The sequence below is a fragment of the Amphiprion ocellaris genome, chromosome 12, assembly GCF_022539595.1.
Source record: "Amphiprion ocellaris isolate individual 3 ecotype Okinawa chromosome 12, ASM2253959v1, whole genome shotgun sequence".
Classification (NCBI taxonomy): Eukaryota; Metazoa; Chordata; class Actinopteri; family Pomacentridae; genus Amphiprion; species Amphiprion ocellaris.
In genome coordinates, this window is record NC_072777.1 from 17,178,803 (window position 1) to 17,250,891 (window position 72,089).

The 72,089-nt window shown below is 41.1% G+C and overlaps 1 protein-coding gene across 1 annotated transcript; it reads right to left on the bottom strand.

Annotated features, from left to right (window-relative positions):
* Positions 1 to 32,233: 32,233 nt before the first annotated feature.
* On the bottom strand, positions 32,234 to 39,432 carry LOC129350255 (uncharacterized). Its single transcript, XM_055016190.1, has 6 exons — positions 39,234 to 39,432; positions 39,131 to 39,186; positions 37,209 to 37,334; positions 36,613 to 36,752; positions 36,342 to 36,524; positions 32,234 to 34,097 (listed from the first exon to the last, which is right to left on the bottom strand). The coding sequence occupies exons 1-6, from the start codon at positions 39,430 to 39,432 to the stop codon at positions 32,819 to 32,821; spliced, it is 1,983 nt and encodes a 660-aa protein (XP_054872165.1). The 3' UTR covers positions 32,234 to 32,818.
* Between the last annotated feature and the right edge of the window lie 32,657 nt (positions 39,433 to 72,089).

Below are 72,089 nucleotides of genomic sequence, written 5' to 3' on the forward strand. Positions count from 1 at the left end.
TTTTCTTACATTCCCCCTAAATGACAAAGTTGTTCCGAATTGAACTGAATACACACATGGACAAAATTGTTGGTACCCCTCGGTTAATGAATTAAAACCCACAATGGTCACAGAAATAATTTGAATTTGACAAAAGTAATAATGAATAACAATTCTATGAAAATTAACCAAAAAACAGACATTGCTTTTGAACCGTGGTTTAACAGAATTATTTTTAAAAATAAACTTATGAAACAGGCCTGGACAAAAAGATGGTACTTGTAGCGTACTAAGGAGCAGAACATTCCAGAGCCACACACAAAGATTCAAAGACCCTCTCTCAAAGCTATAAATTTGGTAAGACACCATTTCAGAAGACAGCTAACCCAAAATTCACCTCCAAATGGAGCATCTGCTGATCGGATGTTTACTACTAAAGGACCATTCACGGCACTTTTGGAGGCAACAAGATGCCCGCTACCTCCACTAGAATCTGATAAGGGTCATAAAGTGTCAACTGTGAGGAAAACCACACCTCTTTCTCAGGATTGGCATTCTGACCTTCTGATCTCCCAACCTAACACACAGAACTTTCTACACAGGAGTGAAAAGAACAGTTTAAATCAGAACATTAAAGAAATGCACCATCATCGGAATGATGATCTGGACTCAGTCTCTGATACCAGGTTGATCAGGACCAGGATGGAAGAAGAACACATCGAATCTGAAGTGTTTGTGGAAGATGCACACACGTTACACAAACACCCCCTCTTCTCTCTCTGTCACAGACCACAGCCATAAAAGACACAGCGAGACTTTTTACTCTAAGAATATATTCTCCCTATGTCTTCTTTTTCTTATTATTAATGAATATATATGCTTTTATGTTTAACCATGTTATAAGTTTACTTCAATGTAATAATAATAATAATAATAATAATAATAATACCTTTAATTTATAATGCACTTTACATATAAAATCTCAAAGTGCTACAATGCATTTAAAAGAAACACTTTAGAAACGGTAAATATGTTAGAGCGTAAATGAGAATGTCTTCAGCCCTTTCTTAAAAGACTCCAGGGACTGTGGGGCCCTCAGGGGTGGTGGTAGTGTGTTCCACAGTTCAGGAGCAGCTGTCTGGAACGCTCTGTCGCCCATTGTTCTCAGGTTGGATCTTGGAGTGCACAGAAGGTTGGTATTAGTGGATCGAAGTTGTCTGGAGATGGTGCGAAGGGTTAGGAGTTCTGAAAGGTAGTCTGGGGCATGTCCATGTATACACTGGTAGGCAAGCAGACAGATTTTGTACTGGATGCGTTTTGCGATTGGAAGCCAGTGGAGGTTACGGAGGACAGGTGTGATGTGAGCGTGTTTGGGCGTCCTCATCAGGATCCTAGCGGCGGTGTTTTGCACGTGTTGAAGCTTTAGGAGGCTTTTTGCTGGGATCCCGACGAGGAGGGCATTGCAGTAGTCCAGCCTGGAGGAGACAAAGGCATGAACCAGCTTCTCAGCATCGGAGGGGGAGAGAGTGGGACGAAGTTTTGAGATGTTTTTTAGATGAAAAAATGAGATTTTGCAGAGATTTTGTATGTGGTGTTCAAATGACAAATGTGGGTCAAAGATGACTCCCAAATTTCTTACAGAGGAAGAGAGAGGAATGGAGAAATCAGAGAGTGAGATAGCAGAGATGGGAGAGAATTTGAGCTGGTGAGGGGTCCCTATGAGAATGGCTTCAGTCTTAGAAGCATTCAGTTGAAGGAAGTTTTCTGCTAACCATGCCCTTGTCTCCTCCAGGCAGGCAATCAGGGCTGATGGTGCTGAAGTGGAAGTGGGGTCAGTGTGCAGGTAGAGCTGAGTATCATCGGCATAGCAGTGAAAGGACAATCCATGCTTGCCGATGATGTGGCCCAGGGGGAGCATGTAGATGTTGAAGAGGGTGGGGCCAAGGACAGACCCCTGGGGGACCCCACAGGTGACAAAGTGGGGTCTTGACTTGGCATCCTCCAGGACCACATACTCAGTTCTACCTGCCAGGAATGATTTGAACCAGTCTAGCACAGTACTGGACAGACCAATATTGTATTGTAGTCGGTGGAGAAGGATGTTGTGATCAACTGTATCAAAGGCAGCTGTTAAGTCCAGGAGGATGAGAAGTGATGGACAGCCCTGGTCAGAGGCCACCAAAAGGTCATTGGTGACCCTGACCAGGGCTGTCTCTGTACTGTGAGCTAAACGGAAACCAGACTGGAATTTCTCGTATAGTGAGTATCTGGATAAATAATCGTGGAGCTGGCCAGCTACAACCTTCTCCAGAACCTTCGAAAGGAATGGAAGGTTTGAGATAGGTCTGTAGCTGGCCAGGTCTTGAGGATTAAGGTTGTGTTTTTTGAGATGTGGTTTGATCAGAGCTGTTTTGAGAGTGGATGGAACATGACCAGAGCGGAGTGAACAGTTTATAATTGTGGTAATGAGGGGGCTGAGAGCTGAAGTGTTGCATTTTATCCGAAAAGAAGGGAGTGGGTCTAGAGCACAGGTTGATGGTTTGATTTGACGGAGCATTGATTCAATCTCCTGCACCTCCACCTCCACAAAATCTGCAAAGCTGTGGTCAGGAGTAACAGATGCTAAGGGCATGCGGATAGTTCGGGAAAGAGGTCCACGAATGTTGTCCACTTTGAGTGAGAAGAAGTCACAGAAATTATTGCACTGATCCTGTGTTGCACAGATAATTGAGGATGTTCTGGGTTTTAGGAGATGATTTATGGTTGTAAAGAGTTGTTTTGAGTTTCCTGAATTTTTATTGATTATATTGGAGTAGTAAACGGATTTGGCTTCAGATAACAAACTGGAGTAGTGCTTCTGATGGTCCCGATATGCAATTTTATGCACAGTAAGGCCAGATTTCACATAGCGTCTCTCAAGAATCCGTCCACCTGTTTTTACTTTCCTCAGTTCCAGAGTAAACCATGGAGATGAGTGAAGGTAAGTGACGGTTCTTGATCTTACTGGAGCATGACTGTCTAAAAGACTGTGCAAGTTGGTGTTATAATACTGCACAGCTTCTTCAGCAGTAGTGAAGTCTGTAGACAGTTCTTTGAGATCAGCAGACAGGGCAGCTTGATCAATTTTATCTAAATTCCTAAAGCAGATTTGCCTCTTGCTTTTATCAAGTAATGAGGATGCTGGTAGTTCCACTGACACCACACAGTGATCTGACACACCCATGTCAAACACCAGGAGGCTTATCACTGGAAGAGAGTCTGTTATCACCAAATCCAAAGTGTGGCCTCTGTCATGTGTAGGCACATCAACGTGCTGTTTCAGGTCAAAGCAGTCAAGCACTTGCAGAAATTCTTCAACAGTGTGATTGGATGAGGAGTCCACATGAATGTTAAAATCTCCCAGAATTAAAATATTTGTTGTTGTAGAACAGAATGACATTAATAGGTCATGTATTTCTGAAAGAAAAAGTGAATTTGGCTTAGGTGGCCGGTAAATAAGGATTACTGTTACCCGAGTGGGATGCTCGCATTTGAATGCTAGGCACTCAAAGGTAGATGTATTTGGTACTGGCACTGGGGTCAATCGGATGTCTGACCGATATATCACAGCCAGGCCTCCATATCCCTGACGGCCAGTGGTACGGGCTCTCTCCAGGTAGGCATAACCAGTAGGGCAGGCCTCATTTAACTCTGAGTATTGTTCAGGTTTGTGCCAGGTCTCAGTAAGACACATGAGGTCAATCCTATTTTCCAGAATGTGACTATGAAGCAAGCAGGCTTTATTTCCCAGTGACTGGGCATTCCACAGTTCCAGCTTAGTATGAGAAGAGGATGGCAATTTTGACAGTGGGCGAAGAACACTAAAATCCACTCCAGATTTTCCACCTGTCTTCATCCCGTTCAGGGGAGAAGGGCAGAGGATGGTAGAATCCGTCCCATGACCCACTCCAGGAATTTCAGCAAACTTCCTCCTCACCATGGCTTCAATTGGTCCATAGCTGTCGGTGTTCCGATGACGTCTTGACTGTGCGCCACTTCGAGCAGGGAGCCGGGACCAGAACGATGGTATGAACTCACCACCATTTCTGGAATAAATATATCCACGACGGGACCCCCTATGTACATAGCGGGGTCGGCGAAGGATTCCCAGTTGCTTGATGACAGCAGAGTCCACCGAGGCAGAAGCACAGGTGTTAATGGCGAGGAGACATGCCGGCGAGTACCTGAGCATGTTGCCACCGAGAGGAGATGGCTAATGCCGGCGTTAGCTGGTGTCCCCCAAGTGATCGTGTTATCCAGAGGGTTGGACACGGCAAATTTTCTTTGGTATCTCCAACAGTGGGACAGAGGATCCAGTAGCAGAGCTCTGGGGCTGTTAGCAATAGGGGTTCTCAGTCCTTAGTCGAGGTTTGAGAACAGTAGCAAAGGTAAGAGAAACTTGGTCCCTAGTCGCTTAGGCCATTACTTGAAAGTCATTGCATACTTTAAAACTTAAAAACAATTTTAAAACAATTTAAAACGATTAAAAGCTGCGCATTTTCAGCAGGTTTTTAGCAGTTTTTGGTGGGGGAGAAGCGGCGACAGTCACGCCAGCGTCCTCTCCCTCCTAGCCTAAACTCTACAATTTGCAAGTTTATTCTTATGTTTACACATTTTATCATTATCTCAGGAACCATATGAGATAAACGTGTAGTGTTTGGTGTCATTTGAATCCTTTATTCGGTGTGATTTCATATCTGTGATCATCATAAATATTAAACAACTGGATTTGTACATTTAAGAAATTAACTAAGAATAAGTTTTAAAGGTATTTGGCCTCTAACCTCTCTTGGACAGTGAAGCTCAACACCACCCCTTGGGAGGAACACATCCATGATTGGTTAGATGCTGATTTGCATTTGGCTCCAAAGCTTTCTGTATAGAGGAAAGTAACTGGAAGTAATTTAGTTTTTCTTTTAGTTTTTGTGTTCAGTTTTAGTTTCGTTTTTGGTTTTGTTTTTAGTTTTAGTTTTGTTTTGGGGCTTTCTGAGGGCTTTTGAAACTTGGCTTTATGAAGAATGTAACTTGGGTTTTTAGAAAAATTCAACTTAGGTTTGTAACTGGGCTTGTAAGAATGGGCTTGTAACAAAGGATCTTAGAAAATTTGACTCTTAGAAGAATGCAACTGGATTTAAGAATTATTAAACTACAATAGCGCAAATATTTTCTTGATAACTATGAGCTTTGACTCTTAGTGTTTTTACTTTGGCACACTTTTGCACTGCAAACCTGCAGAAGTGCCTTCTTGTCTCTGCATTCCTGATCCAACTCATCCAGCAGATCATCACCAGAGGTGGGTAGAGTAGCCAAAAAATGTACTTAAATAAGAGTAATGTTACTTCAAAATAATATCACTCAAGGAGAAGTAAAAAGTAGTCATCCAAAAAATTACTCAAGTAAGAGTAAAAAAGTAATTGGTGAAAAGACTACTCAAGTACTGAGTAACTGTTTGATTGTAATGTCCGATTTATTTTTTAGAAATGATGTGATCAGACAGACAAAAATGTAAAATAATGTGCAATGTGCAAATTCTGGTATTTCCAAATAATAAAATAAAAAAAATATCAAAAATAAATATCTTTACAAAATGACAAGTTACGGCACAAGAAACACAAATTTCCAAATCTCAGTTTTTCACAACATAAAGCTTTTGAAACAAATACCTGTAGTAAGGTAACGTTTTTATGTTTGAACAGTGCAAACTACTTCCAGTGACAAGATATACTGTATTTATTGACAGACAGGTTGATTGTTTTACTGAGTACATCAACTTCTGTAGAGACACAGTCATACCTGCAAAGACTGTTCGCTGTTTCCCCAATAACAAACCATGGATCACAAGCTTTTAGAGACGATGACAAAGAACAGCTCAAAGAAGTACAACATGAGTTGAAGAGGAGACTGAAGATGGCAAAGATGGAATACAAAAAGAAGATAGGAATCTTCAATACAGCAACATCCGTGATGTGTGGAGAGGAATTAATACCATCTCTGGACATAATAAAAAGAAAAGGGAGCCAATAGTGGGTGATGTAGAAAGAGCTGATGAACTCAACCTGTTCTTCAACAGACTTCACACTGTGGACACACCTACTTCCACTGCTGCTCCTCCTCCTTCTCCTCAACATATGGAAATCCCCACTATAGCTCCTTCTTCTCCTCCACCATCTCCTACACATGTCTCCACAGCTGCAGCTACGTCCCTTCTAGCACCTGTACCCTTCTCTGTCACAGAGACAGGGGTGATGTTGGAGATTGGGAGACTTTGCTCTGGGAAGGCAGCTGGCCCAGATGGTGTATGTCCAAGGCTGCTTAAAGACTGTGCTGCACAACTGTGTCAACCTCTCCACAGGATCTTCAACCTGAGTCTACAGCTGGGGCGGGTGCCTGCTCTATGGAAAACATCCTGTATTGTACCGGTACCAAAAATCAAATGTCTGGCTGAACTAAATGACTACAGACCTATTGCCCTTACCTCACACATCATGAAAGCTCTGGAGCGGCTGATTCTACGCCTACTGAGGCTTGAGGTCAAAGAAAAACTCAATTCCTTGCAGTTTGCATACAAAGAACACATTGGAGTGGATGATGCCATCCTCTTCATCCTTCACCGTGCCCTGTCTCATCTGGAGGAACCTGGAGTTTATGTGAGAATCATGTTCTTTGATTTTTCAAACGCATTCAACTCCATCCAACCCACCATACTCAAAGACAAGCTCAAAGAGATGGGAGTGGATCCTTCCTGTGTCTCTTGGATCATAGATTACCTGACAGGAAGGCCACAGTTTGTCAGGCTGGGGAACTGTGTTTCTGGGACATTAATGAGCAGTATTGGGGTTCCACAAGGAACAGTCCTGGCTCCATTCCTGTTCACACTGTATACATCTGACTTCAATACAGCACTGAGTCCTGCCACATTCAGAAATACTCTGACGACACTGCTATCGTGGCATGTATCAGAAATGGACATGAAGCTGAATACAGGGATCTGATAAATGCCTTCAGTGACTGGAGTCACAAAAACTGCCTGCTACTCAACGCCTCAAAGACAAAGGAAATGATCATCGATTTCCGCAGATCCGAACCCCCTTTTCAGCCAGTGAACACTTGTGGCGTGGACATCGAGGTGGTGACATCGTATAAATATTTAGGTGTCCATCTTGATAACAAGTTGGACTGGTCTAAAAATGTAGACTTCACCTAAAAAAAGGGCCAGAGCCGACTTTTTTGCATCAGAAGACTTCGATCATTAGACATCTGCACTGAGATGCTGCAGATGTTTTATCAGTCTGTGGTAGTAAGTGTCCTGTTTTAGGTTGCAGTCTGCTGGGGACGCAGTCTAAAAAACAAGGATGCAAGGCATCTGAACAAACTGATTAAAAAAGCTGGCTCTGTGGTTGGAATCATTGAACACATTGGAGGATGAGGTGGAGAGACGGGCACTGAGCAAGATGAAGGCCATTCTGACAAACATGGATCATCCACTTCATATCTGCCTCAGTGAGCAACAAAACATCAGTGGTGGACGGCTCCTATCCCTGCGCTGCAGGACTGAAAGATTCAGAAAATCTTTCTTGCCATCAGCAATTAGACTATTTAATTCTAAAGTAAACAGATGAGAACCCAGACAATTGAATTTCCCTTCGGGGATTAATAAAGTTATTGTATTGTATTGTATTATTGTATTATTGGGTGTTTTTAGCTGTGTGTTTTGGGTCATTATCCTGTTGCAAGACCCATGACCTGTGACTGAGACCAAGCTTTCTCACACTGGGCAGCACATTTCTCTCTAGAATACCTTGATAGTCATGAGATTTCATTGTACCCTGCACAGATTCAAGACACCCTGTACCAGATGCAGCAAAGCAGCCCCAGAACATAACAGAGCCTCCTCCATGTTTCACAGTAGGGACAGTGTTCTTTTCTTGATATACTTCATTTTTGCGTCTGTGCTCGTAGAGCTGATGTGCCTTGCCAAAAAGTTAGTTTTGTCTCATCTGTCCATAGGACATTCTCCCAGAAGCTTTGTGGCTTGTCAACATGCAGTTTGGCAAATTCTAGTCTGGCTTTTTTATGATTTGTTTTCAACAAAGGTGTCCTCCTTGGTCGTCTCCCATGAAGTCCACTTTGGCTCAAACAATGACGGATGGTGCGATCTGACATTGATGTACCTTGACCTTGGAGTTCACCTTTAATGTTGTTCTGGGCTGTTTTGTTACCATTCCTCCTGGGGCCACGCCCAGGGAGGTTGGCTACAGTCCCATAGTAGTCACAGGAACATCAAGCTGCTTGGAGATGGTCTTATAGCCTTTACCTTTAACATGCTTGTCTATAATTTTCTTTCTAATCTCCTGAGACAACTCTCTCCTTCACTTCCTCTGGTCCATGTTTAGTGTGGTACACACAATGTCACCAAACAGCACAGTGACTACTTGTAACCCTATAAATAGGCCGACTGACTGATTACAAGTTTGTAGACACCTGTGATGCTAATTAGAGGACACACCTTGATTGAACATGTCCCTATGGTCACATTATTTTCAGTCTTTTCTGGGGGTACCATCATTTTTGTCCATGCCTGTTTCATGAGTTTATTTTTAAATATAATTCTGTTAAACCACGGTTCAAAAGCTACGTCTGATTTTCACTGGTTAATTTCATTGAATTTTTATTTATTATTACTTTTGTCAGATTCAAATTATTTCTGTGACCATTGTGGGTTTTTCTTTCATTAACTGAGGGGTACCAACAATTTTGTCCACGTGTGTATATGCTGAAATCTCAGGCTCAGTCATTTACAATGCATTTCAAGCAATCATGTAATCTATTAAACATGGTATTTACGTACCACATCTGAAGGTGCAAAACATCAATTTTCTTTCCATAATTACTTTGGAAAAAGTCTCCACACTGACTATACTGAGGGTGAAGTCAGCTTAGCACTTAGAAGTGTTTCTAAACATTTTAAAGGAATAAACAGTTCTATAGGCTTCACTAATTACATTACAGTTTTTCTCAATTGATAAGACACTAAATTCCATTCACTTCACACAGCCATCAACTGACTGCACACATTTCTCAAAAACAGGACTGTGCTGTCAAAATTTCAAGACCATTCATGGTTTGCACACAGTTTCCAAAACTCTTGCACTCTTTTTGCAAAACAGTGAACATGTTTTTGCTCATTTGAACACACTTTTCACTCTTAGCACACATTTTTCAAAAAGTGAACACTAGGAAGCAGAATTGGGACACTGTTCCAACACTGCTGTCACAATTAAGAACAGCAGGTCAAAGCTGAAAACACTTTTGCCAATGAAGTGCACAATATAAAACCTGCTGGGAAGCAGCATTAGCTGTTCAGAATGCAATCTGTTCTTAAGGTCAGCAGATGGTAAGGATGGTGCATAAAGTAAGTTGTTTCAGGTTTATTGTGGTTTACTTTATATGGTATGTAAATGTTGTTTGTCACTTCAGTGACATGTCTATACTGGAACAATACAAGCAGTCAGAAAAGTTCTGAGTATACTGTAAAAAAATCTAATGCATAATTCTGCTTCACAAGTGCTAGTAAAATTTCATAAAGTGTACATGACTGACTTTTTCTCTGCTTTGTGTGCGTTTGTTCCAGAGAGTTTTTCAGTTGGATTCTGATGATAGGCCACATGAATACATGTGGGACAATGTTAGTTTTCATAGAGGGCTATTGATTTGGGAATGTTTCAATATGAACCTCAAGTTATTGTGTTTTTTCTGCTGCCATATTCTCCCTTTCTGAATCCTATAGAAGAATTCTTCTCTACATGGAGGTGGAAGGTATATGAGCAGCAGCCATACTTTGGGAAAATCTCTTGCAATCAGGGGTCTTGGCATGTGGTGATGTTTCTGTTGATGCATGTCAGGGATGGATCAGACACACTAGGTCTTTCTTTCCATGTTGCCTGGTCAGAGAAAACATAGCTTGTGATGTTGATGAGGTCCTGTGGCCTGACCAGGCTGAAAGAATTGATGCAGACATGGTGTAAATATTTGCATACTGTACTGTGTACAATACAGCGCTGTATTTTTTGTCTAACATTATTTTTATTTTGTAATGTACAGTCAGGCACTGCAATGCCCCCCGATTCATTTATAGGATGCATTTGTGTTTAAGTTGTCATTTTTGAGGACTGTATCCTTTTTTTACACTTCATGTGAGAGATAAATGTTTTGTATTTAACAGTGCAGTGTCCTACTTTTCCTTTGTGTGTCTTAGTTTTGAAAACAAAGTTCAATTTTTGACAATAAAGTGCACTTTTGACACAAGTGTGCAGTGCTTTGCGAATTGTGTTCAACTAAAGAAAATAGTGTGCAGTGTGTTGGGAAATGTGTGCTATTTTTCAGGAACAGTGTCTTATCAATTGAGAAAAACTGGAATGTGAGGTTGTATTTGTAGATGAAGGGCAGTACTTTGACATGAAAAATAGGAAGATGTTTCCAGAGGAACATCTTCCAGCAGCACATTATGAAGCTATGAATGACCTTGAAAACACTAGCTTCATATTTCACTTGAAGATTATACAGCGCGAGATTGAGATATGTCAGTGTTTAAATATTGCTCTTCCTATCAGTGGACACAAAGCAGTTATACAGCTGCACTGATCTCATGTAGGTTTACTACCATTTATCTGGCTGTGGCACTGGTCAACAAAGTCACAATTCTCAGTCCCATCTAAGAAGAATCACAATAGTGTATAGGCATAGGCTTCTTTTTCAAGATTATGTGGTGAAATTAATGATGTAGTCACTTCCTGCTCTTCTCAAAAAAAAAAAAAATTACGAGTAATAGAAAAAACACTGTTTACATGGTGAAATACAGGGAATGAATTTAGTAATGTCACATGCAGTCTCATTGTTATGGTTCGCAAGACAATTTGAGCATCATTCTTTTAACTGCAAACTAGGCAGTGTTGAACAGCTTTGAGAGCAAGTAAAAAACTAATATAAAACTTTTATTCAAATTGGTAAATAGGCTAACTTGCAGATCCCATAAGGATAACAAGTACAAGCCTTATTCAATCCATTTCTGTTTTATTATTTGTAGCATAACCACTGAAGTAGTTAAGTTTGCACTCGTTAATAAAAGGGGGCACCACCTCAGTTTGCCTGAGGAAATTATTAAATTAAGCAAAATCTCAAGGAAACTCGGATGAGAATATAGTTGATCAGTCAGATATCTAAAAGTCTAGAATTCTGATTTAACTGACTTCAGTTCCACACACAGAAACACACGAGACCATGAATTGGCCTAAATGAAGGTATTTATTAACTATTCTACTAAAATAATACAGGTGAGTTATATACAGTGAAAGAAGAATATACTGAGTGTGTGTGCGTGTGCGTGCGTGCGTGTGTGTGTGTGTGTGTGTGTGTGTGTGTGTGTTGGCTGCGGGGAATCAAATTAACATATTAAAGGAAGAGAATGATGGTGAAGGAGGCCAGATAGCGGACGAACTCTCGCAATGAACTGGTAATTTGGATTATAGTCGAAACATTAAAGAGTGATTAGATTTAGTTAACCAAGTTATTACTAGCATCAACCCAAAATCAGGAGCAGCAAGACTTCAGCGATTCTTACTTTTATGGAGCGCTGTTCAAAACCTCTGTTCAGGCTGGGATGTGGTATAGGGCCAGAACGTCTTCATGATGCTCCTAAGCTTTCCTTTTCCCAGAGCGTCATGTGGTTACCAGGCAATGAGTCGAATCCTGCCGAGGAGATGGTTCAGTGCGGTCAGCTCTTTCCGCCGACCTCCGAGGTGGTGGTGGAGATTCAGTGTTCTTTTTCAAGGGTTGCTGAAAAATAACTTGCTTAACGGTAGCTCTCGTTCTGTTTTGAGTTGGCGTCCGCACCTAACCCTAACCCCCTAACCCCCTAACCCGATAAGACGGGATGTTAAAACTTGAAATTTAGAAAAAGTAAAACTTTGATTCCAAATATTTATTATTGGCAAAACAGATTAAAATGTAAGCTCAGGCTTGTATTGAAAGTGAGCAACGCCTAAATTATGTCACAAAAATGGAAAGGGCGACAAGAATAAGCTAGCAAAAAGAAATGCAGAAGAAAGTAAAAGTTCAAAGTAAAGTTAAAGAAAACGACACGTCTATAGAACAGAGATAAGGGTTGGAGCGGCTGTGTAGACAAGGCGTTCTGTGTCAGAAGGAAGAGGTTAAGAGAGAAGAGCGCAAGAGGCAAGAGAGTAAGATGAAAGGTGTTGTCCGGCCTTTATCCTGGCTGAGAGACCCGGGGCGTGGAAAGAAACTTTCCCGCGACTTTTGGTAATCTGATTACTCTTTCTTTGTTCTCAGAAAGAAGGGAGAACGATATTTATTAAACCGAGTTACAACATATGATATTATGCGCACAAACGCGATCTGTCCGTCTCTCACAATGATCTATCAATAGAGCATGATCAACAGTCGAGGTTAGACATTTTAATAAGCATGTGAGTTAACGTGTACATTCAAACTATATGTCAGATGTGATCTAGCTACAAAAACTATATGCCATTTTGAGGATTTCATGTGTACGGTTATGAATGGTACCAATTTCACATTTTACACTCTTAATCGGAGACAATACAAGGGTTAATATATAGAATTTGTCCCAACGTCGTCGTGTCCTCCGACGTCACTGGGGGGCACTGTGGGTCCATGAAAGAAAACTGATTATTTCATTAAAACATCAACTTCGTCCCCATATCACCTACAGATGTGAATTTTGGATATGTGATAGAGGAACTCCTTACTGTAACTTTGGTAGGATACACAAAACAGATATCAGAAACACTTATTTTGACCATATATGTTTTCAGTTTAAACTGTGACACTCTAACACAGGGTTTCACATGTAGGTCATAAAATTTACGACACTTTGTTATCAGATGTCCTTCCCCTGCAAAAGGGAGGCAGATGGTTTTCCTACGGAAAAAGGGGGGTTAGGCATGAACAGGGTGTTGATCAAAGATATTCACAGCAGAAATGAGAGTCATTGTCTTTTAAGTGTTTCTGCCAAGGTGTTAATGTTCTGTTAGAAGCTTCATCCCTCTCCAGGAGGTCTGATTGTCACTTTGCTGTGAAAGTATATTGTAACTTAGTTTTCTTCCAGAAACTGAGTGTTATGAGGCAGATCACAGCTGTCCTGCTGTAATTTACCTTGTGACACTAATGGAGTCCCTTTCCTGGGAAAGAAGAGTTCCTGGTCCTGCAAACTGCCCAAAGTGAAAGTTTGATGTGTGCCTAAATAAACATCCAAAAAGAAAGGATTTCTTATCTGATGTGTCCTCTTCTCTTGGCATTCCAAAGACCAAGCTCTGTCTGCTACATATTATACACTGCCAGTCCAAAAAAAAAAGAAATTGTAGACTCTAATATTTCATTGGACTGCCTTTAGCTCTGACAATGACACACATTCGCCATAGTGTTGTTTTGATAAGCTTCTGTGAAGTCACAGCATTTATTTCTGTCCAGAGTTGCATTGTTTTTCTACCAAGATCTTATATTGATGATGGGAGTCGGACCACTGCACAAAGTCTTCTTCAGCACATCCCAAAGATTCTCATTGCGGCTAATGGGGCTCTGTGTGAAAACGACGTCTCATGCTCCCGGATCCACTCACTCACAATGTGAGCCCCATGAATCCTGGCATCATCATCTTGGAACATGCCCATGCCATCACGGAAGAAAAACTCCATTGATGGAAAGACCTGGTCATTCAGTATATTCAGGTAGTCAGCTGGTCTCATTCTTTGGGAACATAATGTTAAACCTGACCAATCCCAGATCATAACCCAAACCCACTCAGGCTTGTAGGCACTAGACATGATGTGTGCATCACTTCATCCGTCTCTCTTACTACCCTGATGCATCCATCACTTTGGAGCAGGGTAAATCTGGACTCATCAGACGACATGACTTTCTTTAATTGCTCCTCGCAAACTGAAGCCTTTTTTTTCTGATTAGCTTCACTGATCAGTGGTCTTCTTAGAGCTACACAGTTGTCTTTAGTTCCCTTCACATTGTGCATGTGGAAATGCTCTTACTTTCACTATTAAACATCGTTGTGAGTTCTACTGTTGATTTCCTACGATCATCCAAGGCTTTGTTCCGTCCACATTTGTTCCTCAAAAATGATGGTTCACCATGAGCCTTCCAGGTGTGAATGATGTGTTGGATGGTTCTTAACCTGATTTTAGTAGTTTCAGACATCTCCTTAGTTGTGTTCTTTGCTTGATGCAGGCCAGTAATTTGACCCTTAAACAGATTAACATCCTTTTCATGACCACAGGATCTGTCTTCTAACACGGTTGTTTAAGAAATGAGAAGCTCCTCACTGCATCAGCTAGGGTTAAATAAGTTGTTGCAGCTGAAACATATTTATCACTGCAGTAATTATCTAATGGAAGGCTCTCACCTATTTGCTTAGTTAAATCTATAGAACAAGGTTTTAAAATCCCTTGCAACTCTAAAAGTTTTTTATTTCTCAGGAAACTTCTCACTACTCACACTGTGCTCCTTGGGATCCTCCAGAAATGGTGATGCCATTTGCTAAGAGAATTTATTTGCCAATAGGAAGTGCTTTTATACGCAATATTCTGTTATTTCAAATATAACTTGCTCAGAGACAGATTTGATGCTACCATGGTGATGTGCCCCAGCAAGAAGTGAACCACCGTCAAAGTCCTGAAAACCTAGTCATCCACCTGAAGTTGCCGTGCTAACCCTAAATCCTGATCCATAGTACAAGCACTTGATGGCAGCAATTTGCCTGTTTGTTTTTGCATTCTGGAATACATACGGATGACTTTAGTGTTGGATTTATTGGGTCACAGTTAATGCAAACTAACAAGCACCTCCACCTACCGTGGAGCAAAGCTCTAGGCCACGAACTGGAGCAGAGACAGAGAGCAAGAGAGAGAGACAACTGGTGATACTGGACAGAGAGAAAGTCACTGATGGAGGACATTATTGGAATGGAGAGATGAGACAACAGGAATGAAGGAAAGAGCAAGAAATGGTGGGAAGGAAGGATGCAGAGATTCAAAAATGTGATAAGATAAATAAGAAAGCAGACAGTGACACACACAAAGGTAAGAGTGTTAGAACTACTGAGGCCAAGGTTTCAAGGTTGGTATCAGCCTTGTAGTGTCCACTACAAGACAAAGACATGTCCTCTTTCCTCTCTTACTGTAAAAAAAAATCTTAATTTTACATGTTACATAAACTGAAAATCAAGTCAACGGGTGACTAGCAAACCCACCATCAACAAGAAAAGGACTCAGAAGGCGCAGTGCTCTGCCAAGGCTGTTCATTCTCCATTATGGCATCATCAGAAATGCAGCATTTTTTTAAATGCAACATTTGTTAATTAGTTATTAATGATCAGAAATCACAGCAACATATAATGTGGCCATTTAATATAGATGTACCCACAAACAAAATGTCCATACACTGAGCACAGGTGTGTGTTATGCATGTGTACATTATGTACGGATACCAAATCACGTTACCTAAATATGCAGCTGGCATTGATGGGACTCGGAAACACCCTGTTATGACCCGGCTGTCTAGGGTAGCCGAACCAAAACAAAAGGAAGTGAAACAAACACTGAGTTTCAAGAGTGTAGTCGGCGATTTATTTGGAAATGGGTAGATTTAAAAAAAAAAACAACAAAAGTGAGAGGGCTAAAAAGCAAATGGGTGCTGCTGAAACCAAAAGAATAAATATAACAGAATGCGACCTTCTCTATGAAGTAGATACTACCAAACTGGAGAAAAAAATATGAGCTAACAGATAAAGAAAACTCTAAACCAAAATACATAGGCAGCAGCACCCCTAACTAAAACTAACAAAAAGCGCTCGCATCATACTAGCTCACAAGTCATAAATCCCTAATTAACTTCAAGCCCCACATACACAAATGTTCACAAATGCTCAAATGTCCCAAATTTCTCGAGCAGCTCAACCCTTCCTAGTATGATCTGCCACCAAATGCTGGCATGAAGGAACCTTTTAAACAGCAGCCGGAGCCATGATTGGAGCAGTAGTTCCCCCTCTGATCCAATCCAACCTCATCTATAGGTGTGGCAGGAACATGGAGGCGGGGTGAATGAAGGCGCAGGACTCACAACTGAACAAAATACAAATTAACAGACAAAGGAGGAGGAGGAGGGCAGAGGCCCAGGGCCACAACATACCTCCACAATTTAATCAATTGTTCCTTGTATCATTTCCGATTGATAAGTCCTGATAAATCCGCAGCAGTTGATTTGTAGTTGAATTACAATCATGTGATCGTCAGCAGGCAGCTGACGTAGTGTTCACTTGTAGTCATAATTACAGTGATGCCGTGTCGCTATCTCACAATGAAATCTTTAACAAATCCATGGATCCAGATTATAAGATGCATCAGTGCCAAAATCTCATCAGTTGGTTCTTGTGTCATTTTTGATCTTCCCTGAAAATGTCATCGAAATCTGTTCATTTTTGAGTAATGTTGCAAACAGACAGACAGACAAACCAATGCTGATCATGCCATAACTCCACTGAGTTCTCCCCCCAATGAGCACATCACATGTGCTCATTGGTCATATAGTATGTAATGAAGCAGTATCATAGACAGAAGTGTGTTGGTCTGAATGTCAGTTGGCAAACATTTATTGAAACATGCAGTTGAGGTTCAATCTATTTATTTCCTTCTACTCCTGAGGGAGGCAGATGTGAGTGGAGTTGGTACAACTCTATTTGCTAAACTGCAGCCACTTTTGAGTGATCCAATTATAAGGATTTGATTTAAATATAGTTACAAATGGGAGAAACTGTTTCTGGTCTCAGAAGTAAAGGTCCCATCCATTTCCACTGTAGAAATTGTTATGTGACTTATATTTGGAGCGCTGCTATGGCTTGGATCAGCATGAAAATTCCAAGTCAAACATTTGTCCAAATGATTGCTTATAGTATATAGACCCAACCAGCATTCTGAAAAGACAAATAAAACATGATTTCTTAGACAAAAACAAAAACATAACATAAACCTGTGGGGTTGTGACATTATCCTACAGAGTCCCATATGTCTGCGTTCAGTAACATTAAAGATACTATATAAAGAAAACCCTGACATATGAATACAGAATGGGGGAAAAAACCACTCCTGGAGCAAGCAGCTATTCCCACTTCATGACTCTCCCTTTTTTAAGAAACCCCAACTGCATGTTCATTTTTACTTCAAATTAATTGAGTATGGAAGATAAAAATACTAGAGTTACATTACGTTTCTCCATACTGGGTTCAGCATATTGCTCAAAAACATCCAAAACTTGGAGTGAGAAGTCAAACCACCATCCCTTCAGTCATGGCCCACCTGCTCTGAGCCACAATCACCCTTCACTGACCCAGACAGCTCACCAAACACTTTCAGAATGAATTGAACTGGGAATGATAGTCAGTCCTTATCACAAAGCATCAGTGTTCAGCCTCAATATGACTAAATGAGGTCAGATCCCAGCAACCAGGTGCCAAAATTTTGTGGAAAAATCATCCCACAGGGCAGTTGCAATGCCACATTCATAGCAATGATTTGGAAAAACATGTTTCAAATCATTTTCAGCACACATACAGCGTGGGATTGCTGCTGCAATGTCAGAGTGTTCACATACTTTTGGGCATATTGAAAAAAGACAGATGGGTGGATGAGAGCAAGGTAGAGAGATAAGGTTAAGTTAAAGATAAAGAGAAATAGTTAGAGAGATAAGGTTAAGTTAAAGATAAAGAGAAATATTTAGAGAGATAAGGTTAAGTTAAAGATAAAGAGAAATATTTCATAGATAAGCAAGGAGGAAGTCTTGAGTCATTTGTATGGAGAAAAACAAAGGCAAAGATAAATGACATTCAGCAGGAAGGAGCTACTGCAGGATGGGCTAGGTTGATGGATACAGGCCTGGATAGAAGGAGAGGAGATGGAAGGGAGGGGTTAAGTTGAGGTGACTGCTGGCAGTGCATGGCCCTGGATTTGTCGCTGCAGGGTGTAGTGCTGGATGGCCAGCCAGCTGTGGGGGAATAACCAATCCAATCAGCTGTAATGGAGTCAAAGGTCACTGTTTACTCCTGCAAAATTGCTGTGGCCAACTGCCTGAGCAAGAGACATTGAGCTTAAAAGCACACATACACACAAGCACACACCCGTCAGTCACTCTCCGAGCAGCTGTGGTATATGTATCCTGATAACAAGAAGGGTGCATGTGTGTGTGTGTTTTTATTCTTGTGTGTCTTTATTCAATATAAAGAGTGCTGAGAAACTGACATATATTTTCCTCCTTTGGTTTGTCCACAGATGTACAACCAGAAATTATTGATGATGTTGACGGTTAAGAATAGGGGTTATTGAACTTTCCGCTGCTGTATTGAGTGTGAACCAATCCAGTGGGCAACAAGCACACGTATATTTATAGTAAACGTCACCAAATTCACTTCCTTGTTTTTGGCTTGAAGATGCAGACTGTGCGACACTAATGTCTCTCATTTACCAACAAAAATTACTGCTGAAGACTGCGCAAAACAATTAATTCCCTGATGTTCCTCACCAAAGCGTAAGTAAACTGTTTTACACATGTGCAATATTGTGGTGGAATAAAAAAAAAAAATCATCGATTGATCAACACTTCTCTACCATGGAATATATCAGGAGAATGGCTGAAACGAGTGGACCACAGACCAGACAAATCACCGTGATGGAAACTGTTGCATCCAGATCTGTTGGAGTCCTGAAAGAATGAAGGCAAGTTAGAGAAATTACTCCAACAAGGAATGTAGCGGAGTTATGTGATGATCGGCATACGTCAATCATTCCTCTGTTAGCAACATTACTCAAACGGACAAAGAGATTGAATGAAATTTTCAGGGAAGGTCAGAAATGACATGAGGACCAAGTGATTCGATTTTGGCAGTGATGCGGCTTAAAGTCTGGATCAACGGATTTGTTAAGTATTTCCCATTGAGATAGCGACACGGCGTCTGATGTGTAACCATGTAACCATGGCAACAAGTGAACGTTACCTCAGCGGGCTGCTAACGATCATATCATTGCGATCCTACTACAAATCCACCGCTGTGGATGTATCGGAAATGATACCAGGAACAACTGATTAAATTCTGGGGGTGTTTCTGAGTCCCATCAATTCCTGCCGCCCGCAAGATATTTAGGTCACGCGTTTCGGTAAGTACACATGCATAACACACGCCTGTGCTCAGCGCAAGGTCAGGTAATGAACAGTCTTGGTGGAGTACTGTGCTGTCTGAGTGATTTTCTTGTTGACTGACGTGACAAGCCATGAGCGTGTGTGTGCAAATACGTGCCAGGAAGTGAAATTAACTTTTGAAGCCACTGACATATGTCCAAATGTGATTCATTCCATAGTAAATTTTCATTTTGTGCCTTAAATCTACCAACCACTTCATGTTAAGCCAGCATCTGGTTGCTGCTAATTTCCCACCATAGTATGCCAGCTTGTGTAAATGGGTTGGAGTGTTAAAGAATTAATTTCGGAATAAATATTGTTAATTACAATGCTGAAACATGTTCTAAAAGCTGAAAAAAATGCAACTTTTTAGCAATTGTAACTGTCTCCCACGATTTCATCGCAACAAATAAGCTTAAAACATTGCAACTTACATCGCAATTTTTCAGAAAAGCTGCTGCAAATTCAGGCATTTTAGGCTGCAACAATCTCGAAAAACGCCCGCTGGAGTCCTGGAGGGACTGAAAGGTAAAAACATCCTTAACTAAATTGTCGGCTAAAAATAAACACCAATCAATGTAAAGACGACACAATGAACACAATTAATGTACTATGTTAAAATATTTTTTTTTTTAATTCTAGGTTAAATTTTTAATGTTCTCGAACAAATCAAATTCTTGTTCTGACAGTTTAATTTAACTTAAATTCAACTTGAAAGGCCTGACTTTTGTGACAAGGCACAAAAGTCCTTGTCACAAAAAAAGATCCCCCCCCGAAAACCAATCACTTGCTTAAAGAGTAGGGACAATTTCAGTCGAATGATTTTCCTTTGTTCACGACAGCACCATTGGTAGTATTTTACATTTTTCTCTTATTATAAACAAATCCCATGAAAAGTCCAAAATCAGAATCAATACCAGACTATGAAGCAAAGCAATCTATCTGTTTGAGGAGATTTGAAGACAATAAGGAAAAAGAGGCTGACAGATTTATTCTCTCCATCTGAGCTATGAAACTCAAGGTAACCTGTACTTTGGTTTTACCACCAGTGGTTCCAAGAAACCATGCTTTTATGAAAGGGTCATCATCTTGTCTCATACTCTATAATTCAAACAACGAAGCAAATTTAAATGTACCAGGATGCTAGACGAGCAATACTGATGATAGTTTGAAGCAACAATGTACCAGAAAAGGAATGCAACTTTATGAAAACATATACCTATATAGCACATGTATAACCCCCACACATTCACATAGTGTATTATGATTTAAGGACAAAGGAGAGGAAGAAGATGGACAAAAATGCATTTGTTTACAAGAAAAATCCATAGAAAAACATATATGTCGCTTCTCAGTTACAAAATCTGAGATTTGCATATTTTTATTTTTATTTTATTTTTATTTCACTAAACAGCACTGGGGCCCCTCAGAGATGTGTCAGCTCACCATTTGTATTTACATTCTACATCAAAGACTGTGTCAGCTCCCAGCAGGACCAGTACTGGGGGAAATTTTCAGATGACACCGTAATACTTAGTCTGCTAAAAACCAGTGACAACTTAAGCAGCCACAGATCTGGAGTGGATGGGTTTGTGAACTGGTGTGATGCCCACCAACTGCAGATCAACACAGGAAAAACAGTGGAAATGCTAGTGGACCCCAGGGCAGTGGGAGATAACAGCTTTGTGGCCATACATGGGTACAGCATCAAGCAGGTCAGGTCATACAAATACCTGGGCGTGAACATTGACAATGACTTAAGCTGGAACACACGTGTCAACTGTCTGTGCTCGAATCCACCAGTGGGTGCATTTCCTCCGTCGACTCAGACTGTTTGGTGTCTGTAAAAATATTATGTTGATTTTTTATAGGGTTGAGTCTGTGTTACAGTACGGCATCACCAGTTGGCTTGGAAATTTGACCGTGAAGTCAAAAGCGCAGATACTTAGCCTGTGGCTAAGTATCTGTTAATTACAAATGGCCCTCAGACAAGGAGAAAATATTTTATCAGACACCTCTTATGCACTGCACCCTGAATACATTTTACTAAACTCAGGAAGAAGGTACAGGGTCCCACTATGCAAACACAATCGGTACAAACATTCATTCATCCCTCTGTCAGTGAAGCTCATCAATGAGCAGATCATCTGAGATGAACAGGACAGGAAGCCAGTCAGGTCATCCAGATAACCATGTGTAACAGTGTAAGGGGTGTATCTGTAGTATTTTTATATACATAATCCTGAGTTTGCACATTGCGCTTTTGTTTGTTTTTAACCAACGTGATAATGTATTGTGCTTTTATTTCACTTATTCATTTTTTTTTAATTCTAGATGTTTATTTTACCCAGATGTTTATTTTATCTGGTTGTGTATTTTATTGTATGAGTGGTATGTGTTGTCTGTGCAGCAGACCCCTCTGTCTAAGAGAAATTTCTCCCAAGGGAGACCAATAAAGACACCTTGACCTTGACCTTTTACATTTTGTCCAGATCCATATGTTTAGCAGCCTTCAGTCATATTTTTGAATTGCGTAATAGATGTTCATTTAATTATCTATCCTAAGGAGATAGTGTTTTCCTTGCCATTTGTCTGTCAGTAGGATGACACAAAAACTACCAGGCTGATTTTCCCGAAACTTCAGCAAATTAAAGAACGTTCTACATTTTGGAAAGGATCCAGAAAATTTTGATTAAGGTGGTGAGATAGGTCATTGGCAGGAATCTTTGTTCTCCAAGTGTCCTTTTAGTTTCGCATGTACAACCTGGCTCATGTAATGTTGATTGTTAGCAGCTTGTAACCTTTATAATCACCTTTCCCTTAAAACATTATCTCTAAACCAATTTAAAACAATAGCACTGCTTGTCACAGAGATTCAGTACAGGAGATAACAACCTAGAATTTTGTAACTGAGCAGCAGCTAATGTTTGCATATATGGTTGATTGCTAATGCTGCCAGCTCCCAGTTTGCCTTGGATTGCAGTGAATTGTGGAATACATTTCGCGCTGGAATCCAACATTTTTGCCAGAAGGGAGGTAGAACAACAAAATAAGGGAAAATGTTTCTGCTCTTGTTTTATGTACAAACAATTGAATATCACTTGATGTGACTATTAAAACAATGTCATTTCTCTGCTTTGGCACTGAACACAAATAGAAATCATTTTATGGTTGCTGTTTTATAGAATTATCATTTCATTTAATTTTTAAGACCTGGCTTTGCAATGACACACGAATGGTTTTCCTCTGATGAGTCCTCCATGGAGACTATTTGTACAATGCTGCACAGTGGAATAAAACACCCCCATTCCTGTGTCAGCTAACACATGGTTGCAGATCCTTTGCCATCATATGGAACTTTTTCATTATCTTTCTTTCCAGCAGATGCACAGTTTTATCTCAAGGTTTTCTGTTGGATCTTTTCTTAACCTCCACAGTTCTCCTCAACTCCCATCTCAAGCAGTGAACAGAGCTATCTGAAAACAACATGAATATGTTTTCATAGCGTTCTTCTGCTTTGTAGGCATCAGGGACTAACTCTTGGCTTGCCTTACAGCCCTAATGAGTCAAATATGCTCGAGGAGTTGATGAAGATCTCACAGTCTACAAGTGCAGTTTAATTTTTGTACTTTTAAATTAACCAAATAACCATTTAAAAAAAATGTTGCTTCATAATGTCTTATGTTGCAGTGATTGTATTTGCTTTTTAAAAACTTATATAGTTTCAAATGCAAAACATGCAAAAAATATGTTTACTTGTGGGATTTTATCAAATGAAAAAAAAATAATCAAAATACACCATAAGAAAAGATACACCCCAGCAAATGGCATGCAATACTACTATTTAAATATAACACTCTTTGGTTTTGAGTCCATCTAAATTAAACAAGGTTAATGATTTAATACAGTAGATTCAAATAGAGAAAAAAGCCATTAATGATCATCCATCCGTTTGCTACACCTGCTTTATTGCCCTCACAGGGAAACTGGGGCCGATCCCAGCTGGACTGAGCAGCATCCAGGCACAGGGAGAGCATTCAAACTCCACTCAGAAATGACCTAGCCAAACAGGACATTGATACCCTTAACCTTCTAATTGTAAGGCGAGAGTACCAACCCCTGCACAACCATACACCCGTAAACACAGTAATTGTGTTATTTATTGAGAAAAACACAAGGCTGACTGGGAGTATCCATCGCAGGTTATAACATAAATAACGTGTTATGCAGATAACACAGTGCTGACAGTGAACAGTAAAGAAAACTTACATGGTATCCATAATTAATACAGCGAGCCAAAAACTTGGTCTGTCTTTAAACAAAAAGAAAACAGAAGTAATGGTAATTTCAAAGAAACCTGTAACATGGAAATAGACCAAGAAATACTGAAGCAGGTTCATCATTTCAAATATCTAGGTTCATGGATGACATCAGATGGGAGGTGTGAAACAGATGTACAGTAGCAATGGCAAGAACAGCATTTATGAAAATGAAAAATAAACTGACAAATAAGAAAATAGCAATTAGCATCCATATGAGGACTCTCAGCTGTTACATTCTACCAGTTCTGATGTACGGATGAGAATCTTGGAACAAAAATAATAAAATGTCAAACAAACTCATTGCAGCATAGATGTAGTTTTATAGACACAGGCTACATACATCTTATCCATCCAGGGACTTGACATTGAGAGAGTGAGGACCTACAAGTACCTGGGTGTTTACTTAAATAACAAACTGGACTGGACAGATAACACTGACTCTCTGTATAAAAAGGGTCAGTGTCGTCTATATCTGCTTAGGAGACTCGCATCGTTTGGTGTGAGCAGGCCACTGCTGAGGACCTTTTATGACACTGTGTTGGCATCCATGGTCTTCTATGCAGTGGTGTGCTGGGGAGGGGGATGCTCTGAGCGTGATAAGAACAGAATAAATAGACTGATAAAAAGAGCCAGCTCAATCTGTGACTGCCCCCTGGACTCCATGGAGATGGTGGGAGAGAGGAGGGCTCTGGCCAAACTGTCTTCTATCATCAGAAACACCTCCCACCCTCTGCATCAGACTGTGAACTCCTTAAGAAGTGCCTTCAGCAACAGACTGGTACACCCTAAGTGTAAGAAGGAACATTTCCGCAGGTCGTTTATTCCAGCATCTGTTAGATTGTACAATGCCGCACTATAAACTCCACCGTGTACTGTTTACTGCTGCACTTTTTTCTTCCCCCATTTTAGACACGCATCCTCCTACTTATGTGCAATAACTGATACCTCATCTTCTTGTATATAATCTTCTACATGATATTTATAAAAATTTAAAAAATTATCTGTATATAATGTTTTTTCTGCAATTTTTGCACTGTGTTTCTGTTTCTTATCTATTCCTGCACTGCCTTTATACTTTTTCTTTGGAGCTGCTGTAACGGTGAACTTTCCCCACTGTGGGATCAATAAAGTTTATCCTTATCCTTATCCTTATACGGACAGAATAAGCAATGAAGATGTTTTAAAATTACTAAACACAAATTACACACTATTGAACAAAAATAGGAAACTGCAAGCAACATTTTTTGGACACATCATAAGGAGAGAGAATATATTATCACAACTGGAAAAATGAAGAGAATGGCAAGAGAGGCCGAGGCAGACAGAGAATGAAAATGATGGACAGACTGACATCATAGCTACACATGGAACAGGCAACAGTCACAATTTAGAAAGCAAAAGATCAGATTAGATGGAGAGAAGTGATCACCTGTCATGGCCCTTGATTGATTGATTGACTGTGAAAAAGTTGATTTTATTCCAAAGAATGTAATTTTTTTTACGCTTTTAAGGAAAAGTAAGTAACTAGGAATATTGGACAGCCTTACAGCAGCCTCTAGTCCACAGGACAAAGGGCAACAAGAAAAATCTTTTGGAATAATACATGTGTCAAAATCGTTATCCTTCCCCTCAAGCCAAACTGTGCTTCAAAAATAATGCTTGTCGATAGTCCCTGGCTAGGCTACAGTATCTGTTCTCTTTCTGAGTAATGATCACTGAGCTGCAGTGCTCTAGAAAAATCATACTTTTCAAACACAGAGCCCAGAGGCGTAAAGGCAGCGGGGGCGGCTGTGCTCGTGCTGCTTTCATCCGTTTTGCCTCTTAGGGTCCAAGAGTTAGAGATTGTCAAGTAATTAGATACTACACAATGGCATGATGTGTGTGTCTTTTACTATCTGGACATCCCTTGACAGCCTGATTAATGTCTGGGCACACTGCTTGCTTTGTTTCATACTTTATCTGTGACTTTGTTGACTTGCCCACTTTTGATTGCATCGTTGGTTAATCTCAGAGTGCATTTCATGCATGAAATATGGCTGCTTTATTTTTTTTTATTAAAAACACATTTTGCTCAATTTCCCCTCATTACCACATGCAGTGAGGAACTGAGGAGAGACATGGTTTTCTAAAGAGCAACTAGGACCTGTCTGCTCAAGGGTGTCAATTTGTGGTGATTTAAAACTACTTTTGGATTAATGGGGAGAAAACAACATTAAAGGTTTTTTATGAGGTGCTTAAGGGACAAATGGTCTGCTATTTCCTGTCCTATCATTTGGTAGGGAGCAATAGTCCTTGAAATACTTCAGCAGGGGCACTAATATAAGACCTCACAACAAAACTTTGGAACACCCTCTATCAGATGCTGTGGAAGAGCCTCAATGTCAGCTGCATCTCGTCAATTAAAATTCGGAAAATTAAAATCCAATAGAAAGTCTAATTGGTCATTCTTCACTGACATGAAAACCTCAGCACTGCTCACAGTGTAAGTGAAAGAGACAGCCAGACATCCAGTGAGAGTGGATCGGGATGAAAATCAATAGGTCTCAGTATCTATTACACCAAAGAAATGGAGTGGGGTGAATGAAAGACAGGCGAGGGGCGCAGACGACTCAACAAGGCAGTGATAGTCTGGGCAATGAGGCTGACACAATCGCAAGAGGGGAGCAGGGAGCTAGGGTACATACTGAACACATGTACTGTTGTGTGTTGCAGTGAAGCCAGTTCAAAATGGGCTTTCATTTATTCATTTTGCATGTTCGGACAATAGTTTCATTATGAGATGGTGAATAGAAGGGAAGTGCATCAGGGGATTGTAATGATTTTGTCACGGGGGTTCAGTAAGAGCTCAGGTGCAGGAAATGAACAGTCGGAAATAGTGTGTTACTCTGGTTTATTTACACAGTCCTCAGGGACAACAACAGGAGTCAAGCTATACAATAACTAAAGGTCGCGCGCACTAAGCTCAGAATCCAGAAGCGGCCCCTACGGGCCGGGCAAACTACAATGAGACAAAGCTCCAACTAACTCACGGTAATTACCTCCTAGGCGAGGAGGATCTATCCTAAAGGTAACTAAACTTAAAGCTCTCTGTAAGCAGGTAACGGAAAACGAAGAAACTAAGAAAGAAATCGTTACATTCGGAGCTTTCTGTAGCAAGAGCTATAAACTAGGACTAACTACGAACGTGTACTAATCGGGATGCTCTGGACCGGTTCACAGCGGTGGCAGCCGGGGTTGAGTTGCAACAGGTGGGCGAGGAAGGACGCCAGCAGGAGGGAGTCGGCTCAGGTGTGTGTCTCCTTCGCTCGGAGGGTCCAGGGTCCAGTGCTGACGGCACATATGGCAGGAACGGGTGGGTCCAGCAGGGACACGTCGTTCCTTCTTCTCTTTTTCCTTCCCTGCCTTCTTGTTACGCTCCCACACTGAGAGCTGGGTTGTGTCTGGTTAAATAGTCAACCAGATGAGGCTTGATTCGTTGCACTCCACAGGGCTGGCTGATTATAAGTGATGGGAAACACCTGTTGCCCCTTCTGTGTTGCTGGGCTGCCTTAAAAGGCAGGAGGAAGGAGAGGGGAGGGCACTAACTCGGCCTGGCAGCAGCCAGCCTGACAGATTTGCACGCTTTCAAAGATCTTCACAAACTACAGCAGTAATAATGGAGCATTGAGAGAATTAGGATCATTTTCAAATACTAAGTATTACGACCCAACCGCTAGGGTCAGCTGGGTTTAACAAAAACAACCAGTTTCATTCGTTTAGGAAAAGCAATTTATTGCTCAGTGACAAATTTAACATAAAAGTGATCAAACAAAGAAACAAGACTGGTGGGTGTTGCTAAATCAAAGAACAAAATAAAAGCAAACAAAGGGTAACAAGGTTTTTAAACTAGCTAAATAACAAAGCAGCTAAACTCCTTAGCCAAACCTAAACACAGTATCAACATCTACCACATACAGCAAAAACTAATATAAACTTGTGACTAATGCACAAAATAAACTAAAAACTGGTGAAGACTCAAGTGACGTGTAGCTTCTCACCAAATTAGTGGGCTGCTAACAGGAACCACAGTCTTCACCAAAACTGGTAGCTCCTCACCAAAATAGAAGCTCTAATTTCCAAGTAGCCACCCCTCAGTGGGGCCAAGGAAACATATGGAATACATGCATGATCAGAGTAACATAAATGATACAGACAAAATACAAGCCAACGTTAAAACTGATTCATAAGTTTACCATTATGGTGTAAGACTCTGGCATTAAATATATTACATATATAGCTGATCGTAAGATGCAAACAGTTTGTCGATGAGTGCATCAAGTATAGTAAGGGTGATGCAGTGTAGATTGGTGGAAATGGGCAGCTGGAAGTGGGCAGTGGGCTGGAGGAAAGTCAGCAGCAGCATCCCACAGTGGACATGATGGTGACTAAGCCAGCTGGTGGGACAGCAACCACAGATCAGAAGCATCCAGCTCTGGGAACAGGGACACTCGGAGAAAGGACACAGGGGGAAATAGGGTGAATGCAATGCAATAATGGTATGTATACTAAATACATAGGTAATGAGAGAAGGGCTCAGTGCATCCAGAGAGGTCCCCTAGCAGCCTAGGCCTATAACAGTGTAACTAGGGGCATAACTAAGGGACATCGAAGAAGTCAGTTGTGCCCTGTATATGCAGACTCCAACTGACCCCTCAGGGTCACCTGAATCAGCCCTAACTATAAGCTTTGTCAGAAAGGAAAGTTTTAAGCCTGGTCTTAAAAATAGATAGGGTACGATGGAGATACGATGGAGATTGATCATTAAGAGCTTTATACATCAGGAGAAGGATTTTAAATTTTATTCTAGATTTCATCGAAAGCCAATGAAGAGAAGCCAGTATAAGAGAAAAATGATCTCTCTTGCTAACTCCCGTCAGTACCCTCAGTGCAGCATTTTGGATCAACTGTAGGTGTTTCAGAGAGCTATTGGGACATCCTGATAGTAATGAATTGCAATAGTCAAGCCTGGAAGTAACAAATGCATGGACTAGTTTTTCTTCATCACTCTGAGACAGGATGTTCCTGATTTTTACAATATTTCTTAGGTGAATAAAGAAAGTCCTACAGCCTTGTTTAATGTGCGAGTTAAAAGATGTGTCAAAAATAACTCAGGTTCCTCACAGTAGTGCTGGAGGCCAATGTAATGCCATCCAGAGGAAATCTATGTTTTGAAAGTGAATTTCTAAAATGTTTGGACCCAGTGAGGCTGCAGCATTATTAACAAAATAATCCATTTCTGTGGGGGTAAAGTTATAAAATCTGCCCTCCATTTTATCCGTAAATAGTGATGGTATCATTACTAATATTCACATCGGACATGAATCCACCGGCCACTTTGCCACTCTCTTTCTGTAAATGACACTTCTTTTCCACCTGGAAAAGGCTTCATTACACCTGGAGAGGAATTATCCTCTCCAGGTGTAATAAAGGCTCTGACCGGCTGGCTGAAGGTGGAGGAAACTGGGTGGTGGCCCAATCGGACAGGTTGGCAGGCAAAGAGAATAATGGTAGGAGTGTAGGTCTTCAACTCCAAACTCATTAGCTGTGATGACTGGCAGCTGGAGTTCTGGAGAGGCTCTCAAACCAGCTGCAGCTGAGCCTACACAGACCATCTCCCCATGCAAAGGCCCAAAAGAAATCCAGCCCAGAAACAAGACGTCGCACAATCACCTGTGGCCGTAACACTAAGAATGTGAATGTGGCTTTTGAAACAGGCATTTAGCAATTTGTAGTTAAAAAAATGGTTGGCTTTTGGACTGTCTGTGATTTCCCAACAGGACAGTTGACTCAAAATATGTCAAGGAAAGAAGAAGGAAACGGAAAGGTGAAGTTTAAATTGTATGGGTTTTACTATGTCTAAAGTAGTCAGTGAGTTTTAGCCAAAAATGAGAACTCTCTGAACAGCTAGCAAAAATGAATTATTTCTTCAGTGTTCATTTTAAATAACTGCGAGTTTCATTGATTGCATTATCAGTATGAGCTGGTTAACACAAAGTTGTCTACTTCATTGCGGGAATGTGAGTAGCTTGTAGTGGACATAGCAGACACATGCACATACTCACATGCACACATGCACTGGAGGCTGCAGATTGATTTTATTGCAGAATTTGGGTCGACTTTGTCCCCTATATATTTAATAACTTTGCAAACTCAGTGATCTCCCTTGGAATCAACAGTTCAATGAGTCTGAGCAATGTTTGGCCAAATAGCATTAGTTTGTAAAGACTGGCTAGCAGGGTCAGTGGGGTTTAACAGACTAAAAACACTGAGAATGTGGACATTCTCAGTGAGGCTCTTTCGAAGAGGCGCTATGGAGTTTGAGAGGTACCTGTGATTCTTGGATTCTGGACCTGTCTTATTGAATTTTTAAATTCTTCGTAACTTACTCTTTCTGTCTACTGCATCAGCAATACAGAGTGCACTCAGAGCAGCCTAACAAGGGATTGTGAGCAGTTTGAGAGAGCAAACAATCCCAGGAGATGTATCAGGTGATCCACAAAAGGTTAGAGATTAAGCAAAAAGGTCTGCTCTCTCAGAATAAGTGTGCTCCAGCTGTCTCTACAGTAGTGACGCTCACTTCTCAGCTACTGGAACGAGAGGTCAGACTGAAGCTATATTATGGGTATGTGCATATATATGTCCCTGCACTTAACTTCTTGATCCTGTACTGTGTTCTGAATGTTTACACATTTGCCTGTCGGCATGTATGTGCAGTTTACCTATGAAGCCACTCACATGTGCTCTTTCCTGCTTCCCATCAACATTCTGTCCACATCCCTTCTGCCACTTGCCCCAGTGACTACTGGCATGTGTTGCTGACATTTCTGGCAGCCAGAGGACAAAAGCCACACATAGCACTCTTCTGTCACTCCCACTGGTGGGAAAAAGGCAAGTACCTGTTCTTATTTTTTCCTTTTAGACAAAAACTGTATGCTGTGATTTGGCCAAAGGCACTGCTGAGGCTGATTATTTAGATGGAAAAATACAGCAGCAACACTCAAATGTAGCCTTTCTGTCTTATATAGGTCTACTTCAGGCAAACAACCAGCCAGGACATCAACAAGTCTGACTAAAATGTTTCCATGGCAACAAAAACATGGCTTAATGACTTTTAAATCAAGGCCACTCTTTATTAGCCTCCTTTACGTTTTTATTCCAGGAAACAACAGAGAAGGCCCACAGGCCTTCAGTTTCCACAGGATTTCTTACTACTGCACACAGTTCATCAGCACTCAATTATACTTCTACCACAAATTTGTTGGCATGAAGCTCATCAGGAATGTGAAATCTACTCATTACTTTCCTCTATATAATTTCTGAACCTCATTTGTCTCTCAAATTCTAGATGCTCCTTTGGGATGTCTTTTAACAGGGAAGCAGAATGATTGCTTTTTAAACAAGATAACATAGAAGGAGTGAAGTATTTAACCAGTTCATTCACCATAATGCAACATTATGTTCACCTCACTGCAAACACCGAAAGGATGCTTCCCTGTATTGTTAACCAGGTGGACAATGTCCAATAAGATTCCATTCTGACTTGAAGAAGTTAACATACCACAGAGGAAACATGGTAGCTATTTTTCTCTCTGTGCTTCTCCTCATTTCCTTTTTTCTCATCTCAACTTGCTTCCCTTCTCTTTATTCCTCTCTCCACTTTTCTACTTCTCTCAAGTTGTTCCCACTAAATCTACGATTTAGCCACTGAAATCATGCTCTTTCATTTCTATTTGTGGGTGCTTCCCTATTTTCACTGAAGGTGTGCGTGGGGAGTGAATGGGAAGGTTATTGGGGGCAAACTGAAATGGAGCCGTCTCTTCAGATTAAGATGCATGTTACTGTGGAACGTGCAGGGAATGAAAAAATATGTTAAGGCTGAGTTGGCTGGAGGTGTGAGGCAAGTATCTGCTGGACTCAGTGCAACGCTATGAAACAACCACAGTGATTCAGCTGTAATTTCTGCTACTTTATCCATTTGAGCCTGAAACCCTGTTGTTTACTCCAACTTTCACAGTTCTGTTGAGTCAAGTGCTAATTTTGAAGAGCTAGAATTGAAAAGTAGCATCTCACACTCTTCAAAATACATCAAGGTGAGCTATTTGGGAGTGAGTGTAATATAGTCAAGATGGGATGATCGCCACAGGTAAGTAAAACAGTAAAGCTTTCTTAAATCAAAATTCCTTTGGTTACTCATGATGTGGACATAACTTTGCGATTTAGGCCTCTATACTGATGCTGACATTTTTTTATGATATCAGAGGAATATTATGAACACTGAACAACTGGGACAAGTAAAACTGTTCAGGATGCTGCATCCTTGAATTAATTACTGCTTTGACTAATGACATTTCTCTCCTTGTTATGAGTTGCTTGTGACCAGTTACATTTGCTTTACTCGTGGGCCCAGAAGTTAATAGACTCCAGACCACAAAGGTGCTATCTCCTGTATGAATGTTTGTAAAGCATATGCTTGCATTTTCTCCTGCTGTCTCCTGAGAGGACAACCACAATGTTCCAATGAAACACCAAATTCAACCTGCCACCTGGTTAATGAACAGATACTAGACAAGTTCAATTCAATTCAATTCAATTTTATTTATATAGCGCCAATTACAGTCAAATTGTCTCGAGACGCTTTACAGAACCCATATGCCTGACCCCTAGAGCAAGCCAAAAGGCGACAGTGGCAAGGAAAACACCCTTTTAACAGGGAAAAAAACCTCGAGCAGAACCCGGCTCTAATGTGGGGGGACCCATCTGCCTGCTGGCCGGGCGGGTTGAGAGGGACAGAAGAGGTAGAGAGGTAGAGATAGAGGGGTAGAGATAGAGATAGAGGGATACAGATAGAGGGGTAGAGATAGAGAGGTGGGGGGGTGGGACACAAGGACCATAAAACACAGCCACACATCTGAAGCATCCAGCATCCAGCTCTGGGACCAGGGACACTCGGAGAAAGGACACAGAAAGAAACAGAGTGAATGTAATGCAATAATGGTATATATAGTAAATACATAGGTAGTTAGAGAAGGGCTCAGTGCATCCAGAGAGGTTCCCCAGCAGCCTAGGCCTATAGCAGCATAACTAGGGGCAAACTAAAGGGACGTCAAGAGGGGAAGTCAGTTGTGCAAATGAAAACACCAGCTCACCCCGTCAGGGTCACCCAGTCAGCCCTAACTATAAGCTTTGTCGAAAAGGAAGGTTTTAAGCCTGGTCTTAAAAAAAGAGAGGGTGTCCGCCTCCCGAACCCAAACTGGGAGCTGGTTCCACAGGAGAGGTGCCTGATAACTGAAGGCTCTGCCTCCCATTCTACTTTTAGAGATTCTAGGAACAACAAGTAAGCCTGCAGTCTGAGAGCGAAGAGTTCTGCTAGGGTAATATGGTACTATCAGGTCTTTAAGATATGATGGAGATTGGTTGTTAAGAGCTTTATATGTCAGAAGAAGGATTTTGAATTCTATTCTAGATTTAACAGGGAGCCAATGAAGAGAAACCAATATAGGAGAAATATGATCTCTCTTGCTAACTCCCGTCAGTACTCTGGCTGCAGCGTTTTGGATCAGCTGTAGATGTTTCAGAGAGCTATTGGGACAACCTGATAATAAGGAATTACAGTAGTCAAGCCTAGAAGTAACAAATGCATGGACTAGTTTTTCTGCATCACTCTGAGACAGGATGTTCCTGATTTTCACAATATTTCTCAGGTGGAAAAAGGAAGTCCTAAAGATTTGTTTTATGTGCGAGTTAAAGGACATGTCCTGGTCAAAGATAACACCGAGGTTCCTCACAGTAGTACTGGAGGCCAATGTAATGCCATCCAGAGTAACTATATGCTTTGAAAGCAATTCTCTAAGATGTTTGGGGCCAAATACAATGACTTCAGTCTTGTCTGAATTTAGTAGTAAGAAATTATAGGTCATCCAGGTCTTTATGTCCTTAAGACAATCTTGCAGTCTAGCTAGCTGATTAGTTTCATTTGGCTTCATAGATAAATACAATTGAGTGTCGTCAGCATAACAATGGAAATTAATACAGTGCTTCCTAATAATGTTGCCTAAGGGAAGCATGTATAATGTGAACAGTATTGGTCCTAAGACAGAACCCTGAGGAACTCCATGATTAACCCTAGTATGCTCAGAAGAGTCATTGTTGACATGCACAAACTGGAACCTGTCTGATAAGTAGGATTTAAACCAGTCCAGTGCTGTCCCTTTAATGCCAATAGAATGTTCTAGTCGCTGTAATAAAAGTTTGTGGTCGATTGTATCGAATGCTGCACTAAGGTCCAACAGAATAAGTATAGAGACCAGTCCATTATCTGACGCTATGAGAAGGTCATTAGTAACTTTCACCAGAGCTGTTTCTGTGCTATGATGCACTCTGAAGCCTGACTGAAACTCTTCAAACAGGCTATTCCTTTGTAAATGTTCATATAATTGATTTGCAACTGTTCTTTCCAGAGAGAAATGGGAGGTTGGAAATTGGTCTATAGTTGGCTAAAACATCTGGATCTAGAGTGGGCTTTTTAAGTAAAGGTTTGATTACAGCAACCTTAAAAGCCTGTGGTACATAACCTGTTACTAGAGAGAGATTAATCAGATCTAACATTGAGGAATTAATTAAAGGTAAAGCCTCCTTGAACAGTCTAGTTGGGATAGGATCTAAAAGACATGTTGATGGTTTGGATGTAGAAACTATTGAAATGAGTTCAGAGAGATGTATGGGGGTGAAAAATTCTAAATATCCATCTGGTCTTACAGCCAATTCTAAAGTATCTGTAATCGATGATACATCTGTGACATTTGCAGGAAGGGCCATGAATCACTTCTTAAAGACTGTGTGCCTAGAGTGAAGGGGGTTAAACTCTAAGGGCCAAGTGATTCATGGCAACCAGATTATGCATGTTAGTGTCTCATTGCACACTGGATCTGTTGTGTAGGACTAGATGTTGATATCCCTTCTTGCACACATGAGACAGCTAAGACTCTGTGGGATTGTGAGATGGTCATGTGAGTGAGGGCATCCTCTGAGTTATCAAGTGGGTGCCCTCCTTCATTGGTGTTTCTCTGATAGGCACACAACACTTTCAGAAGGTTCAGCAGTGAATCCCAGTGTCCCAGGTTCACCCTCTAGATGCCATCTACTCACCTGAAGGACCACCTCTTCCCTGCACTTCCCTGAAATTAAATCATAGAACAAATAGACAAGTGAAGTTAAAAAAAAAAAATCAATTTAGAAACCAAAATGTCTTCTAAACTTTTCACTCATAAAAGTAGCACCTTTGGCTGAAAGTTCTTTCCAACTCTGTTGCAGAAGTACCCATAAATGCGTGGCACACACATACATGAATGAGGTTGCTTTGCTTTCACTCTTCTGTCCAATTCATCCCAAACCAGCTCCATGGGGTTTAATTCTGGAGACTGTGCTGGCCATTCCATGTTTTAAAGTTTACAATTTTGTTCTTTTTTTCCTAAAGTAGCTCTGGTGTAGGATCCACCAGCCATTATCAACAGTGAAACAGAACCAGGGCAGGGTTTTGCTTATTTCCCTGCCTATAGCTCTGGAGTCCTAACACCTCTGCAGGCACAGGATGGAGACGGGCTTCCTCTTTGATCAGCAAGGCAAGAGGGACACCAGGACACCACGCCAGATGTGGAACATGTCTGGCACGAGGGCACAAAGCATTGAGTCAGCAGGAAGCGAGGCCGAGATCAGACTTTAAAGGATTCCTCTATACAGACTCCCAGGATGTGTATTGGGCCTGTCTCCAACCAAGAGATTGGGTTAAACCCCCAGTCACTACCTGGCCTCCAAAGAACTAAATGGCTGCCAATAAACATTCTGACTGATTCCTGAGCCATTGAAGGGGGGAGCCTCAGAAACCTGGAGGACAATTTCAAAGACATTCCACTCACTGACAAAGGAACTGTGGACTCACATCAGAACTAACAAAGACAATCATCCCACAATTCTGGACTCAACTCCTCTATACGTGCATTCATTTCACAGAACAAATGAACCTTTCAATAACTTAACGGTCAATCTGTTAGGAATTCCCTTGAGGCTCAGGCGCAGGAAAGGAGAAAGAGACAGTAGTGCGAGTACAAAGCTTTTATTGAAATAACAAAAGGCGAGCGGGACTACAATTCCCGATGTCTAGTGTCCGGAAGGGAACCGGATACAGTACTCCACTTAGAGCTAGAATGCCCCTATAGGCGGGCGGTACGAACTACTATTAACAAGCTCAAAACACAAGAACCGACCCATGGCAGGTACAACCTGGGCAGGAGAGTCTTGGAACGAAAACGCAGCTATGGAACTCAAAACTAGGGAGACTTGAGGCGAAAGCGTAACTATAATCTATAAGTACTGGGGTTGAACTAAAACTCAGCTACAGTCAAAACTCGAGGCTATGAAAACATATGGCTACTATAAACGAAGTTCACAAACACTTAACTACAGTCAAAACTCGAGACTATGAAAACATATGGCTACTATAAACGAAGTTCACAAACACTTAACTACAGTCAAAACTCGAGACTATGAAAACATGTGACTACTATAAACGAAGTTCACAAACCTAGAGCGAAATACCAAGGCACCGGGTGTTTCCTTTAGCCCGGCCCGTAACTATCAGAGAACTACAACAAAGCGTACACTAACTAAACTAAGCCCTGCTTGTGTTCGGGGCTGTACTGTCGGCTTATGTGGTAATGGGCAGGAGCGGAAGCTGGTGGTCCTGGCGGCGACAGCAGGTGGAGGTTGGACTGGGGCCGCAGCGGGATGGAGTTGATTCCTGTAGGCGGCTTGGTAACGCAGAGGCAGCGATGAGTCCAGTCGGCCAAGAGGGCTCCGTCAGTTGAGCAGGCGAGGTCCGAACTGAAAGGATCAGAGAGAAATTACTACACGCACAGATCTGGAACTCGGTTTCAGGAAGACAAGAGGCAGACTGACTGTGAGCATTCACGATCCGGCGTCGAACTGATGACTGCAGTCCCAATAAAAGGAGTCGAGGTCGGCGCCTGATTGGTCCTGGCACACCTGTTTCCATTTCCGCAGATTCGCCGGATTGCCTGCACCTGCTGCCGCTGCCACCGTACACAACACCTAAAAAGGAAACCAAAACAGAGAGGGGGGAGGAGTCCTAGCCAGAGCCTGCCGAGGCAGACCTGACACAATCTACATTATGTCCTGCCTTTAATCTTTTAATTCTTCTGATTGGTATCAATATGATAATTCGTAACATGTCTGTCATCCACATGATCAGATCTGGTATCGTTCTGATCCCCTGTCTGTCAGTGATGCAATTAGGTAAACCATGTTCACCATATTATAATATTTTGGGAGTTATAGACACCAGAAAATTATCTGCCAACGTATTTATGCGAGGGACATCTGGACTTTAGCCCTCCCCAACAGAGGTTGGTCCAGATGCCCCCCTCCCTTCATGAGATGCAAGAATCCATTTTAAAAGACCATGCCTTAAAGCACCACTTTGAGTTCTCCTGACTGTTGAAGTCTACTTGCTGTCCATCACTCCATCCTGTCCCCCGCTGTTCCGACCTGCTTCCACAGGCCAACCAGACCATCTGCACCATCATCACCTTCATCACTGTCTTCGTCGTCATCCTCATCACGGACACACAAGTACCTTCCAATCACTGAATACTTGATGCATTCTTCTAAATTCTTATAATTCCAAAAACAATTAATTTGACAAACTTTCAAATTGGCATTCTCAAAATTGTACGGTTGCTTTCAGGTGTGGTCTCCTAACTCCTTCCTCCTGGAGTTCCATATTACAACGTAATATTCTCCCAATATTGCGTCGTAATATTGGGCTCTCTTCTTTCCCTTTCCTGTCATTCACATCCCACTCGTTGTTTGTTTTGTGTTAGTGTCTTGTGTTGTATGTGTACTGTTGTGTTCTTAGTTGATAGACATCATTAATCATAGTTAGTTGTTGTTGTCTTGTTTGCTGTTAGTAAATAAATGTTTTGTAACTAAGTCCAGTTGACTCAATTGTTAGAATTTCAGTAGCTGGAATCAAATTTTGGTCCCTAACTTGTATTTGATTCCAGCTACTGAAATTCTATGCATAACCTTATTAAGCTAAAACAATTCCCTTGATCATTTTATGAGGCTTTTCTTGTCTGCAGCAAGAGATGTTTCAGATGCTGCATTATTATATTTAGCCTAACTTAGATATTTCGCTGGCCGAAAGCCAGTTAGACTACTTCATAATTCTGCACAAAGTAATCTTAACCCCATTTATCGTACATTTCATAATTTGGTGGAGAAAACAATTTAAACCCTACAAACACATATTAAGAAAGCCTACACTGACATCACTTGAACTTATGTTTTGGGTCATGATCTCAGTGTAGGGTGAACCCTTGACCAACTAACCGCATACCACATAGGGTACTGCATGGCGCTGCAGAAAGCTGGAGTAGCTGTTTTGGTTCAGGGTACTTTTCACTCTGTAAAAGTCACCAACCCTGGATCCAGCACAACAGCCTCAGACCATCATGCTTCCTCCTACATGATTGACAGTCGATTTCTCACACTGAAAAACCATCCTTTAGTCTACTTGATGGCGTACAAAAATCCTGCGTGACGGACCAGATTTAAAATTGTGATTTATCAGTCCATAATACCTTCTTCCAGTCTTCAGTAGTCCATTGGCAGTGTTACGATCCAACCTGTAGGGGTTGGCTGGATGCAACAAAATAACCAGAATGTTATTGGTTCAGGTAAATGAATTTATTGCTTAGTAGCAAATGGAACATAAAAGTGATAACAAAGAACACAAAACTAGTGAGTGTTGCTAAATCAAAGAACAGAATATAACAAAACTAAGGCTAACAGAGTTTCTAAACTATCTAAACACAAACAAAACAACTGAACTCCCTAGCCAAACGTAAGTACAACAGCAACATCCACTACAAGTAACAAAAACTAATACAATAGTGCACAAAAATAACTAAATGTTACACCACTCAGACCGGGACAGTGTGGTGTAGAAACAAAAGTTCGCTTTTATTATTTCACTGGCAGAACTGTCAAAACAAACAAGCTGTCGGTACATTACCAGGCACACACCTCTTCTCGCCCAGCGCTCCGTTGAACCGCGCAAGAATCCAGGAAAATACACCAAGAACAGGACTTCTTCTACCTGACAGTGACTTTACACACCTCTTTGTGCTGCCCCCTGGTGGAGGGTGTACATATTGTTTGTACCAAATAACTGGGAGTTTCAGCTTACTAACTGCATAAAATTGGAATACATATAAAATGGTTGTACTAAATATTTATACACCAAACAAGTATCTTTCTGGGTGTCACATAAACAAAACTGGCACCTCACACTCACATACTGAACACACAGTTCACAAAGACGCCAAATAGCGAACAGCTTCTTCATTAAGTTGGTGGACTGCTAACTGGAGCCTCAGTCTCCACTGAGACTGTAGGCTCCACACCAAATTAGCAGCCGCCAACAGAAGCTCGAAATGTCTGTTGTACCCACCACAGGTGTCTATAGACCAAAAGACAACACAGGAATACAATCACGATATCGCTCACAGAGTGGCACCAGGGCGGACTGGTCACAAATACCAGTCACCCAGACCAAGAGCTTGGTTGCAGGTATATACTCTGCAGGTGTGGTGATGGCTGTGTCCGGTTGGTTAGAGGTGGAAGGGAACTGGATGGTGGCACAATCAGGAAGGTCGGGAGGTGGGGAGAACAAGGCTGCAGTGCAGGTCCTCTTCTCTGGAGTCATCAGTTAGAATGGCTGGCAGTTGGGGTTCCGGAGAGACTCTGAAACCAGCCACAGGTGAACCCACACATGCAATCTCCCCACACAAAGGCCTAACAGGACACCACCCTAGAAACCAGGTGGCACACAAATACCGGTGGCCATAACAGGCGGTATTTCATGGACCAGGCATCCTCTTTTTGTTATTCTGACATCCTAGCAATGGCTTTCTTGCTGCAACTCAACCTGTCAAACCTGTAACTCCAAGTTTTCTCTTCACAGTTGAAACTGAGACTTGCTCACTAAAACCGCTATTAAGCTGTGCTTGAAGCTGTTGTCCTGTGGGCCACCAATCATGCAAGCTGTTTACTCTCAGAAACTTCCCTTCTGATCCTGTTGTGGCTTTGGGTCTTCCAGACCTCTTCCTGTCAGAGTTTCCCTAGTTTCCTTTTGATGGCGAACAAAAATATATTCACTGACACCTTGACTTTCTTTGCAATTTCTCAGTAGGAAAGACCTACATTTTTAAGTTTTATGATGGTCTGTCTCTCTTCTATTGTTGATTGCGTTTACCTCACCATTTTTGTAGCAGCACACTATTTTCTGCAATACAGTACTGTTCAAATAATGATCTGGATGGTATGGTGCCACGGTGTTTTCCAACACTACTTGTATACAGACAGAAGGGGTTGTAGGTAATCAAAAAAAGTTTGGACACCTGTAGGATTTGGTAGCACCAACTTTCAAGGCTTGATCAACCTCCATTGCTGCAGAACAGCTTTAAGTTGTTAACCTATTTCTTTTTCCTTTAAAAAAGGCCTTTTTGTATAATTCTGAAATATACATTATTTTTCAGTTTTGGGTACCCTTACCTTTTTTTAACCTCTGGCAATTCATCACTTACTTTTCTACCATTTCAAATTATTCATTGGACTTGAAGTACTTGAATGTCAATTTAAAAAATGAAAAAATTGGAGCGTTGTCAAACTTTTGACTAGTAGTTTATTTTGCGGTGTCATAAAGATTAGACTTAAACACCAGATAACAGCTGCTAAAAAATGATGCCTCGTAAAATTCTAAGTATCTGTTAAAGCCCTTGCAGCAAGCAGGTCATATTTGATATCAAAAAAACAAAAAAAACTTATCTCTTATCATCAGACTGTGATTTTTTTAATAGAGTTGAACTTCAGTGTGATTGACTGCAGGCAAAATAGAGTGCTGGGGCATATTCTACTCTGGTCCTCAGAATAAAACCACAGCCACAAACTGTTGCCTTAAAATGCTGAGATTAGAATTTCTATTTCAGTTATAACAAATATGGTGCACTGGGAAACACGCATAAGAGAAATAATAAAAAGAGCCCAGAGATGAAGACAATTAGGCAATGGAACAAGACTGAAGGAGGACAAAGGGCAAAACATGATTATTAAATTTCATAGTGTCATGAGTAGAATTTTCCGAAGCACAAATTTTCATCCTTACACACTTGAAGTCTTTTTTATGCATTTCAATGTGTGTTGTTCTATTCAATTCAATTCAATTCAATTCAATTCAATTCAATTCAATTTTATTTATATAGCGCCAATTACAGTCAAATTGTCTCGAGACGCTTTACAGAACCCATATGCCTGATCCCCAGAGCAAGCCAAAAGGCGACAGTGGCAAGGAAAACACCCTTTTAACAGGGAAAAAAACCTCGAGCAAAACCCGGCTCTAATGTGGGGGGACCCATCTGCTTGCTGGCCGGGCAGGTTGAGAGGGCAGAAGAGGCAGAGGGATAGAGGTAGAGGGTTAGAGGTAGAAGGATAGAGGTAGAGGGTTAGAGGTGGAGGTAGAGGGATAGAGGTAGAGAGGTTTTGGGCGGGGGGACACACACACACACACACACACAAGGACCATAAAACACACAGTTTGAATACATGCATGATAAGACAGATGATACATGCAAAGTACAACTGACATGGAAACTAATTATAGTTTACTGCTATGGTGTACGGCTCTGGCATTAAATATACTACATATACAGCTGGTGGTAAATTCAAAGATATGTAGATGAGCAAATCTAGTATAGTAAGGGCAATGCAGAGTAGATTGGTGGAAATGGGCAGCTGGAAACAGTGGGCTGGAGGAAGGTCAGCAGCAGCATCCCACAGATGGAGATTAGGCCAGTTGGTGGGAGAACAACCACAGATCTGAAGCATCCAGCTCTGGCAGCCTAGGCCTACAGCAGCATAACCAGGGGCAAACTAAAGGACGTCAAGAGGGGAAGTCAGTTGTGCAAATGAAAACAGCAGTTCACCCCGTCAGGGTCCCCCAGTCAGCCCTAACTATAAGCTTTGTCAAAAAGGAAGGTTTTAAGCCTGGTCTTAACAATAGAGAGGGTGTCCGTCTCCCGAACCCAACCTGGGAGCTGGTTCCACAGGATAGGCGCCTGATAACTGAAGGCTCTGCCTCCCATTCTACTTTTAGAGATTCTAGGAACAACAAGTAAGCCTGCAGTCTGAGAGCGAAGTGTTCTGCTAGGATAATATGGTACTATCAGGTCTTTAAGATATGATGGAGATTGGTTGTTAAGAGCTTTATATGTCAGAAGAAGGATTTTGAATTCTATTCTAGATTTAACAGGAAGCCAATGAAGAGAAACCAGTATAGGAGAAATATGATCTCTCTTGCTAACTCCCGTCAGTACTCTGGCTGCAGCATTTTGGATCAACTGTAGATGTCTGAGAGAGCTTTTGGGACAACCTGATAATAAGGAATTAGAGTAGTCAAGCCTAGAAGTAACAAATGCATCACTCTGAGACAGGATGTTCCTGATTTTCACAATATTTCTCAGGTGGAAAAAGGAAGTCCTACAGGTTTGTTTTATGTGTGAGTTAAAGGACATGTCCTGGTCAAAGATAACACTGAGGTTCCTCACAGTAGTACTGGAGGCCAATGTAATGCCATCCAGAGTAAATATATGCTTTGAAAGCAAGTTTCTAAGATGTTTAGGGCCAAATACAATGACTTCATTCTTGTCTGAATTTAGTAGTAGGAAATTGTAGGTCATCCAGGTCTTTATGTCCTTAAGACAATCTTGCAGTCTGGCTAGCTGATTAGTTTCATCTGGTTTTATAGATAAATACAACTGAGTGTCGTCGGCGTAACAATGGAAATTAATACAGTGCTTCCTAATAATATTGCCTAAGGGAAGCATGTATAATGTGAACAGTATTGGTCCTAAGACAGAACCCTGAGGAACTCCATGATTAACCCTAGTATGCTCAGAAGAGTCACTGTTGACATGCACAAACTGTAACCTGTCTGACAAGTAGAATTTAAACCAATCCAGTGCTGTCCCTTTAATGGCAATACAATGTTCTAGTCACTGTAATAAAAGTTTGTGGTTGATTGTATTGAATGCCACACTAAGGTCCAACAAAATAAGTATAGAGACCAGTCCATTATCTGACGCTATGAGAAGGTCATTAGTAACTTTCACCAGAGCTGTTTCTGTGCTATGATGCACTCTGAAGCCTGACTGAAACTCTTCAAACAAGCCATTCCTTTGTAAATGTTCACATAATTGATTTGCAACTGTTCTTTCCAGAATTTTAGAGAGAAATGCGAGGTTGGAAATTGGTCTATATTTGGCTAAAACATCTGGATCTAGAGTGGGCTTTTTAAGTAAAGGTTTGATTACAGCAACCTTAAAAGCCTGTGGTACATAGCCTGTTACTAGAGAGAGATTAATCAGATCTAACATTGAGGAATTAATTAAAGGTAAAGCCTCCTTGAACAGTCTAGTTGGGATAGGATCTAAAAGACATGTCGATGATTTGAATGTAGAAACTATTGAAATTAGTTGAGAGAGCTGCATGGGAGTGAAAAATTCTAAATATTCATCTGGTCTTACAGCCAATTCTAAAGCATCTGTACTCGATGATATATCTGTGACATTTGTAGGAAGGGCCAGATTAATTTTTTCTCTAATCGTAAGAATTTTATTTGTAAAGAAGCTCATGAAGTCGTTACTGCTCAAAGCTAAGGGAATACAAGGTTCAACAGAGCTCTGACTCTTTGTCAGCCTGGCTACAGTGCTAAAGAGAAACCTGGGGTTGTTCTTGTTTTCCTTTATTAAAGATGAATAATATGTTGTCCTGGCATTACGAAGAGCTTTTTTTTATAAATTACTAGACTATTTTTCCAAGCTACATAAACTTCCTCTAAATTAGTGGAATACCACTTCCTTTCCAGCTTTCGGGACGCCTGCTTTAAAGTCCGCAGCTGGGAATTATACCAAGGAGCAGGTCCTCTCTGGGATAGAACTTTCTTTTTTACAGGTGCAACACTATCAAGTGTTATACGCAGTGAGGCTGCAGCATTATTAACAAAATAATCCACTTCTGTGGGGGTAAAATTAAAATATTTCCCTTCCATTATATCAGTAAGTGGTGCTGGACTAAATAGAGAGGGTATTATTTCCTTAAATTTAGTCACCGAATTGTCAGACAGACATATACTGTAATGATATTTATTCTTAACTCCTATACAATCTATTGTTGTAAATTGAAATATTATCATAAAATGGTCAGAAAGAAGAGGGTTCCGGGGAAATACTATTAACTGTTTGATTTCTATGCCATCAGTCAGAACGAGGTCAAGGGTGTGAATAAAACTATGAGTTGGTTTATTTACATGTTGAGAAAACCCAATTGAGTCTAATATTGAATTAAAAGCAGTCGTAAGGCTGTCACTGTCCACGTCAACATGAATGTTAAAGTCACCCACAATAATGACTTTATCTGAGCTGAGCACTAAATCAGATTAAAAGTCTGAGAATTGAGATAAAAACTCAGAGTAAGGAGCAGGAGGACGATATACAACAACAAATAAAACTGGTTTCTGAGCTTTCAAATCTGGATTAGAGAGACTGAGAGTAAGATTTTCAAATGAACTGTAACTAGGTTTAGGTCTCTGGTTCATTTTTAAGCTAGAGACGTAAATTGCCGCCACTCCTCCTCCTCGGCCTGTGATTCGAGGAACATGACAGTTAGTATGGCTAGTAGGAGTTGATTCATTTAGACTAACATATTCTTCCTGCTGCAACCAGGTTTCAGTCAAACAGAACAAATCAATCTGGTGATCAGTTATCAAATCATTTACTAACAGAGATTTAGACGAGAGAGATCTAATATTTAACAGACCACATTTAATTGTCCTGTTTCTTTGCTCAGTTGAAATAGTGGTATTAATTTTAATTAGATTGTTATGGTTACTATGTCTTTTGTTTATATTTGAATTGTTTAATTTATTGAATTTTGGTGGTCGAGGGACAGACACAGTCTCAGTAAAGCTAACTGAATTCCTGGAGGGTGACAGCTGAGAGGAAACTGCAGAGAGGTGTGGAAGACTACAACTCTGCATCCTGGTCTGAACTCGGGGTTGTCATGCTTTAGGAGTTCTAATAAAATCAGCCATATTCCTAGAAATGAGAGCTGCACCAGCCAAAGTGGGATGGATGCCGTCTCTCTTAATCAGGCCAGGTTTTCCCCAGAAAGAACTCCAATTGTCTATAAAGCTTACGTCGTTTGCAGTACACAACATAGATGACCAGCGGCGAAATGACGACATGCAGCTAAACATATCATCGCTGGTCAGATCTGGCAGGGGTCCAGAGAAAACTACGGAGTCCGACATGGTTTTGGCAAAGTTACACACTGATGCTATGCTAATTTTGGTGACCTCCGATTGGCGTAGCCGGGTGTCATTACCACCGATGTGAATAACAATCTTACTGTATTTACGATTATCTTTAGCCAGCAGTTTCAAATTTGCTTCTATGTCGCCCACTCTGGCCCCTGGGAGGCATTTTACTATGGTCGCTGGTGTCGCTAGCTTCACGTTTCTGACTATGGAGCTGCCAATGATCAGAGTTGGTTTCTCAGAAACATGAAGCAGTTTGTGGTGTGCCGGGACAGTGGGCTTGAGCTTAGGACTACGTTTCTTATGAACTGTCACCCAGCTACCCTGACTTCCTGGCTGCTCGGGAGCTGCTAGGGGACAGCTAGCAGAAGCTACACTAGCAGCTATGCTATCGCGGTCCACATCGGCTAAGGGGGCCTGGCTAACAGCTAGCGGGGTGTTTTCCATGGTGTGGAGCCGTGCTTCCAATTCAGAGAGCCTCGCCTCCAAAGCTACAAAGAGACTGCATTTATTACAGGTATTCCTATCACTAAAGGAGGCAGGGGAGTAACTAAACATGTGACACACTGAGCAGGACAGAGAAAGAGAGGAAGAGGGAAAAGCCATGCTAACTGCTAAGTGATAGGCTAGTGGACAGAGATAACAGATTAACTTAGAATTAAGTAATGAGAAGGTGCTTGAAGAAAACAAGTGTATGTTACGATTCAAATATTACCGCTACACACAGATTAAATGAATATCAAATTACATGGAGTGGATAAGCTACAATCAGTCACAGAACGCAACACAGCGCTACAGCAGGAAGTGATGCAATACGCTCACCGTAACATCAGACGTCAGCAGCTGAAGGGTCACCATATTCCAAATATTATGGAATCAGTGGCATCAGTGGGTTTTGGTGCCCTCCTCCTACGCTGCCACGATGATTCAGCAGTGGGGGCTGACAGATTGGTGGAATAATGAACAGCGGCATGCTGGGTGAATGCGGGTGTAAGCACAAGCCTTCTTTTGCTCTTCAAATCTGTGCATGCCAGCTAGCAGTGGCAGTTCACCTTCTCTCCCCTTCTTCTGCTGCTGCTAGAATGGTAGATGCTCATGCATAGTAAGTCTTTGAGCCAGTACACCGAAATAAACAGGTTTGAAAACTTCATCTCCTTGGGAGGCCCCAGGTGACTTTAGTGCCTTTGTGTGAGCTGGGTGCCTTTCTTGTTCTGTCACACTTTTCTTTACTTATTAATCCATCTCCATCATGCTGTGGCTTTGATGCTGCTGACAGTAGAGCTTTCCTGATTCTGTCACCAAAGAAGCTCTAAAGGTGGGGTACAGTCATTGTGATGTGACTACAAGGGCTTTGGAGAGACCCAGTGGTGATATGAAAGGGTGCAAAACAACCAAGGGTCCACACAGACAATTTTCAGAGCAACATGTGATCTCTGTAAACATCCCTCCAAGAAAGACGAGGTACATTAACATTTGTCTGTTAATGTACAGTGCAACGCAGATTTCTGAGATGCAAATACACATTTGCACACACCATCGTCATTTAAAATGTTAGAGCAGTGCATACGAATGCATTAGACATTTCTCCTCATCTCTGTGATTCCCCCCATAGATATAGAACAGACTTTATGTTTGTGATTCCCGTGTAAAAAAGCAAGATGGCAGGATGGAGAGCATGCAAGCAGTGAGAAAGGCTTCAGCAGGACTGTTGCCAGCAGAGACATGTTTCACAAATGGACATAAATGCACCCTCTGGATGGATTAGCTAACAGTGATATTTACAGCTAGTAGGGCAAAGCTCACAGGAATGTGCAACTGTAGATGGTCCACTGTTGACACAACACCTTCATGTCTGAACATGTTATGTGACATAATGTAAAAATAATTTATAAGAATAAGTTCTAAAAGATTGGTTGCTTTGTTTTGCTCACTGTTGACAGACAAAAAGCCTCCGGCTGTCATCTATGTATGCCGCTCTCTTCCAAACAAAGATACTATTTCAGAGATGGCGGCCATCCCAGTTTTAAATTGCTTTGGCGTGAAGTCAATGGTGAGTGTAGTTTTGTTTATATGTACTTGTGTAGGCCAATAGACCATACCTAGCCATCACTTAAGCTAACACATGGGTTGAAATAATTTAAAAATGTTAAAATTGATGACACCAAAAGAAAAATCTTCAGAGAGCACAAGTGACTGAATTTGCTCAATACATCAACAGCTATTTATCTTATTTATGCTGGCTTTTGTGAAATAATATCATATCATTTGATATAATTAGTAAAAGCTGTTGAATTTGATTTGTTTTTCAGGGACTCGGGACCTTCTGCTCTCCGTTGCTAATCACTCACCTCCTAAACTCACATACTGTAGATGTACAGGTATGTAGTTTAAACAACCTCTATGGGAACAATGCAGATTATAGCACCAGGTACCTTAGACCAGTCGTTCTCAAATTTTTTTCTGTCGGGCCCCCCTTCGGAGGACAAAAAACTTTTGTGCCCCCCCAATAACTTTGTGCGTATATATATATATATATATATATATATATATATATATATATATATATATATATATATATATATATATATATATATATATAAAAACTGTAAAAACATGAATATGCAGGTGTCAGAATGTCAGGAGTAATTGTTTTGTACTGCTGAGACATAGTCCGCTAACTAGTGTAACTAGTGTTTAATCAAGTAACTGCCGTCTTCAAGTGCCATCCTTGTGTCACAGGTGCATAGATCCACCAAAGAACATAGGTGTAATATTCTTTCAAAAATCTAGTCAAAGTGTGTCCTCAGTGGAGTTATTTATTTATTTATTTATTTTTATTATCTCTTATTAATCCCACAAGGGGAAATTCTGATTTTTGCATCTCTCCCCAGTTGGGGGAGTCACGGCCGCGGTACAGCGCCCCTGGAGCAGGAAGGGTTAAGGGCCTTGCTCAAGGGCCCAATAGTGGCCGCATCAGGGTTTGAACCTCTGACCTTCTGATCAATAGTCCAGAGACTTAACCGTTGCGCCACCATTGCCCCAATTTAAGAAGGGTCTGGTCTTGAACCAGCGACCTGCAGCTCCACAGGTAAACTCTTAACTCACTGAGCTACAGATCAGACATTATCACGTAATAAATCATCATTTTTTCTTGTTGGTGTTGTAGGTAGAGTTAAGTACGGTGGCCGAGAGGTGCAAACCAAATTTACATAATGCAAAACACTTTTACAACCTCCAAGACAAATTTACAAGCGACAAAACACTTTTACAAGTCCAAAAACACTTTTACAAATCCAAATGTAACCGGAAAGGGAATGTCCCAACTCTGGGGTTGAAGTGGAAGTGACAACGAGGAGCGGCTAATGCAATGGACAGCGAGCGGGTGATGTTTTGCCTGTTTTGTGGGGAACATATGAACCGATTGACGTGGTTTTGTTTTTCGTGTGGTCGGTCTTTAGAGTGTTTAAATGGCGCAGATCAGACCGACAGAGCGCATTAGCCCCTCCTCGTCGTCACTTCCGGTTCAATCCCGGAGTTGGGACATTCCCTTTCCGGTTACATTTGGATTTGTAAAAGTGTTTTCGGACGTGTAAAAGTGTTTTGTCGCTTGTAAAAGTGTTTTGTTGCTTGTAAATTTGTCTTGGAGGTTGTAAAAGTGTTTTGTATTATGTAAATTTGGTTTGCACCTCTCGGCCACCGTAGTTAAGGAGTCAAGGTTGAACAGCTTTTGAACTTGATGATTTATGAAGAGGCATACAGTTAGTTAGGTCCCTACAGATCTCATCATGGCAGCCCCTCTGTGGCTTTTAAGTATATGTGGTTTACAGTAAAATTTTTAAATGAGGCCATTTATGAAGTCAGAACAGTTACTTTAGCATTTTAGTACTGAACATTTGGCATCAAACAATACAACGCAGACACTGACAGAAAGCCCTTGGCTTTGATAAACTTGTACTAGCCAAACTTGTGTTGTCACTGAAGAGTGTAAAATGGAAAAAAATAAGAGACTAATAGTAAAACATCCATCCATCCATTATCTATACACCGCTTAATCCTCACTAGGGTCGCGGGGGGGGCTGGAGCCTATCCCAGCTGACTCGGGCGAAGGCAGGGGACACCCTAGACAGGTCGCCAGTCTGTCGCAGGGCCACATACAAAGACAAACAAGCACTCTCACATTCACACCTACGGGCAATTTAGAATAATCAATTAACCTCAGCATATTTTTGGACTGTGGGAGGAAGCCGGAGTACCCGGAGAAAACCCACGCATGCACAGGGAGAACATGCAAACTCCATGCAGAAAGATCCCAGGAAAGCCGGGACGTGAACCAGGGACCTTCTTGCTGCAAGGCGAAAGTGCTAACCACTACGCCACTGTGCAGCCCCTAATAGTAAAACATCCATCCATCCATCCATTATCTATACACCGCTTAATCCTCACTAGGGTCGCGGGGGGGGCTGGAGCCTATCCCAGCTGACTTGGGCGAAGGCAGGGGACACCCTAGACAGGTCGCCAGTCTGTCGCAGGGCTACACATATAGACAAACAAGCACTCTCACATTCACACCTACGGGCAATTTAGAGTAATCAATTAACCTCAGCATATTTTTGGACTGTGGGAGGAAGCCGGAGTACCCGGAGAGAACCCACGCATGCACAGGGAGAACATGCAAACTCCATGCAGAAAGATCCCAGGAAAGCCGGGACGTGAACCAGGGACCTTCTTGCTGCAAGGCGAAAGTGCTAACCACTACGCCACTGTGCAGCCGTATAGTAAAACATTCTAAAGTAAAATAAAGACTGAATTTAACACACTTAGTTTTGGCCTCACAAGAAGGTGTTATGGTCTCTACTCCAGTCCCTGTTTCTCTCCTTCATTCTCCCTCCTGGTCTCTCCTTCTTCCTCCTGTTCTCTCTCTATCTGTCTGTCTGTTTTGATCTGTCTCCCTTTGGCTCCCTCTGTCTGTCGTCTCTCTCCCTCTTGTCTCTTGCTCTCCCTGCTTCACCTGTCTGCACTCAGCTGATTACTGCAGGTGACTCACATTGCAGTAATCAGCTCATCTGCCCACAATATCACCTGTTCACTATTTCAACTCTGCTCATTCACTCATTCCCCGTTGGACCATAGATTCTGTTGCCCTCCAGGATTCAGTTTCTCCCCACCAAGCCTGCTACCTCCTGTCTACCCCCCCCCCCCCCCCCCCCCCCCCCCCCCCGGATTTCCCCCACTTGGACTCTGTTTGGCTCCTGTCTGTTCATGGATTTTCCCCAGCCTGTTTTTCCCTCGGTTGTCAGTTCCCCCATCTTGTGAGTACCCCTCCTAAGTTTAGTTTTGTTAATTCAGTTCAGTTTTTTAGACTTCTGTTTTTGTATTCATAGAGTTTGCTTGTAGAGTTTTAGTAGTTTTGGTTTAGTTCTGTCCCCCCAGTTCAGTTCTCCATTTATGTACAGGTTTAGTTATTTGGTTAAATAAATCTCTTCCTGTTATTCACCTGTCTGCCAGTTTCTGTGTGTCTGCACTTGGGTTCTCCTGCTCCCCCCATAACAGAAGGAAGTAGACTCTGGAGAAGTCACCCATCCAGTCTATATCCTGTCAACTATTAATATAACAAAGGAGCACTTTGTTCAGTTTGTAAGTGAAAACTGGGTAACAATAGTTGACTAGCTAAAAATATCTATAATCCTGTCCCTTCACTGCCTGCTGCTTCCAAAACAGCCATTCAGAAAGAGCAGCTTGGCTCACAGTTCACCAGGTTTTGTCTTTTAGAGCAGCTTCTGTAAGCACTATAATATCTCACATTTGAGCAAAGCTCATCAAATGTTCTGCTGTTGACTGCAACAGTAAATACAAGGTTCTTCTTGTACTCCCAGCATCTGAGGAACTACAGATATCTATTTGCTTCTGTGCAGTTCTCTGTGCTCACATATACTGTATATTAATAAAGTTGAATTACCTGTGAAGCTGTTCTCATTTACATAAATTTCTGTTTCTTTTGGCAGGTAATGAAATGAAAGAGTAATGAAATGCAGTCCATAAAAACTTCGTATTACCTGGCAGTCTTCACTTCAGAGCCATCTCCAGGATGGCACAGATTTTATAAACCCACACAATACACATGACTTAAAAGCCATGACTGTCTGTGAATACAGTGATATTTCCATTTTTTCTGATGGTCTCACACAGTCATTCATATCTATCAGCTGATGAACAGTCACCTGTTTTTCTCAGCAATGTTAGTCACAGAAAGTCTTCTTCTTGACCGGCATGTGAACAGCAGTAGACACTGAAACAGCCTATTTGTAGAATTTTGAGTTTAAAAAAATATTCTTTTTAAGAATATGGGGACCTTTAAAAAAAAAAAAAAACACAAGAATTTCTAGTTTATCTGTTAACTGGGGAATAGAGATAATTATTTTCATTCTAATGTTTTTGAGAATAAGATTTGCCATGTTTTATTGTTTGAGATTGTGTGCAAGTGCACATACCCTCAATTTATTACTATAATTAATTTGAACACTTTTTATGGAAAAATCTTCCATTTGTTGAAAAACTGCAGAAATCCTTAGGGGGAGAAAAAAAATGCTTGCTAGCACACTAAAGTTGTCTCTTGCTGCATGCCCTGAATGAATTACAAAGGGGTTACTTGAGTTCAAGTGTAGTTGAAGGGCCATTACCTTGTTCAGGCTACCATTCCATGTACTTAGATTTAACAGCAGGTGTATTAAAAAGGTCTTCAATAGGTCTGTCACAGCTGTGACAGTGATCAAGGACAATATCATGGGGTTAAGCATCCTGCAGATGGTAATTTGGCCTCATGAGTCACAAACATAAGTGAAAAAATGACTGACTGCAACAGGCTCAGGGAGTAGTATTAAAAGGAGAAGGAAAAAGACAATGACTTTTTTTCTTCAGATGAGTGTTGCAGCTGCGAAAAAGTGATGGCTCTGTAACTTATGAGACACTATCTTTGATTTACCTTCAGCTGCTAAGGGCTCATGCCTGCCTTCACCATCGTGGTATTGCCTGCTGCTGCCCTTATCAATGAGTTTGTGCCTGCTGTGAGCATTTTAAGCTCCATGTCTCACATGGTTTCTGCTGCTAGTGCTGCAGGCCACTGGAAAGCCTCTATTTTAGCTGCAACCAAATGTTTTAGGACCAGGGTGAAACCAAGTACTAGGTCCCCATAATTTCTTTGGGAAAAGATGTCTGACAGGCACAAGATTAGGCAAATTATTAAGACAGTATTCCAATGTATGTTAACTGTTAAGAAAAAAACACAACTCCTTCATGACACAGACTGGTTCTAAGTTTAAGTCCAGAAAGACTAATTTGTTTAAATTGCGTGTTTAAAATTTTAATCCCTGAAAGCCATTGTGGGCAAGTGTTCTGATGTCCCTCTAATGTGTTTTTGGTCACAGTTGACGTCGCTTGCTGCCACTCCCAGTTCAGGTCCTGTTGAAATGGAAACTAAGTCCCAAATCATGGGCCAGAGTCTAACACTTGACCATGTCCAAATGTCTAGAAAGCTTCTGTAAAGATCTTTATAGAATCACCAGAAGAATTCAGCACTCAGAGGCAGTCAGATTTATTGTCGACAGAAAATCCAGGAGTAATTCTTAGCAGTGATTAGCACCCCCCAAAAAAACAGAGATACTGAGTTGTGCATCGTCTTTTATGCTGAGAGAGTTGGTCATTTTTTCCACACCTATAGGGCATATTATTGGAGCGATAGTTCTGATATCATTATACTTTTCTCCATCTATTGGTCAGATCTTGACATTACGTTATCATATTTCACCACTAGATCACACTCTACAGAGGACATTAGGTTATCATTAGGTCATGTTTTATAGCGAACATGCCCAAACATGTTCAGATTTTGTATAGCTCCCATTCAGTCAATCACTGACACAAGGTATTCTCATGGTACAGGCATTTAATTTCACCTTTCATGGCATGAAGTAATGTCGTAAGAACAAACATAAATTAAACTGAGGTTTCACAGAATACGCTTATAAATACAGAAATACAATGAAAAATATGCATATACATGTACCTCATAGCCGCATTAACCAAAGGGAGTTAAGAGAAAAGAAACTTCAGTCTTCATACGTAACTTGAACGTCTTGCACACCATTTTTTGCTTCAATCATAATGTACGTCAATTAAAATGAACCTGATGCTACCGCAACAAAAGAACATTAGTTCCACTAGATACATGCAAACATTTGTTCCTATGCATCTGTTAATTGTGAGAAAGAACAAAATCCTCTTGTGGTAGGACGGCCCAGTCCGTCTCCATTCATGCTGTTTGTGTGTATTGGATCAGGTGAATAGTGGTGTAGCTCTCTCTATTGCTCCCTGCCCATTGAATGCTGCTGGACTGGGAGCAATCATCCTATTGCACCTTGCTTACACATGAAACCTCCATGATGTTCTTGTGTTGCAGGTACATGGGCCACATGTGGCCATCGAACAGGCCAGGGGGGGTCTGACACCGTGTAGTTCCTAGAGCACCTCCTCTTTTTGCATTCGGTGCAGCGCCGAGTTATATCTGGGAGAGGGCTGCGCGTCTCGCACATGCATCCTTTTAATAATAATAATAATGGATTAGATTTATATAGCGCTTTTCAAGGCACTCAAAGCGCTTCACAATGAATCCATTATTCATTCACTCACACATTCTCACTCGGTGGTGGTAAACTACATTTGTAGCCACAGCTGCCCTGGGGCAGACTGACGGAAGCGTGGCTGCCAATGTGCGCCTACGGCCCCTCCGACCACCACCAACATTCACACACATTCATACACCAGTGTGAGTAGCAGCACTGGAGGCAAGGTGGGTAAAGTGTCTTGCCCAAGGACACAACAGCACATGACTAGGACAGAGCGGGAATCGAACCGCCGACCCTTCGATCATTGGACGACCCGCTCTACCACCTGAGCCACAGCCGCCCCTTTTACCTCTTCCTGGAGCCTGAGTGTCGCATCGGCAGCGTGGTTTGGTGTGGCTGTGTTGGATCCACGTGGCTGTCTTGAGATGCTGGCTGTTGAGCTTCCTCTGTTCAGTTTTGCCAGAGTCGGCTGGTATCCTGGCTGAAGGTTGGGAGTTGAGCGTGTGTGGCCTCGGAGCCGTGCGTAATAATCCACGCGCTGCGTTAGATTCCTGAGTTATCAAACTGCATTCTTCTGTGGCTGCCTCACCTGTTGCCTGGGAAGCTGCGCCGTCATTTACGGGTGGCTCCACCTCCAAAGCAGGCTACCGCACGACAGCTGTTCTGTCTGTGGGTTCACCGTGGCAAGCTCACTGCTCGTTTGCAATTGTTTTACTGTTATTGTTTTTTTTGCGTTTTGTTTTAAGCCAGTCCTTGTGTGTGCACATGCCTACTGCCTGACACGCCTGGAGTAGGTTCCCCTGGATGAGAATTCAGTGTTGGCTGCACCGTATGTGTTGCTGTCTCTCTAAAGGAAACTACACCGTGTAGGATTTAAAGATGCATCAGGCAGACTGGTCCTCATCAGCTAACCTATTAATCTTTAGTTCATTATTTTTCTTTTCTATTGTAATTAGATATTCTTCTTCTTCTTCTTCTACTTCTTCTTCTTCTTCTTCCTCTTCTTCTTATTATCATTATGATTATTATTATTAGATATTGTTATTGTTTACAGATTTTGGGATCATTTATTGTTATTTTCATTCATTATTGTCTTTTCTAGCGATCTTGTGTTTAGTTATCCAGTTATTTTTTTGGTTTATTGGGTTGGCTGTGTGTGTGTGTGTGTGTGTGTGTGTGTGTGTGTGTGTGTGTGTGTGTGTGTGTGTTGTGTGTGTGTGTGTGTGTGGTGTGTGTGTGTGTGTGTGTGTGTGTGTGTGTGTGTGTGTGTGTGTGTGTGTGTGTGTGTGTGCATAATCATAATCAACCTTGGTGGTGACCTCCTGGGCCCAGCATAGTGTGGTGTCGGGGCAGTTTTTTGTTTTTGATATCTATATATTTTGGCCCCTTTGCTATCACTAACAGTGTGCCTCTTCTCTCTGGACAGGAGCTGTTGGGCCAGTGTGGCGAGTGGCTGACTGATCCCCTGCAGTGATGGTCCCTTCACTCCCTGTACAGTAGTGCACTTGGGTGTCCGTCAATGGTGTGTTTTATTTCTTCACGTGTGGTGTGTAGCATCAGGACCCTTCCCCTCCCCCTTCAGTTAGTCAGCTCTGCCTGGTAAGCCCTCGGCCCTGTGCCTAGTGTCTGTATTTTGGTAGCAAACTTAACTAAGCAGTGAAGGGGCCTTGGAGGATTGTGCAATATTGTGCCACTTACCATTGGATTATTTATTGGCATCACCTATCCCTATTTTATATAGGAAAGGGCCCTGAGTACTTTTGACAGTTATACTCTCGTATGAAAAGTCTTACTTGACTCTCTTTAGTTCTTGGATCTATATAGCGATTTCAACATTTTAATTCCTGAGCTAAATTATTCAGTACAATATGAAGAATAAACTAGTTTATTGATCATATAAATAAATAACTGCACCAGAAATAGTCAAACCAAACAATCCCACTTTAATTAAACCCCAAATTTGTGGGAAATGTGCATAAACAACAAACACAATCACAAGTCAAAGTTTCACGGTAACCCAACTTCACAATAATAATAATAATAAAACTGAAAGAATCAGGTTAACAGTCTTTACTTTCTTTGAATTGTCCCTTTACCTATGATGCGCACACCATTAATTAGTCTCTAAGCCGGCAATTTAACCAGAAAAACCCAAGGTGCAGGCCTGATTCGTTGCCCGGGATTCCACAAAGCAAACTTAACAGTCCTTCACTCAAAAATGAGCAAAACAAAACAATAAAGCGTGATACCTTTGTCCAGCGAACTGTCAATGTCCAGTGACTCCTACCAGTCCTTTAGCCTCAGTCCCTATGCAGATGGATCGATGACACACGGCAAATCCCAGCGGAGCTCTCATCTTATTTTCCCACGCTGCCAGAGGAACTCTGAGCTTTTCTGGTCACTCAGAGCGCTATCTGGTATCTCTCTCGCCATCTCCAGGTCGGTAACAATCCAGGATAGGCTACGTGGCTAGCTGCGTTAGCTAACTGAAGCCACAGTCTGGTTGTTATACTAATTAGCTTAGCCACTCACTTAGCTAATGAATGAAAGGATAAGTAACACAACTTAACTTCGAGTAGAAATTATCTGTCGCTTACCCAGCAGTCTCATCACATGTCCTTTCACAGACTATCTCACTGACAATCTATAGTACAGAAACATGCAAACAAACTTAGCAATATGAGCATAAAGCTCCAGCAGTAGCGCTTGCTTTCGGAAAACGTGTGTCTCTCCCTGCCATCCATGGTCTTCTTTTTTCTTTCTGCATGTACGTCACTTCCCCATTCACAGGTCAAAGGTCACAGGTCAAAGAACAAACAGGATTACAATTGAACCTTTTCACCATGAAATAAAATATTCACAAACAATGTTTAACCATGAACTTAACAATTTTTATCACAATGAAATGTATGGATTTTAACAACCGTTTATTAAACTATTTATTGTGGGCTTTTTATTAATTATTTATTTAAATGTACTTTTTATCCCTAATTTTATCAAACCATATTCCAACACCAATACACTATAATGTATGGAATTTTTTAAACTGGCTACACCAACATGAAAACCAGAGAGCTGTCTATGGGGGAAAACAAGCAATTGTGAAGCTGAGAGAAGATGGAAAATCAATCAGAGCCATTGCACTAATGTTGACCATAGTCAGTACAACCATTTGGAATGTCCTGAAGAAGAAAGAAATCACTGGTGTACTAAGCAACAGACATCAAACAGGTAGACCAAGGAAGACTGCAGCAGTTCACAACAGAAATATTATGAGAGCTGAAAAGAAAGACCCTAAAACAACTGTTAGTAATATCAACAACAACCTCCAGATGGCAGGAGTGAAGTTTTGTCTCTCACATATTATTCCATGTATTTACGCAAAACATTTTTAGACTGCCATAGTGGTTGATGTGCTGTTGATTAACAATAAAGTAGTAAAGTAAATGTTTGTAAATCCTAATCTCCATAATCGAAGTTCAAGAAGAGCCTTTTAGGTCAATCAATCTTTCTTAGCTACATGTAGCAGTAATTTTACATGTTAACTTACTTCAATATGTGTTTCTCTGTAAACAGGTTTAATGCCAATACATCTAGTTAAAGTTTTGATTGTAATACTATTAATTTTCCTTAACATTTTTTTTTTTTTTGCTAAATACTTTGGTCACCAGTAATAAAGATGCTGGTCCAGACCTCAACAGATTGTCTTAGAGACAAGAACGCTGGTATGATCTTTTAAAAGATGAGATCAACCCTTGACCACATTAGTTTAAAGCTACATTTTATTGTGTTAATATGTGCTAGCTCCTCATTTGCTTTCGACTTTCTAATAACCAGCAGCGGCTTTGACCCTCATTAACCCAGCCATTGTACCTGCTCCTCAACTCATATCAGTAACCAGCTGGCCCTCACAGTTCAAAGTAATTATGCTGGACAAAATCCTGTCTACAAAAACGCATGTTATTCAAGAGTAGATGGGGAAAGAAAGTTAATTTCTCATTTATACTTATATATTTTCACAATTAGAAAATTGACTTTTAAAACCTGTAGGCAATGACACACAAATGACTGTGACTCGTACCATCCATGTCCACATCATTTTATTACCCTTCAGAATAATAAAAGTATTATTTGCCACATTGGTTGATGTACTTTTTTGACTTAAACCTTTACAACACTTTTTACTCACCGAGGAAAGCAGCGGAGTTATGTGACAATCTGCGTTGGTTTGTCTGTCTGTCTGTTTGTCTGTGCACAACATTACTCAAAAACGGACTATAAAAAAAAAAAACGGACTAATGGATTTGGATGAAATTTTCAGGGAAGATCAGAAATGACACAAGGACCAACTGATTAGATTTTGGCAGTGATGCAACTTATAGTCCAGATCCACGATCCAAGATTTCTGTATCATTGTGAGATAGCAGCACGGCGTCACTGTAACTATGACAACAAGTGAACATTATGTCAGCTGCCGTCTGATGATCACATGATTGCAATCCTACTACAAATTGACCGCTTCGGACTTATCGTGACATATCCATTGGAAATCGTACAAGGAACACTTGATTACATTGTGGGGGTGTTTTCCATCAATTGCTGCCCAGTACATATTTAGTATGGAGGACTAAAAGTGCCAAAATTAAATAAATAAATACATCATTAAATAATTAATTAGATATGTCATTAATTAATTAAATTGGAATTAAGTATGTCATTAATTAATTAAAATGGGAATTAAATACATAAATGTGTTATTAAAATATGTCATTAATTCATCCATCCATCCATCCATTATCTATACACCGCTTAATCCTCATTAGGGTCGCGGGGGGGGCTGGAGCCTATCCCAGCTGACTCGGGCGAAGACAGGGGACACCCTAGACAGGTCGCCAGTCTGTCGCAGGGCTACATATATAGACAAACAATCACTCTCACATTCACACCTACGGGCAATTTAGAATAATCAATTAACCTCAGCATATTTTTGGACTGTGGGAGGAAGCCGGAGTACCCGGAGAGAACCCACGCATGCACAGGGAGAACATGCAAACTCCATGCAGAAAGATCCCGGGAAAGCCGGGACGCGAACCAGGGATCTTCTCACTGCAAGGCGAAAGTGCTAACCACTACACCACTGTGCAGCCCGTCATTAATTCATTAAAATACCAATTCATTTTAGGTAAAAAACATATATTATTATTTCACTAATTAATTAATTATTTCATGGTCCTTGTGTTGCAGTGGGTCATGAATTTATTTTATCTGTCAACCTCGCCCGTCAAAGTCGGTGGATGGGGCTAACACGAATCTAGTCTAATCCACTGCTTTGGTCTGCCTTGAAACCAGAAGTAGAAGAAGAAGTCTTTCTACACATGGCAGCTGCGTTGATGGAGGATCGCTGTGAACTTTCTAGAGAGTTGGTGATACCTTGCAGAGTATGTGGAAGCAGGACCTGCTGACCCCGAGCATGTAGCGTGTAAAGAAGAGGAATTTATTGAAGTTGTTGGAGTTATTTCTGCACTTTCCAACCAAGATGTTGACCGTAGAGTGACTGCAAATTTAGAAGAAGTACTCCGCCACTTTTCTGGTACAACAGGAGCACACACAGGGACCAGGGCGTTTGGCATTTGACATACCGAGGGAAGTTCTGGAACATCACATTCTTTGTGGATTACCAGCCTGTCAAATTGCAGTGATGCTCGGAGTGTCAAGGGCTTTTCCTTTAGGACCTACTCAACACGGCATGGCGCGGCTCGTCTTTGTTTGGCTGCGATTCCACAAGCTTCTACTTGGCACAGTATGGCTCGGCTCGTCTTTGTTTGAGAGCGTTTCCATATGGACTAGTGTCTGGTACCAGGCACTATTTTCAGAACCTTCTCGGCTGAGGTTCCAAGCAAGCTGAGATGGGCCAATGATGTGACGTCTACATAGTGCAGGCCACTGATTGGACAGGGAGTGATGACACACAGAGCGACTCCAGCACGAAAACAAAACCCTGCATTTAAAAACAACTGTAAACAGCGACAGCATTGCTCTTCACGGAACTCTCTGTTCTTCAAAATTTTAATATGACAGCCAGAACTGTACCATGGGTGAATGAAGAGGTGAAGACTTTTGTGTCTTTGGTGGCGGACCAAAGAATACAGAGGGAGCTGGACGGAGAAAGTATATCAGGAGGTCTCAGAGCAGATAGCCGCCCACGTATACAGTAGACTGTATATAAAGAGGACAATGAAGCAGTGTAGGGAGAAGCTGAAAAAGCTCAAAAGTGACTATCGGTCCACCAAGGACCACAACGGCCGGCGTGGGTTAACCAGGAGGTGTTGGAAGAGGTTTAATGGACACTATTTACTGGCACCGCACTGGCGAGCAACAGGAGGGAGACTCAGCCGCTGCATTGTTGGAGACGTTCGACAATGGTGTGTTTTGTGACTTCAAGAAACATTTACATCATTTATCCCATTGGTGGCAAGCTCTTTTTAAGCAAACAAGTATATTTAGAAAGTAACATCGTTGTCTCCTGTAGCAGACAATAAGCTAGCTAGTTAGCCATCAGTGCTAACTTCATGCTCTGCTTGTATTTCATGCTGCTGTTTCTAACGTTTAACTCTCAGAAGCTAATACTTCAGTCAGCATGACGAACTAAGCTAGTGGTCTTACAGGTTTATTTTTTTTCACAAGTTACAATGTCGTGTTTTTTGTGTACTTAGGTGTGAGTGTTTATTTCTGTTTAAGAATCCCTTTCCACGTGCAAAGCCTACTCCACCTCTGTCATGGAGCCCTCAGCTCCCCTGCTGGGGGCTCCCCAGAATTCAGGCAGGTGTAAATGCAAACTGTGCAGCATGCCAGCTCAGGAATGCCTGATGAAAGCTACATGTAGCTGCAGTGACACATAAACAGAACACATGCAGCTGCATTTTTTTTCCATTGACTTAACAAGTAAGTCACTCTAATTAATTTACTTTCTGGTGCAATGTAGTATTGCAACCATTCTTCTTATAGTCACTAGGTAACTGTGACACTGGATGAAAGTATACATAGAAATAAGAAAACAAAACTGTTCTTAGCAACTTCAAAATGTGCACAGTATGAAATGAAGTTCACACCATGTTGTTTTTAGTTGTGGTGGAGGAGGTACTGTTTGTGCTTCAGTTAAAGTAAAGAGTACCAAAAATTTATTAAAGAAAAAGTATCAAAGACATGATCATGATTGAAAATCAATAGACGGGTGGCTAAACACATCACATCATAGCTGTGGAGTCCTTCAGGTTCCTGGGGACTATAATCTTTCAGGACCTGCAGTGGGAGACGAACATCCACTCCATCCTGAAAAAGGCTCAGCAGAGGATGTATTTCCTATGACAGCTGAGGAGACATGGCCTGCCGCAGGAGCTGTTGATCCAGTTCTACACTGCAGTCATCCAATCTGTCCTGTGCACCTCTGGATCAGCCACACAGCAGGACAGAAATAGACTACAGCCTATAGTACGGACTGCAGAAAACATCATCAGAGACCCCACTCACCCTGGACATAAACTGTTTCCCCCCTACCCTCTGGCAGGCGCTACAGAGCTCTGTACACAAAAAACCTCCAGACACGAAAACAGTTTCTTCCCCACTGCCATCACTCTAATAAACAGCTGAGCCATTCCTACACACCTGTACAATAGTCAGTATTCCAATGGACATGTACAGTATTTTTTTTCACCATGAACAGCATTCTCTGCTTTTTGCACTACTGTTTATAGCAATTATCATTTTGCTAATGTGTTCATATATTCCAGTCTAGCTGTAAATTTCTGTCTATATTGTGTTCTATTTAATTTTACTACTATTTAGTTTTCCTCCCTGTTCCTCTTTCTATAGTTTTATTTTTTATTATTGTCTTCCATATTCCTAGTGTGACACCAACAGCTGAAACCAAATTCCTTGTATGTTGTGTACGTACTTGGCCATTAAAGCTGATTCTGATCACTTTTCTGTCTTTGGTCTAGGCAAGAGGAAAAGAGGCCACAGAAAATTGGACCTTCCTAGCGTACTTGTGGAGATGCAGGCTGAGGAGGAGTGGAGTCATGCCTAGCATGATGAGAACATCCAGTTGCTCCTCAGCGAGGCAAGAGAGAATGAAGCGGCCTTGCAGCGGAGGAGATGGCTCAGAATGCTGCCTTCAACCAGTCATTCCTGGGTGTGCTGGGGCAGCTGGGGCAGGCAGTGCTGGGGCAGCTGCGGCAGGCAGTGGGCAGCCAGCGAGTGTGAGCGAGTCCACCTCCAAAAGACTTGAGATTTACAGGTGCTGGTCATATAATTAGAATATCATGAGAAAGCTCGTCTTTTGGACAACAGTTAGGTTGGCAGGCTTCCTCATGATTGTGTAGCCTACAGAACTAGACTGAAAGACCATTTAAAGGCCTTTGCAGATGTTTTGAGTTCATTAGCAGATTAGAGATGTCTTCAATATTGAACCTTTCCACAATATTCTAATTTTCTGAGATACCAAATGTGGGATTTTCATTTGTATTCAGGTATAATCATCAAAATTAAGAGAAATAAACATTTTAAATATATCAGACTCTGTGTAATGAATGAGTATAATATACAAGTTTCACTTTTTGGATGGAATTACTGAAATAAATAAACTTTTTCATGATATTCTAATTATATGACCAGCACCTGTAGTTGTATATAGTTTTACTTTTAGCCCTCCACTGTAGGACAGGCCCACCACAGTTTGTACTTTGCACATTGTAAATAGTTTTGATTTTGCTGCTGACTAATAAACTATTTTGTGACTTATGTGATTGCATCATAACTTTTCATTTTGTCTGTTAAGACACTGGTAGTAAAAGAGTCAACAGTCTGAACCAAACAATTCTGTATTCCCTAATAATATATTTGTGTTTAATGGGATTTAACATGTTTTAACACAAACTACTTTATGGTTCATAATTCCGTTGACTGAATTACACCAAAGCAATACTGATTTATCAAACTGGAATATTCTTAAAACAGCTGTTTTAAGGTTTTGGCGTTTAAATTCTCATTTAATCTTGCTAACCTTCACAAATAAAACAATAGTATAGACACATCTGCAAAAGGTACAAAAGTTTATTGTCAGAATTGCATTCAAGAAAACAATAGTGGTCCGGGAACCGAAAAACAGAAGTATAACAAGAAGAATAACTTTTAACCTCTGCAATACACGTACTGCATCAGTGCATCCTGTACATCTCTGCCCTCCTCCTCTACACCTTGTGCCACTGCAGGCTCATGTGCTGCTGCTTCAGGTAAATCCCATGAAGTCTCATAAGAGAGCCATCTGAAACACATACACAGCATACATATTTTAAGACCTAATAGCGATAAATTGCAGCCATTGCAGGGTGGGTCACAGGACTCATACACGATAGCTAGCGAACTAGCATTAGCTTACCCTCATATGTCATCTAGTTCATATCCTCTTGAAACTGCTGTATCGCCTCCCAAATTCTCCTGTGTGTCTCCTGAGTGTTTCGACTCATCGCTCTCAGCTTTCTCTGACTCTTCTTTTACTTTGAATCTGACAGAAAGCCACAGACAGAGCAGCAGGTGTACGATCACCTCCATTATGTTGCGTTTGTGTCGCACACAAATGATGTTAAGGGACTTTCAGCTCGCCGTGCTATGACGACTCCACCCACGATGAGGCTATATGGAAAAACAACTAAACCGAGACGAGCTGAGTCAAATACAATAGTGGCGAGCCGTACCACGCCGAGTAGGTGCTAAAGGAAACGCTCAAGGAAATTTTGTCTTGCATCGCACTGTATCAACATTTGGGGTAGAGGACCGAGTCCTTAGCGGTTGCCAATAAAGTTTTGTTTAATAGAGTATCCAAACCAACGTAGAGGTGAATAGCGCCACCCAGTGTATCGGAATGTGTTCACAAGCTCTGCATCAATCCATTACCTGGAATCGATTTGTCTTGACTTGATGTGCAGGGTAACCAATCAGCTGTTAGGATCCGCCCACCGACTTTGACGGGACGGTTGACAAATAAAATAAATTCATGATCCACTGCAACACAAGGATCATGAAATAATTAATTAGTAAAATAATAATATATGTTTTTTATCTAAAATGAATTGGTATTTTAGGGCTGCACAGTGGCGTAGTGGTTAGCACTTTCGCCTTGCAGCGAGAAGATCCCTGGTTCGCGTCCCGGCTTTCCCGGGATCTTTCTTCATGGAGTTTGCATGTTCTCCCTGTGCATGCGTGGGTTTTCTCCGGGTACTCCGGCTTCCTCCCACAGTCCAAAAATATGCTGAGGTTAATTGATTACTCTAAATTGCCCATAGGTGTGAATGTGTGAGTGCTTGTTTGTCTATATATGTAGCCCTGCGACAGACTGGCGACCTGTCTAGGGTGTCCCCTGCCTTCGCCCGAGTCAGCTGGGATAGGCTCCAGCCCCCCCCGCGACCCTAGTGAGGATTAAGCGGTGTATAGATAATGGATGGATGGAAGGAATTGGTATTTTAATGAATTAATGACATATTTAATAACACATTTATGTATTTAATTCCAATTTTAATTAATTAATGACATATTTAATTCCAATTTTAATTAATTAATGACATATTTAATTAATTATTTAATGATGTATTTATTTATTCAATTTTGGCACTTTTAGTCCTCCATAATTTAGGCCATGGCAGTGGGGCGCACAGATAGACACCAGGTGGTGCTAGAACACCTGGCCCTTGCCCTCAGTATCAAGCAGATTCCCTCTGCGTCTCAACTTTTTAAAAAAAATTTAAACATTAAACACACACACAGACGCACATACAGAGGCACACACACACACGACCCGTGCCATGCCGTGACTCACCCCGCCCCATCTCGTAACGTGAACACAAGAAACAGACACGCGTGTGGTAGCAGCTACACAAGCCACAGGCATCTCCACTCTGACTGTAGCCACCAACCAGGTAACACTTAAATGAATCAAATGTATTGTTCATAAGCCACAGTTGCCAAGCTCCACAGTGCATTTATTTGTCTCTGTTGTGAAGTAGCCTGTCTCATGCAGTGCTAAACAACCGTGCCTAAATTAGCCAACTGCCTGCCTGCTTAACAAGCTCAACGCTACCCATAATAATAATCAATTAATCAGCATAACGTGACGACGATGACCACACAACTGATGTTATTTGGTGAACTGGTACAGCATATGATCAGTATACTATAACTGAATATTTAGTTTGTGTAGGGTTATTATTAGCCTACATTAGGTAGAGGCAACACTTGCTGTGACTTATTTGCTAAATGACAAAAAGAAAAAGTAGCTTTCTGCCTTGTTGGAGCCTAATGTCAGGAATCAGTCTTGATATTGTCCATCTCTTTTAATTTACCAATTGCAGCATGCCCAGAAGGGAAAGGATCAGACAAAGAAAGGGAGCTACAGCAGGCCGCCCAGGGAAGCAGCTCTCTGCTATCCTGGATTTAAAAAAAACATCTAAGGAGGATGAGAAGACAGATCATGATCATGAAGAAGAAAGGTCAGCGTCAACATCAGAGTCATGTTAACTGTTAAGGGCCTTTTCCTCCTTTTGAAATATTGAAATCTTATTTTATTGAGATGCCAGTGACAACTGCTTCTGTGGAGAGATCATTTTCAAAACTGAAAATCATCAAACACAAACTAAGAAGTCTGTGTGGAGAAGAACAACTCTCTGACCTCCTGCTTGCCACAGAGAAAGGCATCCACCTAAATCACAGTGAGGTCATCAGAATTTTCAAAGACATGGCACCAAGGAGGATGCTCTTTTAAAGCAGCAGAGTGATAATGTTCACACAACTCACTCATTTTTCTAAAGGTCATTTGTTTCATTATGATGTCATTTACAATGTTACGATACAATGTTTTATTGACCCTTTATGTGTTATTATTAAGATGTTAAAATAAATGCCGTTACAGAAAATGTGTTCCTGATTTTTTTATTTTTTCAAATCTCACTCTGTTATATTAAGGCAGCCAGTACACGCCGCACAAGGTGCCCTTTTTTTTCCACTGAGCACCTGCCCCTCAAAATGTCTGTGCGCACCACTTGGTCACGGTATCAGTACATAAGGTACACATGCACAACACGCCCGTGCTCACCGCAAGGTCTTTTTTGATGAAAGATTTCATCCATCGGAAATGACATGACTGAGTAGCCTTGGCGGAGTACTGCACCCTCTGAGTGCTTTTCTTGTTCCTAATCCCAGAATAAATAACAATACTTTGGTCACAATAAAATTCTATACATTTAACATTGGTTAAAAGGTTTTTGGCTAAAATGTTTTCTATTCCACATATAACATGATTGAAAAGGCATGTTTACCTGTGCCCGCACTGACCTATAAATATAAATTCTGTCAGATTTAAAGTAGAATTATACATTCTTACATTGATCTGTAATCAAAATAGCCATAAAAATTAGAAAGCTGAGTTCTTGTAAAGAATAAATCCATGAGCAGTAGAATGTGAAAGTAAAGGAAGTAAAACAAAAAGCAGGTTAGTGGGCTGGACTCAGATTCTGGGAAATGATACCTAGAACATGAGCTAATGGATACAAGATCAGAGGGGAAGAGTTGCCAGTGAAGTGGGCAGTCAGTGTCTTTCAACTACCCAACTCTATCTTCCTTCCTTGTCTTTTACCTCCTTTTTTTTTTTGCTCCCTCACATTCTCTCAGGGGATTAGATGCTTCTGCCTGTCTGTCTATAGTCAGTATCTGTTGATCTGTCTGATACTTTACTCGGTGTCTCTGTTTCTTTCTCTTCACGTCATTATATCTGTCTTTTTCCCCACTGCACACCCTGTTCTCTGACCCTACTAAAATAACAGCTAGAAAAGCAACATCTGGCCTTGGAAAGCAGCTACTTGCACATATAAAAGTTTCACAGTCATCCTGAATAATGACTGAAGCATTTCCTCTCATATGAAGATTGCACAGTTGCAACATCAGTTGTCTCATCATTCACCTCCCACACACAAAATGTTTAAAATGTCTCCATTTAAAAAAAGCATGTTTGCTGAACTAGGTGACTGTGATCAGATAAAACCAAAGACTAGCAGGCAGAACTGATTGTTGTTTATGCATAGCAGGTTCTTTGAAACCAGCATAATGAAGTGGAACTGTGGTCCTTGACCCAGTTAATTAAAACACTGGTGGAGATGTAACACAATAATGTCTTTGAAGTTAAACACAACCGTCCTATTCATGTTCTCAGATTAGCATTCCTTTCTCACCAGTTTCATTCGGTTTACAAGACTGCTTCTCTAACATTACACTGAATTAACATGCGGCCTTGCGTGTCTGTTTTCACTTATTTAATATATTTTGACCACATTAAGAAAACATGCTGATATGTACCTTCAAACATACACTAAGCTTCAAAAGTTTGGGGTCACCCAGACAATTCCATGTCTTCCATGAAAACTCACACGTTTATTCATATGCTAACATAATTGCACAAGGGCTTCCTAATCATCAATTAGCCTTTCAACACCATTAGCTAACACAATGTAGCATTAGAACACAGGAGTGATGGTTGCTGGAAATGTTCCTCTGTACCCCTATGGAATATTCCATTAAAAATCTGCCGATTCCAGCTAGAATAGTCATTTACCACATTAACAATGTCTAGACTGGATTTCTGATTAATTGTTACAACTCGGCTCCAATCTGCAACAAAACCAGGAGACAACACGGTACGATGACTAAAAGAGGGTTTATTGCCACACAAAACAACCCAGAAACCCACTATGCTGCTGGAGCTCCAGTCAGCAACAGCTCCTGTCAGAGAGACCGCTTGAATGGAAGTGGGAGAGATTAGATGCAGCTGAGCCACTAGATTGCGAGTGTGGCTCAATCAGGTGGCGACCGGAATAGGCATACATGGTGTCCAGGTGGAGGGTCATCACATAATTTAATGTTATAAATAAGGACATTTCTAAGTGACCCCAAATTTTTGACTGGTAGTGTATCAAAAGACAAGAAAAAAACAATATATTTTTTTTTAAATACTGTAATAACAATTTTGTTGTAGTTAATTAATGACAAGTCACAGTTGTCAAAATGCTCTCCAACTTTGGAGGTTTTCAAATACTGACAGAGCACTGATGGAAAGGTAGTGACACAGCAGAGCACAAAAAAATGCTGATACAAGGCAAACCTACTATATTATATCCATACATCCATCCATTATCTATACACTGCTCAATCTTCATTAGGGTCACAGGGGGCTGGAGTCTATCCCAGCTGACTTAGGGTGAAGGCAGGGGACACCCTGGACACGTCACCAGTCTAAGCAATCACACTCACAATTCACACCTACGGACAATTTAGAATCACCAAATAACTTTAGCATGTTTTTGGACTGTGGGAGAAAGCCGGAGAACCCAGAGAAAACCCACACATGCACTGGGAGAACATGCAAACTCCATTGAGAAAGATCCTGGGAAGGCCAGGATGTGAACTGGGGATCTTCTAGCTGCAAGGCGAAAGCGCTAACCACCAAGCCACTTTGCAGCCCATATTATATCAGTATTATATTAAATAGTATAGACCTGCTCTCAATCACTAGTGTTCAATATTATTTTAGTTTTGTTATTCAGTGGTGAGGGTGTACAAGCATGTGAGGTGAGTTTGGTGTAGTGGCCGCACATGTTGCAGCCTCCACCACCATCACAAGAAACACATTGGGTCAAAAGGCAATGGAAGAGGACTGGAAAATAATTCTTTAAATTATCTTTCGTTATCTTTTTTAATTTGCTTCATTCAATCAAGTTATATTTGTAAAGTCTAGAAAAGCCATATGACTACGCAATTTCATATGCGACAAGAGAGTCAACAGGATGTTTGGCCAATTGAAGTCTCTAAGGCTTGACTAAACACTCACAGACTTAATTGATGACATTTGTGTGGATTGCTTCAGTGCTTGTTAGAGTTCATGAGGGCTTGAAAAAGGGCTAATCTGCATAATTTGCATCAGAGCAGACAACAGATAGCCTATGTACTATTTCCTTTTTTGGGGGCCTTTTATTGAGTTTGTAAACCATAAGCAATGATAGCTCTGGGTTTCCAGTGTCTTGAGAAATGTGTTTTCTGTTCTATGAATAATTAATGACTAATTAAAGTTTTGCATATATTCAACATAGTTCAAAAAATCTTGATGTGTTCCTCAAGCAGAGCATGACTTTGGCTACCGTACTTTAGTGGTATGTCTCATATTTCTTTTTTCATTTAAACTTTTGTCCAAGTCCAAAGTCTAAAACACCAAAAACCATGCCTGATTTGAATTTGGTTACCATCCCTGTTGAAGTTGCCTCCTTGTGCATCTATACAGTGCTCCCAAAGCTCCTGTAGCGCTTGTGATACTCCTTGGAAGTATCATTATGTAAACATGTCAAGCACCATCTGCAACGGTTGCTGACTCTCCTAAACTGTGTCAAAACAGCGATCCTTCAACTTGAATTTCACTTTGGGGAAGAGGAAAAATCATTGAGAGCCAAATCAAGTGAGAAGGGATGATAGAGAGCAATGAATGTGTAATCACATAGTCCAGTTCTCTGTAATACATTTATCTGTGACTTGATTTCTGTCATAGTAAGTCTGTAGACTGTGTATGTGGCATGGGTTACAGGACTACTTGCTGATCTGAATTTTGGTAAGCTGCTCATTTGCTTTCACTACATCTGGATCTGTAAAAGTAGGAAAAATAACATGGTGGAAATTAGCAATAATGTTTACAAGCTAGCATTACTTCCTTTACTATTTAATGGAAACTAATTAGCTTGCAAATTAGTTAGGCAAATTCTTCTTTCCTGCTAGCCCCCGCCATACAATTGAATACTATCTTGAAAACGCAATGATTTCTAAATGTTGTACAAAAACAGAAAGCTTGAAATGTAGCCTTCTGATATGGGGTTGTTGTAAAAAGGATAACCTGCCACTATCATATTTTGTATCATCAGCAAAATGACAAGTTTACAGGTACCAAATCGTCATCAAAACTGACAGATTGTCTCTTAGTAATGTTGGCTTTCAAGTCAAACAAGGCCAAGGAAGAGAGGAGAGCGAAACCTGAAGCTTCGGCACTTTTTCCACAAGTAATGTCCAAAAACATTTTATTCACTCTTGTAAAACGAAATATGTGCACAATGGCTATTCATTCTTACTTATTCTAACCCTTAAGAAGTGAGGAGAATTCCAACTTTTCCACACGAAAAGTAGTAACTGTAGTGCAACATCTACCATCAACAACTCTTTTGTATCTGGAAATTATTGGGTGTGGCAAAGTGTTTCTTTTTGTGATAGTAAAAAGCTTTGATGTCCAGAGTGTGAGTAAATGAGAGCAGGAATGGAATTTGCAGCCAGGTGACAGGACTGGCTCTCAGTGCAGATGGATTGTCTTCTGACAGACAGAGGCCGGCCCTCCAGCTCTTGCTTCACAGATAAATAATAGAATAGAGCAACGAGCAAAAACAGCCCTTTGGGATTGAGTTTCTGAAAGCCGGTACTCAAAGAGCAATGCCATTTATCAGTGTCACAGAATACAATTCGTATTAGGCAAACATACAGCAAACACACCAAGTATACACATAATGATCACAGGCAGTTGGGAAGGACATACACAGAAGTCAGTTCAGGCTAGAAGTAATTCTCGCTACGAAATACACAAGAGCCAAACTAGGCTGACCTGATTTTCATGCAACAAGCACAGCCCTCCTGCTTAAAATGGAATACTGATCTCGCTCAGCAGTCATATTTCAATGTATATCTCTGTCTCACTGGGTATGACCTATTGTATACTCTGCAGAGCCTAATGACAGAAGTCTGTGTGTGACAGCTCAATCCCGTGTGACATGCTCCTGTCCTGTTGTCTTTATAAGTCGACCTCCCCTGGCGATCAGTTGACGGCTTCACAGCAGCTACAAAAACTACACAGCAGCCCCACTCTGTCACACTGGTATAGCACCCACTCCTTCCTCTTTGACTGACACCCAACACAGAGAAGAAGATTGAGAGATAGTGAGTGGAAATGGATACGATGAATTTTACAGGCATACCATGCAGAGAGTGGAAAAAATATAGATGTTTTTAACTAGCGTCATCATTTGTCTTTAGAACTGCCACTTTGTTTTCTTAACTGCGTGTAGTGGATGTTTTTTTTTCCAAGATTTCAGACTTAGTAAATAATTCTACTAAATAACAATACTAAATAAATTTATAATCAAAGGTTTGCTGATAATTTAATTTAATGTAGAGAGTTGGAGAAGTTCCTGTGATCTGAACACTCAACATTGTAATTACTAAACTTGAAAAACACTGAGAGAGCACAGTACTCCACCAAGGCTGTATATTCCCCTATATGGCATTGACAGAAATACAGCCTTTTTTTTTTTTTTAAATGCAGCATTTGTTTATTAGTTATTGATGATCAGAAATCACGGCAAAATAGAATGTGGCCGTTTCATACAGATATACCCACAAGCAAAATGACGTTGCACTGAGCACAGGCGTGTGTTCTGCATGTGTATGTTATGTAAAGATATAAAATCGCATTACCTAAATATGTAGCAGGCAGAGGGAATTGATGAGACTTGGAAACACTCCCACAATTTAATCAATGGTTCCTTGTGTCATTTCAGATGGATAAGTCCTGATAAGTCCGCAATGGTCGATTTGTAATAGGATTGCAATCATGTGATCATCAGACGGCAGCTGACGTAGTGTTCACTTGTAGTCGTAGTTACAGTGACGCCGTGCCACTAACTCACAATGATACAGAAATCTTTAACAAATACATAGATCCAGGCTATATGCTGCATGACTGCTAAAATCTAATCAGTTGGTCCTTGTGTCATTTCTGACCTTCCCTGAAAATGTCATCCAAATCTGTTAGTCCATTTTTGAGTAATGTTGCGAACAGACAGACAGACAGGCAAACCAGCGTTAATCGTCACATAACTTCACTGCGTTCCTTGGCGAAGTAAAAAGAGGAAAATGAAGTTTCATTTATTTATCTGTAACAGTGCCCTGTAAAAGGTCTCTATGACTGATCAATTTTTGGTTTCAATTTCTAAACTGTTATTTGATTGGGGCAATATCTGTGTGGGTATCACTTCAGTCCCAACTACCTACATTATTCTCTAAGTACATCTTCCATGGTTCATTACGGTGGTGTTCCGTGGTTAAATGGTAAATTTTCTGCACTTCTATACCACCTTTCTACCTTAGTGGTACTCAAAGCACTTTACAAGGTTTGTTTCCCATTCAGGGCGGCTGTGGCTCAGGTGGTAGAGCGGGTCGTCCAATGATCAAAGAGTCGGCGGTTCGATTCCCGCTCTG

What these genes read in the sequence shown, in the direction of transcription:
- LOC129350255 (XM_055016190.1), bottom strand. Translation starts at nt 39,432, where the DNA reads ATGACTCCAGAGAAGAGGACCTGCACTGCAGCCTTGTTCTCCCCACCT. An exon ending in CATCAGTTCGACGCCGGATC is followed by an intron (nt 36,525 to 36,612) that starts GTGAATGCTCAC and finishes TGATCCTTTCAG; the next exon opens with TTCGGACCTCGCCTGCTCAA. An exon ending in CATTACCACATAAGCCGACA is followed by an intron (nt 34,098 to 36,341) that starts GTACAGCCCCGA and finishes CTCTCTGGAAAG; the next exon opens with AACAGTTGCAAATCAATTAT.